The 72089-nt window shown below is 35.1% G+C and overlaps 1 long non-coding RNA gene across 1 annotated transcript; it reads left to right on the top strand.

Moving 5' to 3' along the window:
* The first annotated feature begins 37829 nt into the window (after nucleotides 1-37829).
* LOC145260419 (uncharacterized) lies at nucleotides 37830-63079 on the top strand. The gene is made up of 2 exons (XR_013864291.1): nucleotides 37830-38191; nucleotides 62797-63079. It is a non-coding gene; the product is annotated as an uncharacterized LOC145260419 (long non-coding RNA).
* The last annotated feature ends 9010 nt before the right edge of the window (nucleotides 63080-72089 follow it).

Here is a 72089-nt window from a genome sequence, read left to right as displayed (position 1 = left end):
TACTTTCAGTTAAATCAAAATGTTGATATATTTTTTAAATGAAATTAGGAGTTGAAAGTACAGAATAGTTAAAAACCCTCTCCCCATGTTAAGAATGGCTTTTTCAATAGAAAATGACAATAAAATGTAAACTTTTTTCGTTAATTTTAAACAAACATTCATGACCCATTGGGTTAAATATTAATTTATATGTTAATAATAAGGTCAATAAAACTATTTTGGGGTATATTGCATTAATAATGGGGGTTATATTGCATTAATAATAATAGCGAGTATTGTGAGGCAATCAGGAGCCGGTGTAGGGTCGCTAATCAGCGAAAATATTAGTAGCAGCAGCAGCCGCCTTAACACATATGCAAAGTAAGCAAGTGTGCACACACTGGCGTCATGAGGATGAGGAAAAAGGATGAAACATTAAAGTACGATAGCGATCTAACGTATTCTGACTCATGCGCACGAGGAAAAGTGAGCTCCATAGTCGAAAAACGAAAAGCGAAGCAACAACAAGACACGTGCGTGAAATATCCTCTCAAAAAGCATGTCTGACGCGTGCGTCTTTTTTTGAGGTAAAGTGAATAAGCATTGTCGGAAATTTACTGAAATAAATTTCTTTGCATTCACATATAAAAATAAATGCTAAGTCGCATATTCTTCATATCTTTCTGTGTTTGTTTATTCCTGCGACAGTACCAGGCAACTTTTCAGGCCATCGTGACCGCGAGAGATTTGCCGCAGAGTTGGCACACTTGACCCGTTTTGCTTGCCATGTCAGAATTTTGGCGCATGAAAGGTTTTGAACATTTGACCAAATAGCTGCTTATAGATAAGGATAATTTTCCACTTATATCACAGTTAGCTAACATAAAATCTGATACCAAGATCGCCATGCGCATGCAACATGTGTCAACATTAGAGATGTCTTACCATGTGGTAGTAGTATCTCCAAGGAGGACGCTAAATTACCTTGTATGTGCTTCCGGGTTGCACTTGCTCAAAGCACTGCGTTTATCATTACCTTTTATCGTCCCTACAACAGCGGAGTTACTACCTTTAATAGAATATATGAGAAAATTTGAAAAATCCTGCTCATCATTCGGCTAATATTCAATTCAGAGATCATATTGCATGTCACCAAAAGGGTTTTTGTTTTTGTCTTCTCTATTTAACACATATTCCAGTAACTTATTGATGGCACACAAGAGATTTATTGGTATGAACTAAGTGAGAGATGACCGACCACTTTAATTCTTAAATACGGCGCATTCTGATGACATTTACCAGGGTGTTTGGAAGCAATACTCCTTTAGACAGCGTTGAAACAGCTTTGGATGGGAGCTAGTTCTCGTTAAAACTTTCCCACCACTATAAGTGCAATGCTGCCAAGGCCACTTATTTTACTGGAATAAAGAATTTTTATTAGTTTGGCAACATCTCGCACACAATTTTGTATGCCACATAGCGTGTTTGCTGATACGAATATAGGAAATACGGGGGGCTTGGCGACCTTGTTTGAATAGGGTAGACTTACCTGAAAGGTTATTGCAAAGACTTTGGCTTTTTCTGGTGCTGACAAGACTACCTCAGGTTCATTGACAGTAGTTTTGATAGAGTACATGCTTCTGTTAAGAATCCTCTTATATATTTTCCAAAACTGGTGGGAACAAATCTGCTATTCAGTGACTTTTAACTTGATAGACTTAGCATACAACTCTCTTTACTCTTTTTTACAACGGTTGTTTACAGTGCTAAAAGCGGCTTAAGTCTAGGTTCATCTGTTACGCTAGAAGCAATAACAAAAATGTATTCTCTGCGCAATGGTAGCGGCACATTTTGGAGAGAACCACAGTTGGCTATAAAATGTTTGCTGAAAAATTTTCGAATGTATTAAACCCTTTATACTTTCAATTAACCATTCCGTCAGGTACTATACTATAGAGGGCACGCCCTTTTTAAATCATCAACGCTCTAATCTCTGTTTGGAATCAATTGAAAGGAATGTCGTCTTAGTATGCTCGACGTTTTAACAAACCACTGCGGCTGACCTTTATTCTTAGCTTAATAGGACACGTATGTCAAACCCGTTGTCTTAGTCGCTGGGAAAATAGAAGATCCTTCTACCGCTTCAGTAGATATCTCACTGCTGATGCAATCTCCTTCCTGTATGAGAACCAAATACACCCAAAGATGGAGGACTGTTGCCGCATTTGGAGAGTAGCTCGTACCTTTTCATGTGCTTAGAGAGTTCAAAATAAACTCCGTAGCCTTGTGAAGGGGGGCTCTTTTTTCCTGGACCCCTTTTCCCGGATAAAAGACGTCCAAAATATATTTGCCTTATCTTAATATTAATGGCAATATTTTTCTGGGCTGTAATCTGTTAAAGTGGATCGTGTAACTTATTAAAGATCATGCTAGAATAAGCATCCCCTAATGCGCTCACCTAAACGCCAAAGCGGGTTGACACGAAGGGGTGAAATATCCGAGAACCAGAGTACAGTTTCGGCTATGTCATCCACTGTGTCATCGTTGTTACAACATTGCCATGCAAGATCTTGTTTTTTAACAGAGAGGCAGGCAGCTGCTTGGGTTTTTTACTTGTTACATAACTTATAGTTGCCTGCCTCTGTGTTAAAAATATATTTGATAAATCTCAGAAAAGTTGCGAAATACGAAACAGTATTACATCGTATCAGCTGATTAATCGTAACCCAGCATAAGCACAGGAATTAATGTGAATTAAGACGTCAATTTGAAGGACCTTTTGATATCGGAAGAGACATTGTTAAAAAAATGTGCGGATCGATATTTCATACTCTCACAAAGAGAGTTTGAATGCAAAATCTATAGCATAAAAGATGGTAAAGATATATTCAGTGAAAAGCCTAATTTACCTTATATGTGCTTCCGAGTTACACTTGCTTACACCACTGAATTTATATTTGCCCTCTATCGTCCTCACAACAGCGGAGTTACAATCTTTAAGAGCATGTCTGAGAAAATTGACAACATCCTGTCTCACCATCCTTCGGCTTACATCCACATATGTGGTGACTTCAATGTCCACAATATAAAATGGATGACCAACTCGAACAAAAAAAAAAGAAATGAGGGGAGCTACTGTCGGGATTTCGCCATTGCCTAGTCCCTCACCCTGATTGTTAACTGTAAAGTTTTGAGACATTGTGTTGAACAAAGATCGCGGCGTAGATCAGATCAGTGACCAAGATGGCGACGTAGTTCAAATCAGTAACCAAGAGTGGGGAGGGCAGTGTCGGATGTGTTGTTGTAGAAAATAAACCATAATTAAACCGGAAAATCATCAACAATTTTCAAAACGTACCTTAGATTGTTTCTCCCCACCGGGCTGATCGGACATGCTAAGTCACAATGTATAAGTGAGAGAATTTTCGTAGCTTTTTTGTCTAGCGTTCGGCTTATATCTTTTGTAATTTTCCCCTGTGCACACACATCACGATTTGGGAGATCGTCTGAAGGTATTATTTTCATGCCTTAGACTACATTTGGTATTTTTTTTTAATATCAGCTGTATTGCAGTGTCCTGGAATTTTATGCCAGGTTTCCCAGTCGTGACAGGCAGTTTTTGAGGAACCATACTTTTTAAATAATATAGTTGGCCATTTTCTTTAGTGTCAAATACAATTCCATTGAGGTATATTAATTTTGATGTATTTTGGCCAAATTGTATATTCGCGCCTTGATTAATTGCAGCCTGCACGGAAAATATGTCTAGCTGAAATGTAGGTATGAACAGAGCATTTTTTAGAATACATTTACAGATATCGCCTTGATTATTTTTAGGGATATTTAAGCATCGCCTCTTTTCAAGACTATATAATTTATTTGACTACCGTCAGCAAGTTCGACAAAATGACTTTGAGGATTAAAGATTGAATCAAAATTAATAAAATCAGATTCCTTGGTGATAACGTGCGCTGTAGCACCACAGTCTACAAGGAGATTTTTACTGTTTGTGGTATTGCCAAAATTACGTGTGACTAGAAATGTATGTTCTTCCTCAAAATGCTGAACGTTTTTTACGGAGTCCATTTTAGAGCGCTTATATCGACATTGGAAAATTTTGTGGTTGGATCGTCTACAATTATAGCAGATAATTTTATTCTTTTTCTTGGGAAAATTACTCTTGGAGAATAAGTTGCGGTGAGGTGCGTAATTTGGTAGTGTGTGCTTTCGAGAATAATTTTTGAACTTCATAATATTGCTGGAGTTATTATTGTCCTCTTCGTAACTGCGCAATGCCACTTTAAATTTGCTGAAATTTATGGGTTTGCATTTTTGATTTATAATAGTTGTAAATAGTTTAAAATCGGCTGAAAGTCCCTTGAGGGGCATTGATATGAACAAGCTATCGTTTATTATGTAACATGAGAGTTTTAAGGCATTAGCGGTTGTTTCTACCCTTGTGACGTAGTCGGTAATCGTTTCATCATCGTTACGTTTCAGAGACGTTAATTCTGTATATAGAGGTATTATTTTCAGTTTCTCTTTTGATAAATAATATTCTCCTGATGCTTTCCTTCCATCATGCAATGTGTCTCTTATAATCAGAGACAGACTTCTATCGTCTAAACATTGAATCAGTTCTGCAAAAACAGTCGAGAAATTCGGGGTCCTTTGGATTCTTTGTTGAAGATTATATGACTGTTTTCGAATTCTAAGATATCCCAGTAATTTCACTTGCCTCAATTCGAATTTCTATTCCGATCCGTCAAAGAAAAGACGGTGACTGGGCGCATAACCTCTTAAGTTCTGAGATATTGTGTTGAACACAGATGGCGGCATAGTTCAGATCAGTAACCAAAATGTCGGCCAAGAATTAAATGCGGTCCGTGACGTAGTAAACGGCGAACTGATTGAATCCAAAATTCGACACATTTTATAATAATTTTGGGGCGTTTTTATTGGTTGTTTATCACAGCCATCGGCTATAAAAATGATTGGCGAATCTATTCGTCTCATACACCCATTAGGAGTCAAAACATTTTAAACCCGTGTGCCCGACACTTCCGGTCAATACGCTAGTCCTCTGGACCTTTTTCTGACAATTCCCCTTACCTATGTTCATGTTCCGTTCTGTCTTGTCTGGGACCTATCGACCACTCGGTTGTATCAGTTGAGATAAACCCAAATACAATAAGTCTTCAGACGTACATCTCCACCGTACTGTATATCGATACTCTAGGGCTGTCTCGGATAGCTTCCGTACATTTATACCTGATCTACACCTACATTCCATGTTTAAAAAGGATGTTTACTCCACAGTATCAGACCTGACCGAAACGTTAATTGTAGGCATAGACAGATTCATACCTTCCAAAAATTCCAACAAAAACCTAATTGCAAGCCATGTTTCTCCCCAGGATGCGCTGCTGCTATCGCGCACAGAAATCACTATTTCCATAACTACCGACGTAATAGACACAGTGTGACTAGAGCTTCTTTCAGGACTGCCATCAACCACTGTAAAAGAGTAATAAAAAATGCAAGAAAGCTATATGCCCAGTCTGTTAAATCCAAGGAAGCTGAGCAGCGGCATGGTTCCCACAAGTTTTGCCAACTAGAAAACATGATCCTGAACAGAAGCGTGCATTCTACCCCAACTATTATCAATGGACCTGAGGTCATCTCGTCAGTATCTGACTATTTGCCAAGAACTTTGCAGCTAATTCTACCCTATGCGACGAAGGCCATCATCTCCGTGTATTCCTTCATATAACAGACAACACGCTATGCAACATACACATATCTGTGCATGAGGTCGCTAAGCTAATAAAGAACCTTGATTCCAGTAAAGCAACTGACCCTGTCAGCATTCCAATTATAGTGCTGACAAGCTTCAACCAGAACTTGTCCCCATCATTACAAAACTGTTTAACCGTTGCCCTACAGAGAAGTGCTTTCTAAGTAGTGGCGGCTTGTGTATGGTGTTGTGGGACTACAGCCCCCCCCAAGTAATTTATACACAATATTAATGCAAAAAGTTAAAAATAATACGTTTGTTTTATTATTATTATTATTATTATTATTATTATTATTATTATTATTATTATTATTATTATTATTATTATTATCATCATTATTCTATGTGTATATTATAAAATCAGTAAGTTTAATGTCGGTATCTCAGAATTCATATAAAAGCAAAAATAAAACTTGATCGGAGCTGTGAATGTCTTAATGAAATTCTCCTGTGCGCATGCACGCTTTAGACGCTTAGACAGCCGATGAAAGCCGCTTGAGGACTGTCGCTTGTCGCAGCTCCGCGTTGTGAAATTTGTTGTTTGATTAGAGTGTGCGCCTGTTCCTATTTACAAGTCCTCCTCTGAGGACAGATTTAGACACCGTGGTCGTTTTTTAATGCTGAGAAAATGAATTTATAAATATTATAACATGGTTATTGAAAAAAAAAAAGGAGGTTTATATACCATTTTTTATTATTATTAAAATCTACGTATAACGTGTTCTTAGAAATAAAATATTGTGCTTTTTTCTTCTTTTTTTATATACGCACTTTTAGCAGTAGCAGACGGAAATATATAATATAGAGAAACTGTTTTTTTATTAAAAGTATTCGGGGATTTAACAGTGAAGCTAACAAGCGACCAATGGTAAAAATCAAATATACAATACATAAAGTTTACGATGAAAATAAAGTGACTTTTCCATCTACCTGCCTTTTTGTTTTAAGTAGTTTTAAATGTTATTTATTTTGCAACAACTAAACCTTACAAAAAACTATTTACATTTTTTTCCTAGAAGCAAACAAACGAATAAACAGTTTATGTTGAAAATACATTTTAGTTAGAAATCTTTTTAACTTGCATGTTTTATTAATAAGAAAAATAACATTTATTTGCATCCAAGGAGGGCAATGTTTTACACTTTGAAAAATAGATTTTTACACAAGTTTTTTTTTTGTTTAATTAAAATGTGTTTGTAAGTAAAAAACAGTTGTTATAATTATGCATTTTAAAACTTTACATGGAATTTGTTAGTAGATGGGGCAGATAATACGCATTAAATAATAAATCCTTCTGGACTGAGACAATTTTATTTTTTTTGTTTTTGTTGGGGGGGGGAAAGCTACATTAAAATTCGATGTTTTATAATGTTTATATATCATTCTATTTTCTTATAATACATCTCCACTTTATGTCGATCTTTACCGGAATGGGAAGGTCAGTAAATAACCAAGTATGTTTGTTTTTTTATATAAAATGCAAGTTGTTACAAGATTTCTAAATAAAATTTTGTATCTTTAAATATTTGTGTTTGTTTGTTTACTATATGAAACTGTAAAAAAAAATTGAATTTTATTTACAAATACGTTGTATTATAAATACATTTTTGAAAAAAAATTTTGTAAATAAAACTTATTAGATAAAACGCTATTTTAAAATAGTAAACTCCTAAATTAACCCTCGCAGGCAGTCAAGAAAATTTCAATTTCTTTTTCTTTTTTATAAAAAATAAGTTATTTTTGAAAATGTTTTTCGTTTGTTTGCAACACAAATACACAAACTTTTATTTAATCTGAAAAGTGTAAACGGAATAAATGTATATATTATTTTTATTATTCTGTAAAGTGTACATAATTTAAAAAAATAATTTTAATAAGAAGTTTTTGCGTATTATCAATTTCTGATTTGTTATTTGTCTTTTTTATATATTTGGATATTTATGTGAATGTTTATTACTTGATTAAATATGTATTTATATATTCGAATTTGTTTTACACGATATTAAAAATATACGTACAATTTTCGAAACCGCACCGTCACTAATCTGAGGCACAAACCGCCACTGTTCCTTAAACCCTGAAAAACCTCATCTCTATGTCCTGTATTTAAGAATTCAGGTGCTAAGTCGTCTACATCTCAGTACTGACCAATAAGTCTCCTGTGTGTCATGAGTAAATTGCTGGAATCCATATTAAATAGAGAAGTAGTCAACCACCTCAACATAAATAACCTGCTTAGTGACATGCAATATGGTTTCCGTTCTGCCAGATCAACAGAAGATGTGCTACCGGTTATATCTCATAAGATTAATGAATCTCTTGACAAAGGCTTCCTTTATAGGGCAATTGCTCTTGACATATCAAAATCCTTCGATAAAGTATGACATAAGGGTCTACTTCACAAGATTCCCTGCTACTGTGTAACTAGAAAAGTTTTGTTGATTTTTAAATCATTTCTCACTGATAGGTTCATAAAAATAGTGGTTGATGCGCAAAAATCAGAGACACTCAGTATTAATGTTGGATTCTCTCAGGGGTCCATCCTGGGTCCAACTCTCTTCCTGGTCTACATCAATGATCTCTCAAAACACATACTTAATTCATTCGTTGACATCTATGCTGATGACACGAACATCTATGGCAACACATCAAAGAACGTAAATGACAAGGCATTCTCTGATGTCCTCTCCTCTGATCGTGAGCGTGTGGTACAATGGGGAAAGAGGTGGTTGTTTACTTTTAATGCATCTAAAATCAAACTACTTTCCTTACATCATAACGCTGTCATCACCATCTGGCATCCATTGGAAGGTAGTGCTCCTGACTAGGGAAACTCCATGTTTTTATAAGCGTCTGGGATTGACCTTTAAACGTTACCTTAAATAGAACACGTACATCAGGTCTTTCACCACGGTCGCTTAAAAAATGGTGCGATCCTTATTTATATAAAGCTAAGTACGTCCAAGGATGGAGTACTGTTTCCACATCTATGCAGGAGCTGCTAAAAACAGCCTATCATCTTGACAAAGTGCAAAATTGGCTTCTTGCCCTAGTGGCGGACGCTCTTTTCTCTTCCCTGAATCCTCGCTCCCACAGGAGAAATGCTACGAGTCTGTTTTTGATTTATCGATATTTCCATGGGAAGTGCGCGTCTGAGCTCCAATCTCGTATCCGCACTTGTTAATCTTTCACGATAAGAACCTGTCTAGCTGAAACCACTGTCAAGCCTTTTCCTCACTCTTTATCTGTGCCAAAACCAAAACGTACATTCCAGGAACAAACTTATTTCTTAGAAGTGTACGCATGTGAAACACTTTCTGTCTGCCTGTTTCCCATCTGGTTGCAACCTGGATGTCTTCAAATCCAACAAAAATAAATTCCTGAAAAACCACCATCTTAAGTAAGGCACTTTACCAAATCTCAACAGTAACGTACTGTACACGCAATAACCCTTATCCCCGAGTGACTTCCGGACCTTGGTAAGTCGTGACCACCTTGTAAAAAATAATTCAGAAAGAATGTGAGAGTGTCTGCAGGTCGTAACATTGATCTAAATCTCCAGTTTTCAAGGTTTCTTGTAATATCTCAACGCAAAATCTTAGACTAGATGATGGCATGCCCTATGAACTGTGTGTATACCAAAGTATTTGATGGAAAGGTTTCTTGCGTCAGGCTGACAAACCACAACTTGCCGAAGGAATCAGAAATTCTGTCAATACAAGATCAGATAGTGGTGTGCAGTAAACAGACAGAGGGCATAATTCTCGTCTTAAGCGGAAGAATGGGAGCCCCTACAGTTTAATTGCAAACTATAATACTATAGATCAGGCAAAGAGTTGAACCCAGGACGGACCCGTGCGTGACTTCAGCATTAATACTTTGAGCTTCTAATTTCTGCCTATCAATCAGTACTCTTATGAACCTATCAGAGAGTAATGGTTTAATAATTGAAAATACATTTCCAGCAATATCATAGCTGAAGATCTTGTGAAGTAGACCTTTGTGTAATACCTTATCAAATGCCTTTGATATGTCAAAAGCAATTGCCCTAGAATTATTATAATAGTAATTTCTTTGATTACCTACTTATGAGTTTTTACATTGGCAATTACAAACGATCATTAACTGGAAATATGATGTAATTTTCGCTGAAGGTTAGGGTAAAAAGGCCTTCATACATTTTTAATACTCCTATTCTTTTTTGCTAATTTAAGCAGCTTACATTACCTTATTGCAACATCCATTAAAATTGACTTATCGCTGACCACCGAGATAGGTGTTCTCTTGGATAGTTTTTTTCCCCTTTCTAACTATACTAATCCCTTTACAACAAGGATGCAGCGTCATATTCTATGAAAAGGGCAGCTGTTCTCATTTTGTTATCCCTGTATCATCTCATCGTTCTCTCTGATAATGAATTCTTACCCTATTTTGTCGAAGGTTTTAGTATTGCTCCTAGTATTTCTACGGTTATTACTGTGATTTTCATATGCTTCTGTCTCACATTGCCTTAACTTCTCCAGCCCTGTTTGTGTATTTGCTCCGCTACTGTCTCTATCTTTGATGATTACCGTGCTCTTCTGTGATGGCCAATTTTACGGGATTGCAGACTATTTTCCTCTTAAATATTATGCCATTCGGCCTCCTTGTTTAACTCGATTTTCCTAAGTGTACCACTGCTCTTGCAAGATTTATAATTTTAGTTTTAACGAACTTCCACCGGTAAAGTTTTTTTTTCGTTTTTGTAGGATTTGATGATGTAGATATCTGCACATTTCGGTATGCGATGCATTTGCCACTAAAATATATACGTTCTTATAGTTTTCGGTCTAGTTTGACTCATTCACATTATGTAGTTTACATTATCCTCTCTCTATGTTCAAGTTTTTCTTTGAACTTTTCATTGTGTTTTTTCGATCTGATTTTTTCATACAGTTGCTTTTTATCGCGTCATTTTGTATTACCTGTAAGAGTTATTTTGGTTTTCTGCTGAAATAACATTTTGAAAAATTCATAGCTATTTTCCTGATTCCTATGTTAAGTGATCCAAAAAATTAAGTAACGCAACTGTTAGTATTTACATTTTTCTTTTCAGCACTTGGCTCTAGACAAATATTTATCGTGTTTCTATCTTTAAGATATTTTTCTTTGCCATTGGTTATGTATTTTTTGGTATTTTTGTGTCATTCGCAATCACTTTTTATCCATTTCAGGGAGAGTTGTCTTTGTTTATATCAGGAGTTCTCATACAAACCAATCTCAAATATTATTTAGAGGCTAACCGTTAATATTCTCATAAACTGGATGAAATGCCTCCCCAAACTGTATGTACTCTTTCTCTATAAATGATGTTGCTATTGTTTTGCGTTTCCTAAACAGTCAAAACCTATTTATCTCTCAATGGCCGCAAGTCTTAGTGTTATATAATCGTTAATATTCGTACTTGAGACGAAGGGTTCACACTGACGTGTATGCGTTTCACTAAATGTCTGTCGTAGCTTCTTCACTATTTAAAACCTAGAATTATGTTGTTGCTGTCTATTTATGTTATATCCATAACTAATTGTTCATATACGTGTGTGTGCGTGTGTGTGCGTGTGTGTGTATGTGTGTGTGATGCATGTATTTTAGACATACCTTAACTTAATGCGTCGTTGATCTTGTCCACCTGGAATTAATATTGTTCTAAACTGGGAGACTGGAACCTGTTTAGACGAATATTCAATCATTTCATAAACGCTTGCTGGTTTTATATAGTTTGTAATCACTTTTCAGGTGTCGATCGCAGAAGAATGGGAAGCGGATAGCTTTGCTTGCGGGCTTACTTTTAGGTCTCTATTTTAACACATGTTAGCTGAAGTGGGCGCATACCTTTTAACCCATCCGCTCCGCTCAACATTAAAATTCCAATCCTCAATGATCCTCAGCCAACCACGTGACGCACACGCTGGTCCGATCAAATGACCAGACCCTCCAGTAAACGTGCCTATGGTGTGACTTTACCATATGTTGACAGATTCTATAAATATTCTTCATATTCATCTCCAGTCCAATTCTCCAGTAGTATGATAAATATGTAGATAGATAGTTATATATACTTCCTCGATAATTACCGTTACAGAAACATTGGTAAAACTGGTATATTAATAAATCGACTATTATTATCTTATTTTATCCCCAGTTTTTTCTAAGATCGGATTGTATTCCGCACATGCTTGTGTAACATTCAACAAGTTCTTTTTTGACGTCATGCATTTAACAAATTGATTTAACTAATAGGATTATTTGCATAGGAGTTCAAAATTGAATTAAAATCTTAAAATGAAAAAATTTAGGTTTTTTCTCGTGTTTTATATACAACAAATTCCTTGTCGATTAGATAATATCCAGTATTAAATAAATATACCTACAACGTATTTCATATATGACAGTGCATAATTCAGAAGCAAAACAAATAAAAATAACTCCCATAAATTACTAGAAACAACTAGAATTATAATACAAATGTACACTTCCTTTTCACTTGCAGGTTTTTATCAATAACATACATTTACAGATTTTAATAAAATATAATAAATGAATCTTGAAAAACGTCTAAAATGCGTTATCTGTGAAATAGAATGCGGGGACTTAGAAGTGAATAGAAAGATAGTGATCAATTATCAGATAAAAATATTGAATATCTCAGATGGAGAGTATAATTATTCCATTGAAAGTTTTTTAGACTCTTCATTGCGAATGTAATCTTCACGATCAGAAATGGGTGGTTGTTGTTTAGAATTTAAAAAGAATTACACGCGTGAGTCGTTGACTCCGCTATGACATTATTACCATACCCTTCACAAATACCTTTGTTAGTTTTACAGTAGTTATCCGAATAAAAATGCATACCTACACCAACATGATACTTGTTGCAGTCTATTTTTCGAAATGAGATATATCTGAAAGAATATAATCAGTAACTATTTTTCGATATTACAGAGGTGTTATCTCTAATTTAAGTGAAATTTTAAAGGTTTGTAAAAAACTTTTAGAAAGCCGTGCTTTTGAATCATTGTTTGATACACTATTATTAAATGCTATCAGGTTTGCCAGAGTTCTCCAGTAAGAAAAACGCGTATAGTATATTTTATTCATGAATATATTGTAGTCATTTTATATATACAGGCATCGGTTGATTATTGTATTGTACCATTTATGTATATTATTGGTTTCTTTCCCAGAACTGCTAGACTTTGGAACTCCCTTCCGGGATTCTGCATCGCAACTGTACTCATATGCAGACGTTCAATGTAATGTGAACAGGCATATTGCTACTCATCTCCCTTCATAATACGCTTGTAACTTATGTCCCCGAAAATAGCCGCCTACGTCAAAGTGGTACTTTGCTTTGTTTGCGGTGAAAATTGAATAAAAACAACTCGACATTTATTCAATTGATACATTAGTTGTTGTTGAACAAAATCTTACGGCACTTTCTAGGGATATGCGGAACGGTTGAGACATTTACAATTTTTTATAAAGAAGATAATAATTGTGCACCTCGTCATATGAAACACACTATTTTTTGGTAATGTGGTCAATGTTAAGCTATCTATGTAGATTTTTGATTGCAACGAAAATCAATTGTCCAAAACAGAAAGTGCTGTTTACAAACAGGCGAGAGAATGGGTGCGATGTAGTGTAAGGATATATAGTAGACTTTGTTTTAGCAAATAGATTACCTTATGTAATAGATTTTATCAAACCATGTTTTCTTCTTCTTACGCATTTTCTCTGCTACTCGTAACTACAGATTTGATTCATATTACTTTTTTGTTGTGGAAAATGTTACATAGTATTACTCCTTTTTTAAACTTAAAAAAAGATTTACACACACATTCTTGCAAATTACACATCAATTATCTAAAATGCTCAGAGTGTCGATTTGATAACGAGACACAAGTAATTAAAACTCAGAATTAGCACATGAGTCTATTAGACACGGATTCCCTATTGGCAATAATCTCCTATGATTAAACCATGTTTGTTTTACTGTTTTGTAATACACTAGTAAAACACAAGTATTTAATTAAATAAAACTAGATGGATCACGCTTTTTTCATTTGAAAGTCGCAATTCATTACAAATAAGTATTCTTCACAAGTTTTACGTAGTTAAATGTGATAATAAAAAAAAACTTTAAATTGCCTTGATTCTAATAAAACAGGAATAAAGTAAGAAACAGTTGCCATTATGTATCACATTTTGACATGAATATATACACTCCTATTATAATTTCATGCATGTAACAATGGTATCGGATTTAATGTCAAAGGTTGGCAGTTAAATTTGTCGTAGACACTTAAAAATGTATTATGTTATTGCAATACATGTTATGAGATGATTGCAAATTTTTATGACCTAGATGAAAAGGTACCACAGCAATTATATTACACCCTAGCAGAGCCAGATTTGCACATTTGTCATTGATAAAGTGAAAAATTTCAATCTAGACGAGGGGGCACTAAAAATAAGAATATGCAATAAAATTCTGGTTAAAACTTAGTAGAATATACTACATAAATATTTGGATGGATTCAACCTACTTTTGAACCATTTTGCATCAACTGAGTTTATTTTATAGTAGAATAAACTTATTTAGAATAAATTTATTTTATAGTAGAATAAACGGGTTAACAGAGGCTGAGAATCTGTTATGAATGATGAGATGTGGGAATTATAAGGAATCCTCACACTATAGTTGATTGATCAAATAGAGAGTTTCATGGATTAGGACTGCTGTGTGCCTGTATAGACAATAACGGTACAATTCCATGCCAATTTTGAAACTGTGCACACATTTATTCACGAGTAAATGAATATATTAAATGTTGGACCGAAGTTTGTTCCAAGTGTACTCGGAAAATATAAGAAAGAAATATGTGTATTTTCCTAGATGGTCATAAAAAAATTTTGAATACTCATTATTATTCCAGATCGTATTTGCTGTGACGTTTGGTTATTCGCTAAGCTCCCAAAAAATTAAGTTGTTGGCATTTTGAAACAATTGTAGACATGAAAAAGGCTAACGCACTTATACAAATGTATTTCCAGAGGCTTTCCAGTTGTTTGTATGATACGACAAGTGCATTTCCACCAGAGGGGTGAACTTCGAAGGAGACTAAGGGTGCATGTTTTTACTATCAATAAGAACGTCCATACGATAAAAGTCTGGAATTTTATTTAATGCACCTCGTAAACTTAGTTATACGTTAGAAACGTTTCATAACAAAAGTAACGGCCCCAAGCATAGCGTATTCTGATAATAGATTGTTATCAGACATTCTACATTATGAATAATAAAACCAAGAATGCAATCATACATACAGCATAGATTTTATAATGATGACAATAAAAGTATTTTCCAAGACCTTCGCATTATTTGAACAAATTCGCTATGCACTACAACTTTATCATTTTTTATTTCAATAGAAACTAATACATTAATAAACTTTACCTATAAATTACCCAATTATATCATGATTTACCATTGCTTCTCGAATGAATTTGGTCGTTATAACCTTTTTTTTCTTATCTGCCGTGTCGTCGTGTCGACAATGTCCTACGGCTTCATGAGTATCAAATAAAAGATAAAATAATACATAAAATACACACTCTGATACATTCCCTAAATATCATAGTGTTTGTTTACATGTGTCATCATTGACTCACTATACACTAATGGTTCCAGACTACATAGTAGGGTCTCGTAAATTTATGCACACTCATCTCAATCTACTTTAGTCAACAATCTTCCTTCAACTATGCGAAATTGAGCACTGTCAATATCTGTCCGTAACTGTCCCAAACTGTCGTAAATTATCGCACAACTCAGTAAACTCTAATAAGTTCCTTGTAAACTCACTAACAAAATATTGATATTAAATAGTTTCCGTATTTATCTTAAATGTTAAACTGTGATAAACAACACTATTTAGTTTATTTTGTGTACCTTGCGCAACACTTCATGTTCCAATATTTTGCTTGTGACTTGGCTTTTTTGTTATACATTTTTGTCTTTTTTTTATAATTAACACTGAGGGTCGTCGATATTATGAGCACGTTAATCCAATCCCGATTTTAAAATATAATGAAAATGTATAGTTACAGTTCTTTATGCAGTAAAAGGTTCCGAGTTATTGAACTCCAAATTTCAGTAGAAGAGCAGTGTTGATTAGTGTATTAAGTGAACGTGTTATAACAGGCTTGGTACTAGGCAGAAATTGACTTAAGAGGCTAACTCAAAATAGACAAACTTGAAACTATCAACATTTTGAATGTTGTGGCAGAATTCTATAGAAAAGCCCAGTATCCTCAATGGTTTATTTCTACTTGTGCATCTGCCATTGCTACTAAGGCAGCATACATACGTAGAGATAACCGAGATTACTTCAGTACAAACAGACAACAGTTTATAGATGCGAGAAATAATTGTAAGAAAGAAATTGAGACAGCAAAGTGATAATATACTGAAACCAACATGAAACGCATCTAATGAGGAACCCGTTACTAAAAAATATGCAATTATCAATTGTCCCACTATCCAACCATCATGAGGTTGTTAACACGGAAATTGAGACAGCTAACTTGCTTGCAATTCGGTTTGCCTAAAGTGCATTGGATCCAGCAAAAAAGTTAATTCTATCTTTTCTTTTGCGGACAGACGCCACAGTAGATTATCTAAAAAATCACCCCTTCTCAGGCGCGTGATCCATAAAATGCCTGGATACCTCAAAAGCATGTTGACCCGATCTCATCCCGGCCGTGCGATTAAAAAAAATATGCTCTGTTTTAAGTTACTTCAGTCTTCTCCAATTATACACCAAATGCCTTTACAGATATTGCTTTCGTGACTGCTGGAAAACTGCTTGTGTGATAGCAGACCACAAGAACACGGGCGAAAGAAATAACCATTTTAATTATCACCTTATAAGTTTTCTTTCTCTTTTCGCCAAATATTTGACTCAATAATTAACTAAGCTATAGTCCATGCCCTTACAGTTGCTAAACTAGTGACTGACTAAAAAATATGGATAAAGACAATATATATCTACAGCAAATATCTTAACTGTAATGTCTGAACGTATATAGCATACCCTGGTGTGGCCAACCTCGCTTGGGACGTCAGGCAAGGACGTCTGATCGTCTTCGAAAAGTTTGGCGCGGGATGTCTGGTTCCCTGAGGGGTGGTCACATCAGATTCTTGGTATGCTGAAAAAGAATAGCAAAGCTCACGCAGGCAAGAAAGAAAAACAGACACTTGAAATCCTATTCTACTAGAGTTAATTTCACAAAAATGACAGACTTTTTACAGATATATGTAAAGTGTTTTTTTTTTTTTTCAAATGTGCATTTTTTTTTCTGTTTTCCGGTTTTCTTTTCTTTCCTTATGTTTTTTTTTTTTTTTTCAAAAAGTTTATTCTTTTTTTCCGGGGCTTTCCTTAAAAGTTTTTTCTCAAATGTATGTTTTTCTGTGTTTTTTGTTTTTCGTTTTTCAGGACATCCCTTTTTTCGTTCCCGCTTTTTTCAACGAGCTCCGTCTGTCTGTCTCTTTCAATTATTAAAGTGTTTCTCTTTTTTTGTGTTCGTCGTGGAATTTTTAATTTCTCTTCCGTCGTAACCAAACAGGGTCATCTGACCACGGCACCAATTAATGTGTAGCCTTGATCGTCTTCGAAAACTGCAGCTCGTGATGTCTGGTTCCCTGAGGGGTGGTCACATCAGATTTCTGGTATTGTGAAAACGAATAGCAAAGCTCACGCAGGCAAGAAAGAAAGACATACACTTGAAATCCAATCCTGCAAGAGAGAATTTCACAAAAATTACATACATTTTACAGATATATAGACCTGAAGTTCTTAAGACATTTCTCTTCAGAGACGGCACTCAGGCGGAGCGTCTTCAGGGAGCGATACTTTGTCTCGAAATTCTGCGTCAATCTCATTAATTTGGAGCGGCATTAGCATTATATAGTCGGCTGTGTATTCGCGGTGGAAAAATTCCCCAAACAAATACGATTACGACACGCATTTGGGGAAACCAAAATTTTCGGGTGTGCATTTCAGCCATAGCTTTGCAATCTGGGACCAAAATCAACATTTAATTCTCGTGAGCTTAAAGGTCAAAACCTTTCATTCAGAACCTCTGATACTGGGTTCGCTAAGCATACAATGTCAACGCCATTATTCTAATATTTCTTTCGTCTATGTTTCAATAACAATTATATCTCTGAGGTTGACAATAACACAAAATACATATCTGATTTTTCAAACAATACAAGCAAAATATATCTATGTATTTCAATTTCAAGTCTTTGGGATATCCACCTTTACTCGGGATCTATTAAATATATCTTAGCATAGTTCACCGGCCTTCTTCAGGGGTCTGGGAAGTCTGAAGTTCCCCAACGAGGGGAAAATCGCTCCGTCAGGTCGCTCACGTTTCACTGGAAAAAGTAGTTGAGTGTAGAGTGTAGCCCTATATATATATATATATATATATATATATATATATATATATATATATATATATATGTATGTATAAGGAATGAAAAAATATACCAGCGGTGGTTGACGTTATGTTTAAAGAAAAAATAGAAAAAAACGAATGAAATTATTAAAAAATCAACGTTTCGTCCTTGTTTCAGAGGACATCTTCAGGATAATTGAAATAAAAATGTGATAAAAGAAAAAGTCATAGATCGTGCGAAAAAAGACATTTTTTTTTAAATCTAACCCATGTCGGGAAAGGACGAATATGTGTGCGCATGGGAAGGTTGTTTGATGTCTATATATGCACTTTTAAAATGCATTAAAATATGGATATATATGCTGATGACACCACGCTCTTAAACCGGCACACATACGGATAGTTACATAAAATGCTGTTAAGACTAAGATTCTTTTCTTCCAGAATTGCAAGGAAGCTTCTCTACCAATAATTGCTACGACTTAAAATATATTACTTAATTACCGAATATTTTTTACACTTGAAATTACTACTTCCGTTTCGATAACATTTTTCTTAGCATCAAAATTTCTACTAAACATTAAATTGATAATCGATCATGAGATTTCAAACCGTATTATTAGGAAGTCAATAATATATATATATATTTTTTTTTACACAGTGATCACCACTTATCAAGGCCCGGAAGCTTCTCAGGGATAAAAGTTATTGCAAGTACATTACGTTAGTGCGGAGATTTGTTGAAGTGTTTTCTTAAGGGGGAGCTTCATTAGGAATTTGTAAACGTTTGACTTGAACACATCCAAGTTCTAGTCAAGTGGGAAGAAGGCAGACGGAACAGAGTTCCACAGGCGTGCAGTTCTAAGAAAGAAGCTTTGTTCATGGAATCCGCGTTTTGATTTAGGCACAGATAAAGAGTGGGGGAATTTTTTCACAGTGGATTCAGATAGATGGGGGTTTTTCGTGAAAGATTGGCGGGGGGACCAGAGATTGGAGTTCAGACGAGCACCTGTCATGGAAAAAACGATAAAACAAGGATAGACTCGCAACATCTCTTCTGTGGGAGAGAGGTTGCAGGGTAGAGAAAAGGGCATCCCCCACTAAGCCACGAAGTATATTTTGTACTCTGTCAAGGCAGGATAGTCTGTTTTAGCAGCTCCTTCCCAGATATGGCAACAGTATTCCATCCTTGGACGTACTTGGCTTTTATATAGATAGAGAATTGCATCAGTAGTGAGATATCTTCTGGAGCGGTAGAAGGATCCCACCATCTTTCCAGTGACCTTGGCAACAGCCTTGATGTACGTGTACCATTTCAGATCAGGAGTAAAGGTCAGCCCCAGAAGATTGTCAAAACACGGGGTCTCACCCAGACGAGAGCCATCTATCCCAATTGATGCCAGATGTGGATCAGAGCGTTCATGATGTAAGGATAGGCGTTTGGCTTTGAGTGCATTAAAGGTAACCAGCCACATCTTCCCTCACTGAACCACGCGCTCGAGATCAGAGTAGAGAGAATCAGAGAGAACTTTATAATAAAAAACCTTTGATGTGTTGCTGTAGATGGTCGAGTCATCAGCATAGATGTCAACGAATGATTTAAGTATGTGTTTAGGGAGGTCATTGATGTAGATCAGGAAGAGAGCTAGGCCCAGGATTGACCCCTGAGGGACTCCAGCATTTATATTGCAGGCCTCCGATTTTTGTCCATCTACCACCACTCTTATGAGCCTAATTGAGAGAAATGATTTAATGATTGAGAAAACATTTCCAGTTATACCGTAGCTGGAAATCTTGTGAAGTAGACCCTTATGCCATTCCTTGTGGAATGCCTTTGATATGTCAAGAGCAATTGCCCCAGAAAGGAAGCCTTTTTCAAGAAATTCACTAATCCTGTGGGGTATAACCGTCAGCACATCTGCGGTAGATCTTTCAGAGCGGAAACCATATCGTGTGTCACTAAGAAGGTTGTTTCTGCTGAGATGGTTGAATATTTCTCTATTTAATATGGATTCCAGCAACTTACTCACACCACACAGGAGACTTATTGGTCTGTACTGAGAGGGAGATGACTTATCACCTGAATTCTTAAATACAGGGCAAACCGATGAGAACTTTCAGGGAGTTGGAAAGCACTTCTCCTTAAGGCAGCGCTTACATAGTTTCGTAAGTATGGGAGCAAATTCTGGTTGAAGCTTTTTAACACTATAATTGGGATGCCATCAGGGCTAGTTGCTTTACTGGAATCTAGGTTCTGGATGTAGCTTGGCGACCTCGTGCACGGATATGTTTATGTTAACTAGCTTGTTCTGTGTTATAGGAGGAAATATGGGGAGTTGACTGCCTTCGTTGCATAGGGTAGAATTAGCTGCAAAGTTCTTTGCAAATAGTTTTTTTTGCCTTGTCTGACGCTGACGAGATGACCTCTGATCCATTGATAATGGTTGGGATAGAACGCACACTTCTGTTCAGGATCCTATTTGTTATTTGCCAAAACTGTTGGGAACCAAGCCGCCGATCTGCTCCCTTTGATTTAACAGACTGGGCATATAGCTCTCTTTCATTTTTTATTACTCTTTTACAGTGGTTGCTGGCAGTCCTGAAAGCAGCTTTAGTCTCAGTGCATCTATTACGTTGGTAGCTATGGAAAAAGTGATTTTTATTGCGCGATAGCAACAGCACATACTCGGGAGAACCATGGCTGGCTGTTAGGGTTTTTTTTTTGGAATTTTTAGATGGTATGAAGTGGTTTATGCCTACAATTAACCATTCAATTTGAGCTGATACTATAGAGTAAACTTCCACTCATACAATCATCATGTTTTATAAAATGTATACCAATTTTCTAAGTCCTATCAAACAATTTTCGCTAGGGCAAACCCTAGATTTCCCCACTCCTCCGGAATAAGAAAACCCTTTCAATCTTTACTTCACTGACTACTCCCTCGGTTCATATAGACCAAATCTTAGTAAGGCCTTCTGGCATTTTATGTGTAGGATAATATTTCTACGACATATGTCAGCTGCTTCTTTCCAGCGACCTTTTTCTCATTGTTTAATTTAATTGTAGCATCGCCTGGTCTCTCGTCAAACCTGAGGTCTTTATGGCGTTTTTCTACTGACTCTCTCTTGCTTAAGTGGTGCTAATATCTAGGCGCTTTGTATCCTATTCACTCCATCCATTTATGGCCAATAATTTATTCACTCTACGTTTAGGATCAAAACAGAGACCCACTATTCATGATGTCCAGTAGTGATCTCACCAACTTACACACCATATCTTAAATCGTATCGTTGAAATTTCAAGAACGAATCTCAGCAAGCGTAGAAGAAATCGCTGAAAAACATCTCACACCTAACAAACGTAATTATTGCTATTTTTTCACAAGTGTTTACCACCATAACATGGTAGAATGTGATATTTTTCCAATATCCCCGCCGAACTGCTCCAGAAAACAAAACGTTGACCAATATACTAACATATTCCCGGGGGAAAAAATTACACAATTCCTTGTCCTAGTACATCTTATGCTAGCGTTCATATTAACCTTGTAACTGAAATAAGTTTCGCGACTAATTTTGGATAGTACATAATAAAACTCTAATTAACTTCGAAGTAATCTCTGGTTACAAGGCACTTATACCGGTCAGATAAGTTCTTGAAGACCAGATGAAACCCCTATTGTGAGAGCTGTTAAATGACTCTGGTCTCAGTCTCCTTCATCTTTTACATTTTCTCATAACGGCAACACCTAGTATTTACTTGAGCTGCAGAAAGAATAATAAATAAAGCCGAAAATTGCCTGGGCTAAGATGGCGAGGATCTGTCTTGATGCGCATCTTGACCATGGCACTGTCTTTCATTCTTGTCTTTTTTTAAGCACCCTTGGACCCAACCTTGCTCAAATCTTCTACATCTTCAGTTACTCGAAAAGTTTTTTATACAGTTTGCACACCTACATCTAACAATGCACATGGACTCTATAGACCCACAAAGATCACTATCCATGAAACGTTTTATTGACCTAATCAGCTAGATGTTCTGACTTTCTTACTCCTCCCACACTTCTCATCCCTGCTCTTTAATTCGCTATCTTTTTTGGAATCACATATGGTACACAACCACTGATGCTGGAGTCATGCAAGATGGTTCAAAACAGTCTGAAACATTCTATTCGTAATGTGGCATTGTTTTCCAAATTTAAAACATTCTCTTTTGCATACAGTTCTTCTAAAGTGCCCTCGATCACATAATGCCTTTCTTTTAAATTTCCCTAACTTTAACAATAAGGCTCTAGTAAGGAGTATTCCAATTCATGCTCTGGATGTTCAATGTAATCTGAAATCATAAGAACTGGCTTGCCATTATATAATATGTACAACAAAATATATTACATTTTCAGTTTTAAAGCTTGTATAAAAAAGGCTTGTAACTTATTGAAGTTGAGCGCCAACACTACCCTGTGTAAGGCGAGTTTCTATGAACATTTGCAACTAGACGTATCTTCCAACGTCGGCACCCTCAACAATCTTACGCTTTACGCCCACGAACTATCAGCTTACAGAACACGGATTTCCAATGCTTGGGATGCACACGTTCACTCGGCATACGATGATTCCGACATGAACAAACAAACAAAATCGTGAATTATTTGTCGCAAATGAAGAAAATTATCTGCCACCGCACAACAGTCCTGTCATTATATTTCTTGCGAATGTAATCGTTTTGCAACTCCTGAATTTCTGTTACGTATTTGTATGTAATTCAGTTACAGCGTTCAGTGTACAAAAAATGAATTAATATATTATTAATAAATATATCTCACAATCATATTACATATAGCTAAAATAAAATGTAAATGCATTTATCAATATTGTGATCTGCAAAAGAAAACGAACTAGCAAATTATCTACACAATGTCCCAAAACACAATATTTAATTCATACAAAAATAGAATGCAATTGTTTTTTGTTATAAAACAAACAGAAAGATTAAAGGTGAAATATTTTATGTACAACAAAAAAGACATTACTCTCGGGAGTTGTGTACACTTTTCATGATAAGAGACACTACCAAATGTGATATACCAATACAGTACCGACTGTAAGCTTCTTTTGGGGTGAGTTATTGAGGGATTCACAACAATTTTCACACAAAAAAATGATAACAAATCCATTTTTACAAATAGATCTACATAAAAGCTGTTTGTTCTAAATTTTCTTTTCACTTACGACACAGTTTTTTTTATAATTTATTATACAGCGAAGTATAAAATAGAACGACTTTCTGTTTTGTAACTTAAAATTGCAAAGATTCAAATATTTTCATAGAAAATTTTCCAATTTAATGTCATAGAAGATTGTGGCATACGCTTTTTTCTTTGTAAGTTTTTGTATTTTTTCTAACTATTAGAATTTATATATATATATATATATATATATATATATATATATATATATATATATATATATATATATATCAGTGTACGTGTGTGCGTGTCTTTTATTTCATATAATGTTTTGATTATTTTTATCACATTATTACATTTTTTTTTATTTTCCTTATACAGACGACATACAGATTTTCTTGCATTTTATTTCTATTCGAATAAATCGAGTCACTACGTTTAAACTGTAACACAACGACTGGTCGTTGAATGGAAAATATTACTGTGTGAGACATCAAAAAATTGAAGGAGATTTCAGCAAAAATAAAAGAATATAAGTGAGTAAATTTTCAAATAAAAACAGGTGAGAAACCCTATTCTTGTCTTAAATGGGGCCTTAAAATCACATGAATTAATGCAGCTGACTACAATATGGATGTCTTCAAGTTTAACATGAACAAGTTTTTGATGAGCCGTTCCATATAAGTTAACAAATTTACCGAATTTCCATTACTAACGATTACTATATTGTCCAATTTCTACTGTGCACGCTTTAATCCTTATCCTCGAGTGAACTATTGGCCTTTATAAGTGGTAATGCCTATGTGAAACAAAAACATCAATGATGGTAAAGAGAAGTATCTAAAGGAACCCACATAATTATCTAAAGGAACCCACATAATTATATAAATATATATATATATGAATATAGAAAGCTGCTATTTTCTTCCTGCTGTAATCTTCTTTTTAATTCCTTATTGTAAGGTACACCAAAGAGAATAATCAAGTTTGTTTAGTTTGGTACCGGAGGAACATGAAAAAGTTGCCAAGATCATATTTTTATTGAAACAAATCCGTAACTCAAACTTGATATATCCTGGTTGTTTGTGTCCGTTTTGTTTACCACTGAACCAGCAATACGCATCGAATAATAAGATTACAAAAAAAATATCAAGAGTAAATCACCATCATTTTCTCCAAATAATAATTGTGTACTTGTGTATAGTTTTTGCTTTTCAAATCACGTACACAATTTCAATAAAAATGGTTTATATCCGCATTAAGTCATTAGTAAATTTTGATGTGAAAATAATTCCATAATTACAATAACAAGAAGTGGACATAACTAAAAAGAACAACAATAGAAGAAAGTGATAAAATATTGTTCATGTTATTTTACATAACAGAGTTTTTATAGGTATTTCTCTTTATTTGACAATTTATTTAAATGATATATGTAGCTGATATATTTGTCAGTCCGTGCGTGTGTAAGTTTTTTGTATTTTTGTAACTTATATTTTTAGTATGTGTGAGCCTGACGATTTTTTCTTATCGTTGCTATGGTTAGTTCTTTCTTTCTTTTTCCATAGTGTGTCCTTCTATTTTCGATAGTTCTTTCTTTCTTTATCGTAATTCTTTCTTTCTTTTTTCATAGTCCTTTCTTTCTTTTTTAAATATGTATTTATTTCTTTTTTTCATAGTTATTCTCTCTTTTTTCATGGTTCTTCCTTTCTTTTTTTCATAGTTCTTTCTTTCAACTTTTATAATTATATATTTCTTTTTTTACTAGTTCTTTCTTTCTTGCCCCCATTGTTTTTTCTTTCATTTTGTCATAGTTTTTTTTCTTTTTACATAGTTATTTCTTTCTTTTTTCATAGTCCTTCCTTCTTTTGTTTCATAGTTTTTTCTTTCTTCTTTACATAACTTTTTATTTCTTGTTTTAATAGATCTTTCTTTCTTCTATTCATAGTTCTTTCTGTTTTTCATAGTTCTTTCTTTCTGTTTTCATAGCCTTACTTTAATTTTTTCATAGTTTTTCCTTTCTTTTTTGCATAGTTCTTTCTATCTCCCCCCCCCGTTTTTCTATCTGTTTTTCCTAGTTCTTTTTTCATTGTTCTCTATTCTTTTTTCATAGTTCATTCTTTCTTTTTTTTCGTTCTTTTTTTCTTTTTTTTTCTATGGTTCTTTCTTTCAGTTTGTCATACATTTTTCTTTCATTTATTCATATTTCGTTTTTTTCTGTTTTTCATAGTTCTAACGTTCATTTCCTCATGGTCCTTTCTTTCTTATTTTCATTGTTCTTTCTTACCTTTTTCATAGTTCTTTCTTTCGTTATTTCATAGATATTACTTTCTGTTTTTCATATTTAGTTATTTGTTTTTATCGTAGTCGTTTCTTTCTTTTTTCATAGTTCTTGTTCTCGCTTTTTTCATTGCTCTTTCTTTCATTTTCTTATAGTTCTTTCCTTCTGGTTTTCGTAGGTCTTTCTTTTTTCATTTTTTTCTCTAACCTTTTTCATAGTTCTTTCTTTTCTTATAGTTCTTTCTTTTTCATAGTGTTTTCTTTCTTTTCTTTCATTGTTCTTTCTATCTTCTTTTATTGTTATTTCTTCATTTTTCATAGTGCTTTTCTTATTTCATAGTTCTTTCTTTCTTTTTTCATAGTTCTTTCTTTATTTCCATAGTTCTTTCTTTCATTTTTTCATTGTTATTTTTTTCATAGTTTTGTATTTCTTTTTTCATAGTTCTTTCTTTCGTTTTTTCTTTGTTCTTTCTTCCTTTTTTTCATTGTTCTTCCTTCCGTGTTTCATAGTTATTTGTTTCATGGTTTTATTCAGATGTCATAATAATCTTCTTCCACGTTGATTTTTCCAGTGTAGCCTGTTACATTTTAATTTCTGTTTAATTTTGTAACGTCGTTTCAATTGTAACATGTGGAATAGTCGTCTTCATTAAGTGTTCATATATTTTTTTTTACACAGTGATCACCACTTATCAAGGCCCGGGAGCCACTCAGGGATAAGGGTTATTGCAAGTACATTAATTTAGTGAGGAGATTTGCTGAAGTGTTTACTTAAGGGGGCGGCTCATTAGGAATTTGTTAACATTGGACTTGAAGACATTCAAGTTGTAGTCCGGAGGGAAGCAGGCAGACGGAACAGATATTTATAAGTATATATGAATGTGTTCATTTCCTTTTTCACGTATCATATATATATGTATATTTGATTCTATGATGTTGATTATATATATATATATATATATATATATATATATTTATATATATGTATATATATTTATGTGTGTGTGTGTGTGTGTATGTATATGAAGTGTATATATGTTTTATTGTATATGGTGATTGGATAAAAGAAATATAACATTTATGATAGGCGTTTTTTACAAAAATATATACTTGGTGTTAGTTCCAGCAAATTTATGTACCGATGTTCCCTATTTTATAGCTGCCAGATAACCTGACATTTTTACTATCGACTATTTATGGCGGTTTCCCCTACTCTGCACCATTACGGTCAGTAAACCTTCTCTCACGGTGTGCCAACACTGACTACCAACGTTTGACAATTTCTTCGTTTCAAAAAAACATCTCCAGTTCTAACCTCGTCAACTACTGTCTGATATTTGTCACATAGTCATTCATGTTAATTTTTACTTATAAATTCTTTCTCTCAAAGTAAAACTTCGTGAGGGCTATTTTATTGTAAATACTTTCCCAACGGTAAATGTCTATTTTTGTGGCCATAACATTTTCCAGTTATCACAATTTCTCTTATACACTGAATATGTCATGAACTGGCAACATGGTATTTCTCGAGATCAATTACATAAGCGTATTTATATAGGTAACATTGCCGAGAAAATGATAAAATATATTCTGTTATACTATTTTATGCTAGAAAATATACCCAGAATTCACCGAGAATCATACAGTATCCTGTTAATTTAAACATAATTCTTTGGGAAAAAAGAACGTATGCTCTATTGTTGTTGTTGTTGTTTTTCGTTGTAGTTTTGTTTATTTATTTATTTTTTTTGCTGTTTACGTTAAAAAAACTGATGGTGTTGATTGAGAGGCACACGAGCAATACAAACTACTAAGGTACTCAATCCAAAATACGCAATATCATAGACTAAGCACGTGTTACAAAAGAGCTCATTTTTTTTAAAAATGGGCAGAATGGTTTGTATAATGTGTTATACAAAAAATCTTTTCGGTGTTGCCTGGAAGTTAATTTTTTAACAAGAGCCTCACGACTTATAAAAGCCAAGAGGGCACTCGATGATAAGTGTAATCCAATGTACAGCAGAAATTGGACAATATAATAATCGTTAATAATGGAAATTCGGAAAATTGTTATGTTAACTTATATGGACCGCTTCATCAAAAAACTTGTTTACGTTAGACTTGAAGACAACAATATTGTAGTCAGCTGAAAAGAAGGAAAACGGAAAATAATTCAACAGGCGTGCAGTTCTAAGAAAGAAGCTTTATTCATGGGATCTACGTTTAGGTGTAGGCACAGATAAAGAGTGGGGGAAATTAGTGATAGTGTTTTCTGGTAGACGGGTGTTTCTTGTGGAAGTCTAGCGGGGAGAGCTATAGATTGAAGCCCATCCAAGGACTTGCCATGAAAGAATGCTAAAGCAAAGACAAACTCGCAACATCCCTTCTGTGAGAAAGAGGTTCCAGGTAAGAGAAAAGGGCATTCTCTACGAGGCTACGAATCTATTTTTAACTCTATCAAGGCAGGACAAGTCCTTTTTAGCAGCCCAGATGTAGCAACTATACTCCATCCTTGGGCGCACCTGGCTCTTATATAGATAGAGAATTGCATCAGCAGTGATATATCTATTGGATTGATTGAAGGATCCCACCATTTTTCGAGCGGCCGTCGCAACGGATTTAATGTATGTGTTCTATTTAAGATCAGGAGTAATTGTCAAGCCCAGGAGCTTGTCAAAACTTGAGGCCTCCCCAAGACGGAAGCAATTACTTTCAATTAATGTCATATAGGGATCAGAGCGTTGATGATGTAAAAATAAAAACATTGTTTTAGATGCATAAAAAGAAATAAGCAACATTCTTCCCCATTATACAATTGCTCAAGATCAGCGGACAGAGAATCAGAGAGAAGTTTGGTGTTAGATGTGCTACCATAAATAGTAGTGTCATCAACATAAACGTCTACAAATGATGTAAGGATGTGATTTGGAAGATCATTTATATAGATCAGGCAGAGATTTGGGTCCAGGATGGACACCTGAGGGACTCCAGCATTAATACTAAGAGCTTCTGATTGCTGCCCATCAACCAATACTTTTATGAACCTATCAGAAAGATATGATTTAATAATTGAGAAAACATCCAGCTTTACCGTAACTAGAGATCTTGTGAAGTAACCCTTTATCCCATACTTTATTAAAAGGCTTTGATGTGTCAAGCGCAATTTCCCTAGAAAGGTAGCCTTCGTCGAGAGATTCGCTAATTATATGAGATATAACTGGAAGCTCATCTGTTGTAGGTCTAGCAGAACGGAAACCATATTGCATGTCACTAAGAAGGTTATATTTTCTGATATGGTTGATTACTTCTGTATTTAACACAGATTCCAGCAACTTACTCATGACGCACAGGAGACTTACTGGCCTGTACTGACAGGGAGAGGAGCGATCACCTGACTTCTTAAATGTGGGGCATACTGATGAGATTTTCAATGGTGACGGGAAGCAATTCTCAATTAGACAATGTTTAAACAGTTTTGTAAGGATGGGCGCTAGTTCAGGTTGAATTCTTTTGAGTATTATAATTTGAATACCGTCAGGGCCGGTTACTTTACTGAAATCAAGGTGTTCGTGTAGCTTGGCAACATTACGTATTATTACATAACATGCTTTCTGATACAGGGGGAAATATTGAAGGTTGGCGATCTTGGTCGCAAAGGGTAGAATTAGCTGCAAAGTTCTTGACAAAGAGGTTGGCTTTGTCAGATGCTGACGAGATTACCTCAGCCCCAATTATGAGAGTTGGGATAGAGCACATGCTTTTGTTCAGGTTTCTGTGTGATATTTGCCAACACTGCTTGGAAACCAAGCCGCTGCTCAACTACTTTGGACTTTACGGATTGACCATACAACTTTGTTGCGTTGTTTATTACTTTTTTTTTAAATGGTTGCTGGCAGTCCTGAAAGCGAGTTTAGTCTCAGTATATCTATTACGTTAGAAGTAATCCACAAAGTGACTTCTGTGCGCAATGGCAGCACCACATTCTGAAGTGAACCACGGCTGGCTGTAAGGTTTTTGCTGTGATTTTTTTCGAGGGCATGAATCGGTCTATACCTACAATTAACCATTCACCCAGGGATGATACTATAGAGGGCCCCTCTTTTTTAAACATTGAACGCAGAGATAGATCTGATAAAAAAATGTACGGAAACAATCCCACTCAGCTATAGAGTATCGATATACTGTATGATGGAGATGTACCCTTGAGGACTTATTACATACTATTTTCATCTTAACTTATGCAAAAGATTGGTTGGAAGATCCAAGTGGAGTGAGAACGGAAGATGCACACAGTTCAGGGCCAGTTGTGAGAAAAAAGGTCTAGGAAACTTGCATACTGGCGGTCAGTATCAGGCATACGGTAGGGGTCGTGAACAATCTGAGTGGGGTCATAAGCAATGGAGAAATCATAACAGAACCTCCCCTTATCACCGGTCTTGTTTGAGAGAGTTAACCATTCTACATTGTAAACATCGAAGTCGCCACAGACATGAATATTAGGTGAGGAATAAGCAGATAGAACGTGGTCAATTCTCTCAGATATGTTTTTAAAGATAGTAACTCTGCTGTTGTGGGGGCGATAGAGAGCAAATGCAAATGCAGTAGTTTGAGCAAGTGCAGTCCGGAAGCACATATAGGTTAAGTTAGGATATTCCCTGAATATGCCCATACCACATGGATTGCCATCTTTTATATAGACACATATTCCATCCCCATGGCGATTTTGGGGGTCAGATTTGGAAGTTAAATTATAGGATTCTTTCATTACGAACTCATCCAGAGAAATAGTCTGTCCAATGCCAGTTTCGCTTGGAAATAATATGCCTGATTTAATCTCCCGTAATTGGTTTTTAACCTCTGGAAGGGTAGCACGTAGACTCCTGATGTTCGATAAGGAGACATGGTAGTGGGGGATTTACGATAGAAGTTGAAGATTCGGGTTTGCTCGTGTAATTTTTATTGAAACTTTTCATCATGGAGTTTTGGGATTTGTGGATTAGGTCGACAGACTTGCTTGAAGCAGGCCAGAGTGGGAAAGTAAGAGAGGAATGGAAATATGTTTTTGGGTGGCACATGAAAAGGTTAAGCCGTAACAAGTACCCACTATTATGGCATCGAGACGCCTCACCAAAAGCTACTGCATGGTCCAGAATCCATTCACAAAACGGCAATACAACAGCCCCAGCACTTTGCACCTACTGATAGTAGTTAATCCAATGTGCTGGTTCCTGACTATCAGACGGATATCGTCAGCCCAGATAAAACATTTACCTCAAGCACCCTTATTAGTGGCATGCCTACAAGAATAGGCATAGAAACAGAAAATTCCCGACATCTCTGGCGGCTGTTCACGCAAAATACTGCTAAGCTAGAATACAGCTTTTTCTTCTCCGTTTGTGAGAAAAATTACTCATTAAAATATAAGGACTGACTGAAAAATAAAGAGAAGCGATAGTAACGGGAGCTGCCGATAACACACCCATAATGCGCTCCATACTCTCTATTAATATATATATATATATATATATATATATATATATATATATATATATATATATATATATATATATATTATGTAGTGTACTTATTAAAAACCCATTTGGTGTGTTTAAGGGAAGGTATGGTGAAAGATGCCCCTCTCACTAACTTAAAATAAATACAATTGCCTAATATGTTTATGCTATCAACGTGGAACATATGAACAGCATTTATGAACAAAAAATCCATTATAAAATTATAAAACAATATGTATTCCAAATGAACTTTCCAGATAGAATCAACACATTTTCCATGAGAAAACCATTTGCACAATTAATGAAACAATTGAATAAAGATAAAGATCAGAAACTGAAATTAATATAATATTAGCACTTGCGTCTTGAAAAGAAAAATATTACAAACTCCGTAATTAAACTGCAATAATAGGGCATTCATATTTAAAACAAAAATAAAACGAAAAAAAAATCATATTTCCTGCAACATTTCTAATACAAGAATATAAATCGGTGTTGCAATAATACACTATGATATCTGATAATTCGGGTACATAAAAAATCAAGCCAATTCAATGTCCTAGATATAACAAGTGTGTTTTACAGTGCGTTTCTCGAGAGAACCTATTTTTCTTTCTTTTTTTTATTTTTTGCATACCTAAACAGTTTTCACCAATCTTGATTAATTAGCCTTTTCTGTATATTTGCAGATATACGCATTTTACGGCACCTGTGCGTTACGCGATCATGTAATAATAGCTACATAATTTTTTGCTGGTATATTCCTCATACTTTCGCTTTATTTATATCCACATTTTCTTCGAAAGAATGCACAATAAATATACATATATTTATTCATTAATTTCTACTGTTACCCTCATCATCATAGTTGTTGTTTTTGTTGTTTATCTCAACGTTTCCACCAACCCTTTCCCTATGTCCATCAGGAGTTTAACCGCAATGCGGTATGAATATTAATTATTTGAATGGTATGTTCAGTAATTATTGCTTTCGATAGTTGTTGTTGTCTTACAAGGTTTTGGCTAACTAACCCTCTTGCTTGTTTTGGGTAGGATTGAATGCACTTAATTCAGGAAATGCTCACATGAAAATGTAGGAATGCAACGCTCAGTAATTATTGAGGATACATTTACAAGACTCGGTATTCTAATCCCGCTGCGTTTCACTACCTGACAAAGTCGGGAGGTATGGTTTACCGACATGTCGTTAAACAACACCAACTAGGATGATGGGATAACAGTCGACAAAAAAGTAAATTTACAAATTACTGAACTCAAATATTCTAATTTCTCAACATGTTACTATCATATTGCAAGATTGGAAGATCTTTCTAATCTCTCTCACAAAATAATATTGTTTTTTTTTTCAATTTTATTTTTACTTGTTTTGCATTTCCTTATCAACAGAGCCTGCCGTCCTATCATCCATATACTAATGTATACATAAATTTAAATCATCTCCAAGGCCCTAACATATTTGCCTTTATTTACAACCACATTTCAATTTAATCTCTGCATTTATACAAAGGTCATGTTTGTGTGTAATTTCCATAACCATAGGTTTCAAAACGAAATACCATATCTTTGGAAAACTCCATGCAAAGCAAATTAATATTGCTGACAGTGTTCTTAAAAGGTATTATACAGAATTTTCTCTGAATTGTATCTAAAATCGAAAAATTCTGTTCTTAAAAATTGATTATCTCAACTATACATATAAATAATAGTCTTAGAAAATAAGAAGCTTATAAAATTTCAGCAAATAATTTTCCTCTAAAAATCTTGTTCTATTAATCTGGAGATATAGCCTACTTCTAGGCCATTCGATAACAGATTAAATAATTCCTTAAAAAGGCACACCTAAGGAACCTTGTTTATATAATTTATTCGTAATAATGAGTTCAATTAAAGATAAAGCAAAACGTTGTATAAAAATCGGTGCAAATAATATTCCGTTTCCATATTTTAAAACAAAACATCATTCAGTTAAATTTTTTTCGCCAAGCCTAAATATCAGCTCATGTGATATTATGACTAAACACATATATATATATATATATACATATATATATATATATATATATATATATATATATATATATTTAATAGTACAGAAGTTCAGAAAATATTGGTACCGCCGATGTCAAGCCAAACATAAAAGGGACCAGTTTATGGTAAAACGTAAATGATGTTAGGCTCTCGTCAGCCATTTTGTTTCTGTCTGAGGAAAAAAAAATCCGGGCCGCATTTACTTTTTTTTATAATGATGTTCATTGTTATTTAACTTTAACTTATTCCTATCTCTTAATCTTTTTTTTTATTCTCATATAACTTTTCTAACTTTTTAATTTTTAATTTTTTTATCTAATGCATTTTAGTAAATATGGACTGTTCTGTTTTTGTATGGTTTCCGGTCTGCCTTCTGTTAATTTTTGTTGGTGCAATGGAGATAATTACTTTATCTCATTTGTTTCAGTTAAGGGGAGATATGTTTCAGTTGGTCCAAGGGAGGTAATTAATCTACCTTATTTATTTTTTAACCTTTTTTATTTTATTTTAAATTGTTTAAGGAGGAATGCAGGATAGTTAATTTCTAAGTCTTTTATATATGTGCATTGTATTCGTTAAGTTAGCCACAAGTTTCATACTTCATTTATACTTAATATTTATACTTACAATTGACTATATGCCCATTTTCACTTTACTAATTTATGCGCTAAGTTGGTTGCATTTAGAATACTCTTGAAGATAATTCCTTTACAGGGGGGCTTCGTTCCTTGTTCGGGCCTCCCCATTTATGAGGAGCGCTTGTCTCCTATGTAAACAGGTTCTAATTGTCTCACTGCATACGTTAAAACCGATCTTTTGAAGGTCATTAATAGTCTTTATAATGTGGTAATTCTTCGCATCACAAAGGGGGCAGCGTTTGAGGCTTGTGAGTATGCTGGTGTTCTCGCTATGATCCCCCATTTAATGCTGAAAGGTGTTCCGTTATCTTTTAGCTGCCATACTCGGGCGGCTAGTGCTGTCTTTATCATTGTTTTTGTCCTGAAGGAACTGTTGTGCATGTAAAATCTATGTTTAAACGTCCCTTTCGCAATACCTATGTATATTTCTCGTATATCGTTAGCCTGATGTGTGCGTGTCGATTCATAGTCGAGGGATTTCACCCTGCATTTTCCCTCTAATGAGCAATCTTCCTTGGCTCTGCAAGAGCATTCCGCACTTTTATTTTCATTGCGATCCCTTCCGATTGTCGTTTTTATTGATGGAGTGGTGGAAAGCTGACCTTAATCGAGTTTATGTAAAATAGTCTGTGCAGCTTATGTTGTGGAGGGAAAATTCTGTGTAGCAGTTTCAGGAATAGATATCCCACCTGTGTCTTTATGTTGAGGGTAAAATGGGGGTGAACACCAAATGACGTTCTGCCTCCTGTTGGTCCTGTCTTTAGTTAGCCGATGTTGGGTTGGCTGGTATTTAATGCTTTCCGTGAATCCGCTTTTTGGAGCGTTTCATTGTAATATGGAGCTGCTTGGTTGAAGATGTCGGCGTTTAATGAGAGCGTGGTGATGCTTTTGCTGATATTGGAAAACATGTTTTGAAAACTGTAGGGGGTGGCAGGATTATTTGTTTATGTACCTAAGTGTATCATTGAATTTGTGGAAGGGTCTAACTGCCTTGTTGTTTAGATTAACGGTTGTGTCTAGGAAGTTTACTTCATGTAGGTTTGTGCTAATTGTTACTTTAAAACCTAGTTCATGAAATGTTTTGGTTAGATCTTTTCAAAGCTTATCTAGGCTAGTCCCGTTGTGATCCCGTAAGAGCCAAATACCATGGTCCCTATATAGTATGTATGCCAATTTTTGGTTCAGAGTATCTAGTAGGAAAATGTCCACTAAGTCACAGATGTCTGCACTATCGTAGGACTCATTGGCACGTAAAATGGGTTTTCTGGGTTGTGTTTTTTACCCGTGTCTTCCCTTCATAGAATAAGAGGGTGTGCCCAGTATGAATGAAGGTTTCTATTGCTATATTTGTATATTTTTTGTATTTTGATGCAAAACTCGATGCTTTTTATAGTGTGTCTTTCGTAATGGAGGGGTAGAAGTCTGTGATATCTAGTTGAGTGAATTTGCATCCCTGTGGGTCGGTTATATTGTTATACCATTTTAGCACTTACTGAGGTTGAGGTTGGTTTTACTTCTTATATTTTTACAATCTCCTTTATTATAGCTTTACTGGCTATCTCGCTTTTAGTGTGCAGGACGGATTGTTGTTAAAATTTTCCTTATGGTCTTTTAAAGTTACAAATGCTTTTCTCTTAGTTAGGCGGTTTGTTCTATATTCCATGCCTAATTTCGTAGCTATTTCTGTGGTTTATCTGTTAATAGATTTATATGCTTCTTTTCGTGCTACTTGGTATTTATCGTTAATAGAATTCAATGTCAGTTGTTTTCTCTTTGCTATATCCATTTTATATAGATCTTTGGTCTTATCGGAGAATACTGTTGTGTCATTACTAATTTTCAATCTCGTTGTATCGTTGGCTAAGGACCTCTGGAATTTGTTTGGCTTGTATTTAAAATCTAATGTTGGAATAATGGGTCAGTATGGTATATTAGCTATGGAAATCATGTATGAGCGATACATTTGTGACGTAAAGAAAATAGTTTATTTTGACATAACAGAAACATTTCTATGAAAGTATATTAAAATGAAAAAATAAGATTATATATAGATTTCTGTGAATCGTTCTGTTTATTATAATTGATTATTTTTAAAAAAAAATACAGTTACTTAATTATAAATGGTTGGCCATACGTATACTTAACAGCTGCCATCATACTTATTATAGTTAAATTCAAATGTTGATGTATCTTTTTTTTTACATCGTTCCTTTCTGTGCTAGGTTAAAGTTATTTTAAACCCCACTCTTCCCATGTTAAATAATAATTTTGAAATGATAACGTTAATGTTTCTGCGTCCCAATTGTTCTTTTTTTTCGCGTTTAAATTATCCAAACTAACAATTGTTAATACTGCCTGCTTTTTTTTACATCGTTCATTTCTGTATTACGTATAAGTTATTTTAAATCCCATTCATTCCCATGTTAAATAATAATTTCGAAATGCTGTTAATATTTATATGCGCAGGTAATGCGCGCATGTGCAACCGGATGTCGTAACCCGGAAAGTGGGTTACATACATCGTTACAAGATAATTTGAGTTTTAGTAACCGTGTCACGCTGAACGCATGATTTCCGAAAGGATTAAACACTAGTGCCTGTAGGCATTAATACATTAGAGTTGTAATAATTAATCCAGCCCATTTACGAAACTCGGTAATCTAAGCTCGCATGCATATATCATGATGTTATTGATAAGATTACTATGGCCGGATGTTACGACATTTAGAAATGTAAATGTCAGAATTTCAACGATATTTCTCGGCGTCGATGTTTTCTACGAGGCGTATCCCTTTCTAATTAAATAAGATACAAAATAAAACATTAGTATATGAAAGTATCAAAAAATATTACTGTCATATATATATATATATATATATATATATCAGTGTGTATGTGTGTGTGTGATATGATATGATATAATATTAATTTCAGCTCTCATATGTTCCGAAACGACTGAGTATATCTCTTGAAATTTCACAAAAATTTATATGTTTTGCAGTATTTAGTTTTGTAAACAAATTTATGCGATATGTATTAAAAATCGGAAAAAATCCGTTCTTTAAAATAGATTTTGTTTCTTGTATATAAGAAAAATATATTAATTTTTACATGGAAATAGTTTAAGTTATAACAGCAGGATGGATACTAATAATTTCAGCAAATCATCTCTATCATGTTTACTATTATCTGGAGATGTAGCATAATGGTTGAGCATTCGACTACAGATCGAATGATTCTCTGTTTAAGGCCAGACCTACCTCACCATTTTATTTTTTTCTCATTAATAAGTTTAATTTACGATGAAAGATGAAGTACCATATATAATTACCGCAAATCATATCTTCGTTTGCATATTTTTAAACAAAACATTAATCAGAAGTGGCATTTCAAGGGTAGTCATCGTCAAGCCGAAATAAAACCTGACGGTATATGGTACTCAAACACAAAAAGAAATCCCTAAACAACATTATTTTTAATAGTTTATGTGTAAGTTTATCCACCGCGCAAATTATTCCTCGTAATACATGAGAAGCAATCGAGGAATTATCCCATAATACTACATACTCAATTCATATTACTTTAAATATGATTTTAACGTATTGTACGATTGGGCATCATCGGGCTACCACCTTGTATATATATATATATATATATATATATATATATATATATATATATATATATATATATATATATATATATATATATATCCGTGTGTGTCGATGTCTGTATGCATAATTATATCGATACATACTTATATTGATAAATAAAATGTTTTACTTAATAACCATAATTTCAGTGAAGTTTAAATGATATAAATGCGTGGTTATATTGATTGAAATATCTGTTTATGTGACAATAAATAACTTTATTATTGTCACGTACGTCATTATATCCTACTTTTTGTCACGTGTTTTATTGTGTCCAATTATTTATCTATTTTGGTTGTCGTAAAATATATAAAAACGTCTCAGGCATACATGACGCATAGGGAATTATTTGTTTGGCAATTTTCGATAAAAAGGTGGTCTAATCTAAGCCGGAAGTAAAATAAATATATATATATATATATATATATATATATATATAAATGGGTGTACACGATCGGCGCTATAATAATAATAATAGCTGAAGCAGATATACAATACTTCTGATACTGAAATGAACAACATGAAGGCGTGCGTCATATTTTTATGCATCATGTTAGTCTTAAGCGATGCTTTTTTATTCAAAGGTAAGTACATTTAGAGTATATATACAATTATCTTATTTATTTTAGTATATTATATATATATATATATATATATATATTTATATAAATATGAATATATATACATATATATTAGTATATTATTTTACTTATTGTTCATAAATATCTATATCTGTACCTACATCTATCTATTTATTTATCTGTCTACATATATATATATTTATATATATATGAATATATATATGTATATATATATATATATATATATATATATATATATATATATACAGTGATGATCATATTTATTGGCACGGTAAAATAAAAGTTAAATTTTGTCTAATAAATTCTAAAAAAAGGGATTAAATTAAAGAAAATAACAAAGTATATTATGTATTTTTAACTGGCCTTTCCGATGCAGCAATCGGATTTTAGAAAAAATAAATAACAAAGGAACAACAAACATAATTGCAAAAAACCCTTGTTCAAAATTATTGGCACGATTTATTTAATAATCAATTGTATAGCCTTTGGCCTTGATTACCTTCCTCAGTCGCTTTTCATAGTTTACAACCAAGTTGTTGCACTCTTCAGTAGTAATTTTAGCCCACTCTTCCTGACAATAATCATTGAATTGAATAAGATTCTTAGGCTTCCTTTGCATTACCCTCAATTTTAATGTTCTCCATAAATTTTAAATTGGATTAAGGTCTGGGCTTTGTGATGGCCACTCCAAAACATTAATATGATTGTCCTCAAGCCATTTCTTAGTCAGTTTAGCCGAATGCTTTGGGTCATTATCTTGCATGAACCACCAACGACGACCAGGTGAGAGCTCTTTAGCAGAGTCTTTCAGGTTTTCATCCAATATTTTAACATAATCTTCCTTTTTTATGCTACCTGTGACCTTAACAAGTCGCCCTGGTCCAGATGCAGCAAAGGATCCCCAAAACATCAAACTGCCTCCACCGTGCTTCACTGTGGGTATGGTGTTCTTAGGCAGGAAAGCTTCGCCAGATTTTCTGTAAATATAAGACACTTTATTATGGCCAAATAACTCTATTTTCGTTTCGTCAGTCCATAGAACACGTTTCCAGAATGCAACATCTTTATCAATATGACGTTTTGCAAAGGCTAGCCTTGCTTTCAGGTGCATAGGCTTCAATAAGGGAGTCTTTCTCGGACGACATGCTTTTAAACCAGCTCTCTTCAAAACTCTACCAACTGTATGTCGAGATACATTCACTCCAGAGGTGCTCTCTTCATCAACAATCTCCCCAACAGAGATCCTTGGGTTTTGTTTTACTTGTCGAACAATTTTCCGTTCATCTCTTGGGGAAAGAATCCTTTTTCTCCCTCTACCTTCTAAACTCATAACGTGGCCTTGCGATTTGAACTTGTTTATTATGGCTCTAACAGTGGATTTTGGAAGGTTTAGCTTCTTTGAAATCTTATCATAGCCCTCCCCATTTGTATGGCATGCTACAACAAGCTTCCTGACGTCTTCGCTGTGTTCCGTAGTTTTAACCATGGCGATTGAAAATTATAATTTAGTCACTTATAATAGTTTAAATAAATCGCTATCTAAAAATTATCTGAAAAAAATTATTCACTGAATTAGCGTTAAACAAGCATAATATGGCTATAAAAAAGTTCAGAAAGCACGTAAACCGGAAATTGATTGATATTATACTGATACTAAAAGGAAAACAATGCCGTGCCAATAATTTTGAACAAGGGTTTTTTGCAATTATGTTTGTTGTTCCTTTGTTATTTATTTTTTCTAAAATCCGATTGCTGCATCGGAAAGGCCAGTTAAAAATACATAATATACTTTGTTATTTTCTTTAATTTTATCCCTTTTTTAGAATTTATTAGACAAAATTTAACTTTTATTTTACCGTGCCAATAAATATGATCATCACTGTATATATATATTCAACAAACATTAATAAGTGCAACGGAGACAATTTGCTTGATTTTTTTTTTATTCCTCGATTTTCCGTAAAATCTTGTTTATCAAAGTCAAATATATTCATAAAAAGTTCCATAATTGTTGCTGTCATAAACGCTTTCTATTTGTTCAGGAATCATCTTAAGGTGTTTAAGTAAACGTGCGACGGATTGAAAATGAGAATTAAAAGTAGCAACTTAAATATACTGTAAGCGGTGATAAGTTAAAATACATATAGTTGCTGAAAAGTCGATTAAAAATATAGGTCGATAAAAAATTCGATTATTAATATCAGCAGATTCGTGGACGCTGTTAATTAAGCCCGTAGAATACAACTACGCAAGCCATTTTAGAACGTTACTGCTTTTCGCGAATGCAATATATTTTATAGTAGGTTAAAGTGGTCTATTATATGACACTTCAAGAATTTTTAATTTTTTAATATTATTCTCATGTTGTATAATTTCTATGTTGTCTACGAGGATTTTCTTAGATTAGATCGGGACAGTCATATGCTTTTATCAAATGTTTATATATAGCACTAGTATTATTTACATCCATGGTTATTCGCCGGGACAGCGTTGTCATTGTGTGTCCAATGTATATATTATTTTCGAAGTTACATTCTCCCATACAGCGTTTTTAATGTACACTACATTTGTTTATGTCAACATTTGAATAGTCGATGAGGAGTTGATTCTAACCACAAGGTGTTTTGTTCTAAACTAATTGTAGTAGATAATAAATTTAATTTTAAATTTACTGTCAAAAGTGATCCACGTATGATATTTGTAATTGCATTTCTTCGATTCTGCAGTTCGGTGTCATTTGATTTTGATAGAATATATTAATGGAGTTTGCATTGTAGTGTTGTCTAATGCTTTTATTTGGAGTTTAAGGGATTGTAAGCATTCGTTTTATTTCTTCACCAATAAGTGTAATTGGGAAAATGGTTATTGATGCGTACTTGTTTATGTTCCTTATATCAATTACTAATGCATTTTTTTTGGAGGAAATTTTAGCGCGATTTAATATTTTTTTTTATTATGGCTATTTTCTTCATTTGTGGGCAATCATTTTAAAAATTCAGAAGGCTGGAAGTTATGCTCGTTCGGTTATTTTATATACAGAGTTGTTAAAGTATTATTGGGCGTATCAATAAGGACATCAAAAATGAACTGTTATTCATATTGTTCTACTTTGCTGTACATTTAAGGATTGATTTCTTTTGAGAAAAGTACTGTAGTTGGTATATATGTTCATTTTCTAAAGCTAAAATAAGAATGTCGGCCATGTAGCGTACACATAAGAGGAGTTTTATATTATTTATAAATATTTTGTTCTCTGAATAACCCATGTAAAATTCACTTAGGGTCGGTCCAAGGACGGATTCTATTGCCACACCGTCTATTTGAGTATATATGTAAAGGTTGGGGACATAGAAAGGTAGTGCAGATTAATAGTATTTTTAATAAGCTTTTATTAATTTGTAGTGAAGGAAGTGACGGATAAATGTTGTTGATATATATATATATATATATATATATATATATATATATATATATATATATATATTGTTTCTACTACAAGTACATTTGTGAATAATCTTCTACATTGGAAGAAGCAATGATTTTGTTTCTGGTTGTATTGTAATATTTGCCTTAGTTACTGTGTGGACTCTACACTATATTTGCTAGGAATTTACGGGCTAATAAACACGATAGATGGGAGTAAAATGTGGGATATTATTGGTCGGAGTGGGAAATCAGCTTTATGTAACTTGACTGCGCGATATAGGTAACAAGGTGTATAGGCTCCATGGTTTTAGGGAGTTGATAATAAGCAATTTGTGCATTATTAGCTGTAATTAGTTTATTGGCTTGTGTTTTGTAGGATTTTTACTATTTTTTTTTAAATTTCGTATTATCATTAATAATATTTTAAAGTTTTGCATTATAATCGGATTTAAGAATGACAAAGATGTTAAATTTATCAGCTATTGTTACAAGTATGTTAGGGTGGTTACGTAGATCTTTGGCAGCATTTTTTAATCAGTATTTAGTATTGAATTGTGTTTTTCTTTATCAAATCGAGGTTTTATGGCCTCCGCTTTTAGAATACGCAGGGTGAGTAGTATTTTTTAAATTTTTTTCTAGGTTAGAAATGCGTTCATAGAGTAGTTCTATTTCGGCTGTTATATTTTGATGGTAAAATCGTGATGTGAGGTGGCACCTAGGTCTTATATTAAAGAACACTTTTGTGGGTCTGTACCGTCTTAATCAGAAATATTAATATAAAATTGTGTTCATTAGGTAATATGATAGATCGATGGTATAGAGAGTTCTTTTTGTTTTTATTTTTTTTTGGTGGTCCGTCGATGTGAGTTCTTATAATTAGAAGTGTTGTAAGTAAGTCATTGTTGGACTTCAGTGTATTGTTCATTGGTAAGTTGGTAACGCAAGATAAATACGATTGTGTGTGTATTTGCGTATATATATATGTATATATATATAATATATATATATATAAATATATATATGTGTGTGTACGTGTATGTGTGTGTGTGCGTGTACTCCGGCATTTGAAAAACGATTGCTAAGAGATATCGCGCATATATTTACCAACTAACTTTTCTTTCTCCAACTTTGCATGGCATTACTATGCTTCTAGGATCGAAATTTAAAGGTTATAAGGAATTTTGAATCATGAAAACGATGTTATATTTTGTATTTAATATTTTTATTGCCACTTTTATATTTCAAGCGGACATAACGCCTTCGTCACAAAAAAGTATCGAAATGAAAACAAAAACAAAAGGCCGTGGAAAAACTGGCAAATTTTAGTGTGAACAGCGTTCATTCCTGGCAATCATGTTCGAAAAAGTTCACGTGAATTATTTTAGCCGTTTGTTTAAGAAGATTGTATTATTTATTTGTTTTTTTGTTTTTAATTTTTTTTTAAATGTTGCAACGTAATAGTGTTAAATTCAGACGGCAAAAATGAGACGCAGAATTGAAATGAAATTGTTAAACGGAAACAATAAGGTAATACATAGTTAAGCTTAAACCAGGCTTCGGTTAAAACAAATCCAAATTGCCTCCTTCGTTGAAGATTGTATTTACAAATATCCGTGGGCTTAGAACTAATTTAGTTGATGTTGAACCATATCTCCTAACAAATACCCCGGACATCTTAGCGCTAAGTGAAACTAACATACACTCCTCCATCCCCTCTAACCACTTTAATATGCCCGGATATCTCAAACTCTGCGGTAAGGACTCTGACAGAACGATGCACGGACTTGGAGTTTACATCTGTAATACACTTCCCTTGACTAGAGAAAAAACAGAATCGGATGACCAAGCCTTTATGTGCTTTAGACTAAACTTGCCACACAACATTAGCTACTTTTACTTTCTCTACCCCTCTCCTCGACCCAAGACTGCACCATAATAAACAAAGTCTCTGAAAGCATATAAACAACACTCTCCCTCGACACTAGCGCACAAGTAGATTTATTTGGTGACTTAATGTCCACCACAAAAACTGGCTTGGATTCTCTACTTAGACATGCAGCGGGCAGCACAACTTATAGTTTCTCTATATCTCACTCCCTATCACAAATTGTTACGTTTCCAACCCGTTTTCCTGACCAGTACGAACAGTATGCATCACTTCTAGATCTATTTTTGATCAGAGTTCCCGATGATTGTATACCTAATCCCGACAGCCCACTGGGAAACGCTGATCATTCAGTGATAATTGTTGAAATCGTCCTAAACACTAGAGACAAAACTGAAGAGTTAGTAATCAAAAATACAAGATATTATAACAAAGCTGACAGGGAATCCATCAGATATCTTATCACAGAGTCCCCATGGGGAAATATTTTCTCTTCCTGCTGAACAGTACACAAACGAGACAACCGAATGGTTCAAACCTGCCATCGAAGCACATGACCCCATACGGACATTTTATAGCAAGCGCCACTCTCCCCAATGGTTTACTTCAACTTGCTCTACTGCCATTGCTCAAAGGCAGCATGCATACCGTAGACTTAACCGTAATAAGTCCAGTTCAAACAGAGAGAAGTAATGTTAAGAAATAAATAGCGACAGCTTAGAGAGAATTTACCGAAACCACTTAAAAACGTATTGAAGCATAAAAACTAGGAACTTGTGAATTCTGGAAAATCAACAATTCCTCCACTAACCAAAAAATAACGAGATTGTTTGCTAAGCAACCGACAAGGCTAATATGCATTCCAGTCGGTTTGCCTCCAACTCCACATTGGGCCCCTCCAAATTTCTGAATTTCCTATGCAGACATACGCCTCGCAAGACGATCTGTAAATCACCCCTGGTCAAATTCATGCTATCATAAATAACCTTGACACTTCAAACGCATGTGAGCGATCTCATCCCAGCTGTGCTATTAAACAGATGTTCAGTCGAAGTAGCTCCAGTTCTCTCCAAACTCTACAAAAATGCCTTAATGAAGCTTGCTTTCCGGTCTGTTGGAAAACTGCTGAATCCTGGTGAAAGAACTGACCCATTAAATTATCGCCCTATTAGCCTCCTCCCACTTTTTGCCAAAATATTTGAGACCTTAATTAACCATGCTCTAATTCATCACCTTACAAACATCCTAACTGTAATCTCTTAACGTATATACCATTCACTGGACAAAGCGGGCGAGGGCAGAGCAGTAGCTCTAGATATATCTAAGGCTTTTGAATAGGTATGATATGAGGGTCTCCTCACAAAAATTAGATCATACGGTATCACTGGTAGAATACTTAACATAATTAAATCCTTCTTGGATAAGAGAAAAATCCAGGTTGTCCTCGACGGTCGTACATCGAAACAATATGATATATATGCGGGAGTTCACCGGGGATCTATCCTTGGACCTCTGCTGTTCCTGATATTCATAAATGACCTCCCCGACAAAATTGTCTGTGAGATGTGTATATATGCTGATGACACCACACTCTATAACAGGCACGACAGGAAAACAAATATCTAAAGAAATGGCAGAAACACTAGAGGATGGCCTACGATATGTAGTTGAATGGGGACAAAAATGGATGGTAACGTTCAATGCCGCCAAGACTAAACAAGTTTTATTCAATAGTTCCAAGAAACCTTCTCTACCACCTATAGGAATGGACAACGACTCTTTATCTAAGCGTACATCTTTCAAACTCCTTGGCCTAACGTTAATAGGAAACATCAGTTGGAACAATTATATTGAAGGCATCGCCAGGGCCGCTGCAAGGAAGGTGGGATTTCACTACCGTGCTCGAAAACTAGTAACACTCGAAAGTATCTTGTACCTCTATAAGGCCACCATTCGCCCATGTATGGAGTACTGCTGTCATATTTGGGCTGGTGCATCTGCTACTAGTCTCTCGCTCCTTGACAAGGTTCAAAAGAGACTCGCCAATCTGAAAGGCCCTGAACTGGCATCTAAGCTTCAGCGTCTGTCCCATCGACGAAACGTTGCATCCTTCTGCCAGTTCTAAAAGTATTTTAATGGTGAATGCTCTGATGAACTGCAAGCACTTCTGCCCCATCGACCTGAACAACCTCGACAAACCCGATAGACTTCTAAATCCCACCTCCACACTGTAGATCCCTAGATGTAAAAGATCTTTCTACTCCAGTAGTTTCTACCCAGAACCGCTAGACTTTGGAAGTCCATTCCAGGTCCCTGCTTCCCCAACTGTACTGCCGTGCAGAAGTGAAAGTGCAACGTGAACCAACATCTTTCTGCCCAAATCCCTACATATTACTCCAGTAGTTGTTGCCCTGATAGTAGCCCCCTATACCAAAGTGGAAATGTGCCTTGTTTGGGGTGAATATGTAATTAAAAAAAAAGTATTAATAACAAATGTGACAGTTTCACTTAATAATAATAATAATAATAATAATAATAATAATAATAATAATAATAATAATACTCCCAAAGATGGCCGAGTTAGAGGCAATGTCTGCTTTTTAATTGGAAGTAATTTCTGCCCTCCCCTCTACAGAGAAGGAACTCAGGATAGGGACGGAAATAAATAAATAAATTGATAAATAAATAATAATATAAATATAAATATAAATATAAATAATAATAATAATAATAATAATAATAATAATAATAATAATAATAATAAACTAATTAAGTAATTAAATAAGAATAAAAACAGTAACGTTCCCGAATGAAAATTATCTCAGTGCCGAAAAATTCTCATACATATTCCGAGGAAAATACCAGAGCTAGTATTTAAATGTATGTGCTCTTGGCTCAAAATTCACTCTGAGTGTATTGATAATAATAACAATATTTATAAAATAATAAAATAATAATAATAATAATAATAATAATAATAATAACAATAATAATAATAATATTAATAATAAAAAAAAAAATAATAATAATAATAATAATAATTAGCGATTACATAAAAAATATGTGCATAAAGGTACAAATATATATGCATACACAATAAACCCCGTTATATACGCATACACACCTATAGGTAGTCACATACAACGACCATACATATATAATATATGCATTCCCCATGCACACATATTATATATAAATGATTATATGCATAAACAGATATGTACGCATGCACGCACACACACGCATACATACCGTACACATGCATATGCATACACAGACATGTTCAGATCCATGTATTCATATTTACACCCACACGAATATATATCCATATGCGCGCAAGTACACGCACACCATATATGCATACAATCGCATACATATAAACATTATATTATGTATATGTATAAATATACATATACATACATATAAAATATATATTACATATAAATACACATACACATAAATATCCATATACATACACATACAAATATATAAGCATAAATAAAAATGAGAGAGCATGTACGGCAGTACAAAGATGTGCACATCAACATAATTATGCATTACATGGACGGAAATGTGCATATATACATCCACACATAAATATATCATAGAAACATTCATATATGTATTGCACACATATGCATATATATATATATATATATATATATATATTTATATATATATATATATATATATATATAGTAATTTATAAAATATATATGGCGATTAAGCTACACTGAATATTCTGCGTTTCATCCAACATTAGGATTCTTCAGGCTTATGCGCGAATTCTGTGGTTGCTTCTTGTTTTTATATATGTTGAGGATTAATAGTTGGCCAATCAGCTTTCTAGTATCCACCGTGCCCCTTCCTATCAGCCAAGGTGTATGCATTTTATGAAACAAAGGATCTGTTTTAGAACTAGGTTAGTGGTTTTAGGTAGATGTTCTCCTTTTTTATACATATAAATATACCTATGTATACCCACATACATGCATATATATATATATATATATATATACATATATGTGTGTGGTCGTTTATGTATATTAATGTTTATTTAATTTATTTATTTGTTTGTTTTCTATTGTTATTTTTATTTTTAAAGCTATTTTGTATCGCTATCCTAGAAAAAGTTTTATTTTATGAACACAGTTGTTTGCTATTTCCCGCCTAGAGTTTAATTGATTTTGAGGTTCTTTAAAGTACAGGATAGAAAATTTTTCATGGAGACATAATTTACATGGGCCATCTAAATGTCTGCATTTGCCCAGTCCAAAATAAATGTCTAACAAAAAGCATAGTTTATCAAGCAACAATATTTGCGAAAGAAAACCCGAATAACAAAAAAATATTACATAGGCATGACTTCCTTAGATTTCAAAACCCGATACTATGACCCCAAAAGCACATTATAAATAAAAAAAAACACCGTATAAAAACAACACTAGCGAATAAGCCTGAAGAATCCTATAGTTGGATGAAACGCAGAATATTCAGTGTAGCTTAATCGCCATATATATTTTATAAATTACTAACTAGCTTGAACACTTTTTAAGTAAATACTTAAAGTTGACGCATAAATCTATACTTTCGTATATTAGATTTATGTGAATAAATGAAGTAGTTATATATATATATATATATATATATATATATATATATATATATATATATATATGCGTGTGTGTATGTATATATATTAATTATGATATATATATAAACTAAAAATAATTTTAAAAAAATCAGTATTTATACATGCCTAAAATCCACAAAAAAGCTGTTCCGCTTAGCTTATACCTGTTATGTCTAGGGCGGGGTCTTCCCAGCTTTTAAAGATTATAAAACCGGTTCAGGCTCTATACACAAACATTGTATTAGTAACTCATGTAGAGTAGTTGATTACTTACACGAATTGAAACCCGGTGTTGACAACCACTTAATGTGTTCTTTCAACGTATCTGGTTAATTTACTAATGCCCGCTACAAGAGACTAGAGATATTTGTGCTGATTCCCTTTACAACAGGGATTTTACCCCCCAACCCCCACCCATCCCTAGAGATATATTTGTTGAACTCCTATTAATCTGTACTAAAGCTGTAGAATTCAGCTTTGATAATATCATGGATAGTCAGATTGATGGGGTTCAGATGGGAAGTCCCCTGGACCCGGACTTAGCCGACATTTCTGTGGGATATTATGAGTCTGCACTATTTAACAGTATATCGAAACCATCGATATACTTTATATACGTCTACGACACCTTTGCAGCTTTTGCAGCAGAAAATGATGAATTATCTTTCTTCTATAAACAAAATTCCCTCCATAAATCATTAACATTTACTATCGAGGATGGGTATGACGGTTGCTTGCCCTTTCTTGATGTTTAAATTGAACGTGGTAAGAACTCTTTTCTTACGACTATTTATCGTAATCCGACATTTACCGGCCTCTACACGAATTGGCTCTCATTCCCCCTCAGTTCAAGAAAAATAGGGCTCATACAGGCATTAGTGTATAGAGCCCTTAGAATCTGTTCTTCTAGTAAACTGGATTGTGAATTAAAGAAGATTAAAGATATGTTTATTCACCGTGATTATCCGGAAATATTGGTTAATAATTTTATTTATAATAAAGTTAAAGCTGACAATTCTCCTACAGTTGTTGGTTCCACCCAGTGTCTGATTTTTAATTTAATTTTATCATAACTATTGGTAACATTATATTTAATGTTTAATTTTAATGTTTACTTTAAATTTGCCGTTATTTTTATTTTATTTATTTAATTTTAGTTTTGTTCATATCATTTTTTCTATTCAATTTTACATCTAATTTATTTTCAGCTTTATTACTACTGAAACCTGAAACATTTTTAGTCAGTTCCGTACCTTGAAACAGTGTGTAACGAAGTGGATCAGAAGGATTACTGCAGAAAGCATTGCCATGTGGAAATTTGTATTTACTGGAAAATTCTATGAAGAAAATATGCATAAAAATTTTGTAGGAGGTAACTGATTTAATATGTAAGAAAAAAGAGAATGATGATGTCGCGTATGATGCGAGAAATGTCTTCTGAGAATAAGCAATTACAAATAATATATATTCATTCACAAGGTTTAAAAGAGATTGCAAATCGTATACTTTTTCAATGTCGTCATAGAATAGAAACGAGAAGGGTGTCCTTTGCACTTTGTTGATCTATGATGTAAGGTATTTTCATGTGGTTAATACCCAAGTAACTATGGTGACAGTAAGTGTGATATCAAATCAGCTTGAATGATATTTGAAAAAACATCCATGAAGCGTTCGGACTTAATTAGACATCCGTTATTGTTGGGACTACATAGTCTCTTAATCTTCGAAGCTATTGATATTGAATAAGGGTTGAGAGAGAATAACCTGAAAATAAATCTCCTCACTTCAGAGGGTGAAGATATAACACGAAATCGTGTATATTATTATTATTATTATTATTATTATTATTATTATTATTATTATTATTATTATTTACTCACTAGGCGTAGTAACAAACTATCATCTAAGATTGCTCTTTGAGAAAAAACGTTTGGTGTTCTCTTGAGTATGAGTGACAACAAGTCTTCCCAGAGCACCAGTACTCTCGACCTTTCAAAAAACTTTTTAAAAGAAGTTGCGTTCTTGCAACAGCTGCTTACTCTTGAATTATTGGTGGCGACGACCATTGGCCTTCACGGAGTTGGGTGGTAATAAGCATCCCTAAGGCTCCAGTCCCCTATCTCATCCAGCGGAAGTCTGGTTAGTGTTTTCTATATTCGGTCTTTAAATCATCCTTGATCCTTATTATTTGGAGTAGTACCCGCTTATGATGACATTAAAAAAAAAGAGAAAACACGGTATCTTATAGTTATGCAGTTCTGTTTTTTTTATTACTTTTTGTATTGCTCCTATTTTTTTTTTTTTTTTTTTTTGCATCTGTAGTCGTTTATGTATCCTGTTTGTGTGTAGTATATGTATGGCGTGTTTTCTCTACATTCCAGGGTTTTCCTTAGTATTTCTGCAGTTTTCAATTTTACGATTTGTTATATCTCTTCTGTAATCCCTTCGACTCCAATCTTTCTCATTCTATTTTTTTTTTTTTGCTATCGTACATAGTGTTCTAATATTAGCCATGTAATCTTTACTTTCTTTATTTTCCAATTTGCTTTGATCTTTCTGGCCAGTTCCGTATATTGACTCCGCGATTTATTTCTTGATCTGCATTCTGTGGTCTGTCAGGAAGGGCAAAATCTTCAATCCGGCAAGACTTTTCCTTCTTGTGGACTATTATTATTATTTTTTTTTTTTTTATTACATTTTCACCCCAAACAAGGCAAATTGCCACTTTGGTGTAGGGGGCTACTATCAGGGGCAACAACTACTGGGGTACTATGTAGGGATTTGGGCAGCAAGGTGTCGGTTCACGTTACACTTGAACTTCTGCACGTCAGTACTGTTGGGGAAGCAGGGACCTGGAATGGAATTCCAGAGTCTTGCGGTTCTGGGGAAGAAACTATTGGAGTAAAAAGATCTTTTACATCTAGGGACCTCTACAGTGTGGGGTGGGATCTAGTAGCCTGTCGGGTTTGTCGAGGGTGCTCGCGTCGTGGGGGCACAAGTGATTGCAGTTCATCAGAGCATTCACCACTAAAATACTTGTAGAACAGGCAGAGGGATGCAACATTTCGTCGATGGGACAGAGGCTGAAGCTTAGATGCCAGTTCAGGGCCTATCAGATTTGCGACTCTCTTTTGAACCTTGTCAAGGAGCGAGAGACTAGTAGCAGATGCACCAGCCCAGATGTGGCAGCAATACTCCATACATGGGCGAATGGTGGCCTTATAGAGGTACAGAATACTTTCGGGTGTTAGTAGTTTTCTAGCACGGTAGAGAGAGCCTACCTTTCTTGCAGCGGCCCTGGCAATGCCTTCAATGTAATTGTTCCAACTCATGTTTCCTGTGAACGTTAGGCCAAGGAGTTTGAAAGATGGACTCTCAGATAAAGGGTCGTTGGCCATTGCTATTGGTGGTAGAGAGGGTTTCTTGTAATTATTGAATGAAACTAGTTTAGTCTTGGCAGCATTGAACGCGACCAACCACTTTTGTCCCCATTCCACTACAGATTGGAGGTCTTCCTCTAGTGTTTCTGCCATTTCTTTAGAAATGTGTTCATTCGTCTTCCTGTCGTGTCTGCCATAGAGCGTAGTGTCATCAGCATATATACCCATCTCAGAGGCAATGTTGTCGGGGAGGTCATTTATGAATATCAGGAACAATAGAGGTCCAAGGATAGAACCCTGGGGCATTCCCGCATTTATATCATATTGTTTAGATGAGCGACCGTCGAGGACTACCTGGATTTTTCTCTTATCTAAGAAGGATTTAATTATGTTAAGTATTCTACCAGTGATACCGTATGATCTGATTTTACTGAGGAGACCCTCATGCCATACCCTGTCAAAAGCCTTAGATATATCTAGAGCTACCGCTCTGCCTTCCCCCGTTTTGTCCAATGATTGGTATATACGTTCAGAGATCACGGTGAGGATGTCTGCTGTGGAACGGGCTTGTCTAAATCCATATTGTTTGTCAGTCAGTAGTTTTGCATCTGTAAGATGATGGACTAGAGCATGGTTAATTATGGTCTCAAATATTTTGGCAAAAAGTGGGAGGAGGCTAATGGGGCGATAATTTGATGGGTCTGTCCTTTCGCCAGAATTCTTGAATACTGGTACAACAGAAGCAGATTTCTAACAGCCCGGAAAGCAAGCTTCATTAAGACATTTGTTGTAGAGTTTGGAGAGAACTGGAGCTACTTCGGCTGAGCACTTTTTTAATAGCACAGCTGGGATAAGATCGGGTCCACATGCTTTTGAGGTGTCAAGGTTTTTTATGATAGCATGCACCTGAGCAGGGGTGGTTTTCAGATCGTCTAGTGTGGCGTCTGTCCGCATAGGAAAGTCAGGTAGGGGGTGGTTTGAAGGGTCCAGTGTGGAGTTTGAGGCAAACCGACTGGCAAGCATGTTAGCCTTGTCGGTTGCTGAGGAGACAACCTCGTGATTGTTGACATCCAATCTTCTTGTTTGTATGGGTTTATTCGATATTGTGACTTTCATTTTCCAGGACTGCTGCCGGTTTCTGTTTGTACAATTACTGTATGTGTTCAAGATACAATTGCTTACATAATTGCAATTGTGCTGCCTTTCCCATATGACCGTGTCTGTTTTTTTTTAATATTTTAAGGCTTGTTTTCTGCATTCACTTATTATGTGGTTTATTGCTTTGCTTCTTTATCCGAAGAGGCTGCATTTGCTGTGTTCTTATGTCTTGTCGACCCTTGCTTGGATGAGGTTTATTCTAAATGCGTTATCTTGAGAATCTGTCATTAGTTAATAAGTTTTCCTGTTAAGTTTGGATTTTTGTAGTAATTTCCAAGTGGTTTCGGTGTTCTTCTGTTTTGCCATCCTTATGTATCGTCTATGCGGCTGTTCCGCTTGTATTTTTTCTTCATCTGCTTTTGTATATTTTTGTTTCTTCCGTCTCTTACTGAAATAATTATTCTTTCGGTGTTCTGCATTTTGTTTTTCTAATCCTTATTTTGAGTTACTTAAACAGTTTTTACACAGGCCAGCAGTCTTTCCATTTTTACATATAGTAGGCCAGTATCACCCCTCATCTATAGTGAATTGGGTATCTTATTGAATGTCCTAGTCCTCTGATGTAGATTCCTTAGTTCTACTTTGTTCCAGCTTATGAACGGCGCAGAGTATCTTATTAGTGACACTGCGCATGCGTTTATTTCTTGAATCAAGTTTTGACTATTTATATCAGTTCGAGGAGTGTTCTTGTTCTTCTACGGTATATCTTTTCTTTTTTCTCTTTTATTTCTGCTGCTTTAGTGTCGCTAGATTCCAGCTTTCAAAGTAGTTGTAGCTATCCTGTTCATCCAATGGCCTCATTTATGTTTGATTGGACGGTACTATATCTTTTCTTGTTTTTGTTTTTTTCGTTTTCCTACCCTCATGGTAAGCAGTGTTTCATTTTCCATAGCGACTTTCATAATGGATTAAGATTCTGGCCGTGTTTATAAGTGCTTGTAATTTGCTTAATCTGTTTTAGTTCATCCATGTACATTAGGTAGTTCATTCTGACTCATGTGTTAGTGCCCTTTTTATAAGGTTTGCCATTTTCTTATGATGTTGTTCAGGGGCATGATAACTATAATAGAACAGTACATATGATGATTAATGATTCTCCCTCTTTGTATTTTGATTTCTGTTACGTATTATCCATTTGATGCGAATTCAAGTATTTATGTTCCCATTGCATTTTCTATAAGACTGTTTATATTATCTGGTATTTTAGAAATTATCAGACATTCTATTATCCATGCACGGAGGCATTTATTTATATGCTTCTATATAGTATATCCATGCAATAGGCAGGGTGTTTTTTCTACTTTTGACCTCCTTCAGAACCCTTTGGTCTGTGTAAAATTGCTCGTGTGTTCCTCTTTTTCTCTTTTTGGAATTGTTTCTGTTCCCCCTGGGAGTAGTCAGCAGTTGTGAAAGGAACTGATAAATTTGATCTCTCAGTTATACAGTAAGTATTTTTCCATTATTGTTAAACAGGTTATAGGTCTGGAATTGCTGGAAATGGCAACTGTTTCTGTGTTCTTTGCACCAGTGTAGTTCTATTTTTGGTTATCCATTCTGGAACATGAATGATTTTTTTCAATTGATAAACTAGCCTTTCATGTAATTTTGTGTTGACAATGTATGACGAGCCATGAATAATGCACAGATCACACTGCGCCTGCGTGATGTTACATGAAATCCGGTTTGTACTAATTTGCATAAGTTTGCGACCTCGTGGATATAAAAGACGTCGGATTTTTTTTTTGTGTATGTGGGCAGTATTGTTTTCATTTGCTTCGGTCGGTTAGATAGAGTTTGTGTTGTTCGTTTCAGAAAAAGGGTGAAGAAGAGAAATACTCATCATCGTGTGCATCTGCTGATATCAACCATATCATAGAAATATACTCAGCCGAGCAATGTCAGTTGCAAAAAACGAATGGGTTGCAGCAGCTGTCGACAATTGTTGTACAGGGGGAGGTATACCGCCTTACTAGGATCGGATTTGAGTTTATCCGATCCCAATCCATTATGCAGGAAATTTTGGAGGATGTTTTGTCCTAAGATGTAACTGTTCAAGAAGTAACATCGGCATATATAGATGGTTTATACATCAACAGCATAGGGGCGCCTGCAGAACGAGTAAGCAACATTTTCCTCGGGTGGTAATGGAAAGCAAGGAAGAATAGCGGCTTGAAGATGGCGCACGAGTGCTTGGATTGAACGTCTGGGGAAGCGTAGACTCTACGATGGAAGCATGGTAGTATAATTCCAGATGTTCCAGAGATTGTGACACGTCGAGCCAGTTTCTCTCTGTGCAGGAAACTGATCGGGCATCTGCCAGTGTGTAGGTGGCTATGAACAGCAACATGAATCATAAATCGACGAGCACACGCCGTAACCCAAGGATGGGACAACACCACAGAGTATGTTCCACTTCAACAAATGCTCCGGGAAAAAATCAGGGTGAATCTGAGCGATCCCTCACATGGTCTATGGTTTGTAAACAGACAAAACGCAAATGTATGATAGACGAAACTCCTCTGGTGACCGGCGCGCTCCTGGAACGTGATACTATTGTTTTCGAAGGTGAATGTCGGCTGCGATCCACATACGGCGTGCAGCATATTAACTTGGCTGAACATGATGGAGCGTTGAAGAGCATCAACCTTGCATTACACTGGAAGTGCACATTTATATACTTAAAAACAGAAATGGTTAGTGGCACGCTCACTGGAAGAACTAGAGTACGCACATAGGCTACCAGCGAAATGCTAATCCGACGAAGATTGGACGATAAAATCACTGGTGGAAGAGTATGGATTTTCAATAGACGGTGCTCTGGTCCCATCGAGTAAGAACATGGAAGACTCCATGACACTTGTTCAACAAAAGTGGCTCAATAGGATGAACTCCGTGAATGAACCTATACCTTTGACCATTGCTGCAAAGAGTAACCCAATGTCTAGTAGTCTTGCACTTCATAAGAGTAGTGGACATCCAGGCACCTGACTCACACCACATTTCGTTCGGTGAGTTTGGCCAACAATTACCTAAGCTGACGTGAGGTCAGCTATCGTAGAATGCGAGGAATGTCGGCCGATTGATCCGTCCCAATGTAATTGGACACCAGGTAAATTGGCGGTACAAACTAATTGGCTAACTTTGGGGATGCATATAACACACTTTAACTTTGGGGATGCATATAACACTTTAACGGCAAAAACTTTCTGGCGCTCACCGATTTGCGGTCCAGCGCGTTTTACCATTTAACGCATGTTGTCGCAGCAGGACTCCTGACACATCATACAGCATCTTGAGTCGCAATTTTTTAGCGTGGTCCACCGCAGGAACTGGCAACTGACAACGACACTGCATTTACAAGTAAGGAATTCAATGAGTTTTCCGCTGGTTGGTGTGTACGCCTGCGATTTCCGTGTGCATACGTGCTAGCAGGCAATGGCATTGCAGAAGGATATTAAGCGGATTGCAGCCAGAAAGAGATGCACTCTCCAGGAAGCAGTGCATTTGGGACAATGGCACGCCCAAGGACTATAGGGGAAGTCGGGGTAAGTTGAGCATAGGGGTAAGTTGAGCCACCCCCTTTTAACCATAATTGACTAAGCCAATCGAAGTTTGTATGCAATCTATAAACAACTGATCACGTGACTTTAACCTCCACCATTTAGTTTTGCTGAACCAATATCGGAGGTTGATGCGGTAAAAGAAAATCACATTTCGTGCCAAAAAAGTAAAATAAAGCGTTACAGAGGTGAGTTCATGTTTCTTGTGTGTAGTAATAGTTTGATTAGATATAATATGTGGTAGTTGTTTGTTCAATTACTTGCCTTCATACCTGTAAAAGATGTTTACATTCACCACACATGAGATGCATCCATTTGAACATACAATTCAATGAGGTCAGACTGGGGTAAGTTGAGCCAATGCTAATGGGGTAAGTTGTGCCACTGGCTCAACTTGCCCCATATGTCTTTTCACACGTTTTCAAGAAACAGATGAATGTGCAAACACATCAGTAGGCCTGTTATAGAGTGAATTCAAAATGCATGTTGTATAAGTTACATGCTCTACTTGTATAAGAATTAGATCTATGGGTTACCTGGTAAATGTTTAAGATGTGTAAGCCGTGCTTGGAGAGGAATTTGCACGCTGTACAGGCGCTTTGTTATTCTAATACTACTAATTATTTTTATTATTACTATTATCATTATTATTTTTAACATTATTAATATTGTCATTGTAGAATCAAGAATGCACTTACCCCCCCTCTCCACCATTATGGACTAGCCTACAATTAGTCAGGCATGGGGGGTTATTCCATTTGGAGGCTCCTGGCTAAACATGCCAGGAGAGGCAGGTGCCTCTCTACAAATGCCAGCTGTTCTGGCATTCATTGTTCAATGTTCCAGACTTATGCCAGGAACTCCACTGAATCAACTAGTTCACTCTAGTAATATTCTACATCACTATCGGATTTATTGTGTTAACTTCATTTTTCTTTTTTGTGTGTTTCACAGAAAAAAAGCCCACCAGACATGCGCCACTACGTGCGAAAGACAAATCGTGGACAAACTCCTACATACGTTATGGAACGGGCTGCTGCCGCTGTTACTGGAGGTCAGAGTGTGAGGAGTGCTGCAGAAGACTTTAACATTGATCGAATGACACTGAAGCGGTACATGGACAAACAAGACAGTCAACCAGCAGGGACGGCTTACACACATGTTTCCTTATGGCAATTGGTTTTTAGTCCTGAAATGGAAAGGGATTTGGCTGGCCACGTGAAACAATTGTCAGACATGTTTCATGGTTTGTCATTGAGAAGATGTCGCACACTGGCATATGAGTTTGCTAAAAAAAACTCTCAATCTGCCACCAAGTTGGGATCGTGAGAAAAAAGCAGGATATGATTGGTGGTTAGGCTTCAAGAAGCGCCAGAACCTGGCAATTAGAATCACAGAAGCAACATCCACCCAGTTGTTGATAAATTTTTCAACAACTTGAGTCAGATAATAGACAAGTACAAGTTCTCACCAAGTGACATTTACAACACTGATGAGACTGGGTGCACCACCGTTCAAAACCCTGGAGCCGTTGTCACAGAAAAAGGAACGAAACAAGTTGGCTCAATCACCTCCGCTGAATGTGGGGAATTGGTAACGGTGGTGTACACTGTGAGTGCAATTGGATCAGTCGTGCCTCCTCTGTTCATCTTTCCCAGAGTCCACTACAGAGATCACTTCATCAGAGGTGGATCAACACAGTGCATAGGGAAGGCAACACGAAGTGGCTGGATGAATGAAGAGGTGTTTGTGGAATATTTAAATCACATCATCAAGCACACCAGTGCTCACCAGGAAAGAAAATCCTCTTAATCCTCGACAACCATGACACACACATTTCTTTGAATGTTGCGAACACAGCAAGATCTCATTGCGTTGTCTTACTGATCATTCCACCACACACTTCCCATCGTCTCCAGCCGCTCGACCGGTCAGTGTATGCACCCTTCAAAACAGCATACAACAGAGCCATGGATGGGTGGCTACGGTCCAATCCAGGGAAAACAGTAACAATATATGAAATCCCAGCTCTAGTGAACCAAGCCCAGATGATTGCCATGGCACCATTGAACATTGCTGCTGGATTCCAAGCCTCGGGCATTCATCCATTTAACCGGGACATCTTTAGTTAAATTGACTTTTCTCCTTCTCTCCCAACTGACCGTGAGCAAAATGTGGCAGCAGAAAGCCTTGAGGCAAATTCTACTGTGGAAGATGCAGGACCATCAGGTGAGGTTCCTGGAGCAGTCTTGCCCATGCACAGTGATGATGTCCGACCACAAAAACAGCAAGAATATGATCTTATGCAACCATCCGCATCTGGGTCTTGTGTTTCATCTAGCTCACATGATGTCATGCATCGTCCATACATTTCACCATCTGTAATTCAGCCATTTCCGAAAGCAGCACCAAGAAAGGCAAGAAGAGGTGGTCACAAAAAGGACAGCTCAAAGATTTTGACTGACAGCCCTGAACGACAGAAGCTGATAGCCCTTTCTGAAAATAGAAAGAGGATCCTATTAACAAAAACAAAACAGTGTTTGTTCAATGCTGGTGGGAAAAATCATGTCCCCCGAGATCTAAAACCCCATGTTCAAGTGACACTGATGATTCAGATTTTGAATTTGATGATGTGTCATCAGATAGTGATGGTGACATTGATCTGGATAGCCCAATAATCGAAGGTGACTTTGTGGTTGTTAAATGTGCTGGCAAATCACGAACCGTGAACTATATTGCCCGGGTTGACACTCTTAACAGGGAGGACTTTGAGTTTGAAGGTGTTTTCCTTCAAAAAGTTGCTGGGAAGGTAGGAACGGACAAGCCTGTGTTTGTTCCAAACCCAAAGGACGAAGCGGGTTTCAATGTAGATGATGTTGTTTACAAGCTGCCACAGCCAAATAGTGTTGGCAGTTCTGTCCGTTGTTCTAGCCAGCTCGTTTTCAGCTGTGACTTGTCACAGTGGCAACTTCATTAACTTACTTTCAGATATATGTTTCAAAGTTTGTACTGGTTCATTCGCTGTAATTAACATTTCTACTTCATTATTATAATTTGTTTTATAACCACAGCAACAATTTTGGGCTTGTTCTTTCTTTATTTGCCACACATTTTTTGCGTGGCACAACTTACCCCTGTGTGGCACAACTTACCCCAGAGGTTGGATCAACTTGCCCCATGGTCGGGGCAAGTTGAGCCATTTGATATGCATTTTTGTAAAGCACATGGTCGGTTTAGGTGTACTACCAGAAAACTGCAACTTGTTTCAAAATGTTCCCAAATAAAAGAATTTTATAATAATACACTCATCTTTGCAAATTAATTAGTCGTTTGGGTTCTGAAGAGCCAAAATGGAAAATTGGCTCAACTTACCCCGACTTCCCCTACATTATCGTTGAGTGCACCTACCAACGGGATCAATTAGAGTGAAGAACATCGATCCAGTGCCCACGTTACCAGCCTCCGTACAAGCCTTATGGAATCTGGGTGCCCCTGTATGGATAAAACTACTATGTAATCGATGCACATACAAGTCCCAAGAAAGAAACTGTAACGAAAGTGATCAGTCCGCAAGCCATTGGTGCTGATGGTGTCCCGCGCCATGTGAAGGATACACTAGACCGGACATATACCATCCTCTCTGGTAATGTAGATGATAAAATTTCAGATAACACTGCATGTATTACTCTGCCTGGCCGACAACACACTCTATATGGAGAATCCTCGTAACACCGACCAAATGCCATTTAATCTGGCAGAGCAGATAAGACTTCAGATTATATTGAGTGTATTACAATACCTGGCCTACAGAAAACACAGAATAGAGAGACCCCAGAATCACCTCTGCGGCGGAGAATACGCAGAAGATTACCAGCACGACCTTGAACATGTGGTGGGGGAGGAGGGTAGATAATGTATGACGAGCCAAACGCATTCACGTTTAATGCACAAATTACACTGCGCCTGCGTGATGGAAAAGGAAATCCGGTTTGTACTCATTTGCATTATGTTGTGCCCCTGCGGATATAAAATACGTCGTTTTTTGGTTTGGGCAGTATTTTTGCATTTGCTTCGATCAGTGAGGGATATTTCGTATTGTTCGTTTCAGAAAGAGGGTGGAGAAGGGAAATGCTCAACATTGCGTATCGAGATCAAGGAGACAGTTACAATAGAAAATAAGAACTGTGCATGTATTCTGTAATGAATGCGTATTTTGTAGACTTGGCAATTTCCTTGCTGATTTAATTTTCTAGTTCTACTACAATTGGAATGACTCATTTTTCCTGGAGTTTAACTATTCTGTTTTTTCTTTATGATCATTTCCTTTTTTTCATATCTGGCTTCAATAGCGTTTAGAATATAGAAGGAATGGGTGAGAGCCTTCAACCAAACAAAATAATGAATTGAGCAGACATATTTAAGAAATCCCTTAAATGGGGAAACTAATACACATGATCTTCAGGCAGAAGACGTTCATATAGAAACTTCCAGAGATAACAAATGGATATAACATAACTATATTCATCCCAATTTTCCAAGTGTGTAATGCATTTTTTCTTAAGGTTCAATTATTAATTTATTTTCATCTTCATATAAATTAAAGCTTTCTGGGCAGTTGCATATGTAAGGTGGGCTTGTCCGTTCTCAATATGTCCATATGTAACTTGTTCGAACGGTAAAATCTACGGCCTATATAGGCTTATCCCTTTTGGTAACCATTATAATATCCTTTTTGTTTTCTTGCTTGCATTGCTATACCTTTTTGTATATTTATTTGCCAAAGGATTCTGTGACATCATTTTCAAATACAATTTCCGGTTCGTGCTTGTAGAATTTAGCTTTTTCTTTACGATGCAGTTTCTGCATACTTTCTATTGTACTGCCTTCTTCTATCCTTAAGTTTCTATATCTTTTATATTCTTATTTGAGCTAGTTTAATGCATTCGATTGTTATGATCTTTATTGTTTCGTACACTTGTCTACAAAGTCTGCATTTACTGTATTTTGTTACGTGTTGATCCTTAATAGTAGGTGGTTATTAGCTATACTATTTATCTCTCTAGGTTACCTTTTTGCAGTCATGTCTATATGTTTTCGTTTAATTCTCTTCTTTTACCGCGTTTATAATTCTTCCATTTAACTGTTTCTCTTAGCATTTTCACCTCAGCTATACCCCCTTTTCTTCTGTTGTTTGTTTATTCAATGTATTTTATGCAGTTATTATTCTTTCGCTCTCCTGTATTATGCTAATTTTCTCTGATATTTTACACAGTATTTTGTACGAAACAGTCGTATTTTACCCTATTTTCTTTTCACATAGAGTAAGACAGCATCAGTCTTTAGGTATAATGCATTGTTCATAGCGATTAGTAATTATGTTTCATGTCTATATTTGGTCTATCCTGAAACGGTCCAGAGTAACTGAATAATGATGCTGCTTATCGGTGTATGCGTTTTATTAGATCCCTTCAATATGTTAGTTTCAAGGCATGCTGTTGTACTTCTGAATTTTTTTATTTTAAATTTCTCTTTTATTTAAGTTTGTTTGTTTCTATCTGCTCCGGTAACTCCCAATTATTTGTGGCTGTCTTGTTTACACAGTACACTCGCCTCCGTTTCGGTAGTAATTCCATGCTTCTCGTTGCTGTAAGTGTTCCTCTTCTCATACTCCGAATGCGTATTTGTCCTTATCGAATCCCATTCAGATACCCCGGGTGAAATTATTGCTTCTGCTTATTAGCGTTTCCAGATTTTGCAACCAGTTTCTAAATCATCCATAGTTCGTTTATTAATCTTTGATAGTCAACTTTTATTCGGCTTCCACATTCTTATACATGCAACTGGAAACCGCTTATGAATTTCATATGCCTATGGATCTTCCTCCTTTAGCTAAACCCAAATATGCTAAGCCCCGTTTCACACACACACACACACACACACACACACACACACACACACACACACACACACACACACACACACACACTGCAGGGCTGTAGAAATAGATTCCTGGGGAAAATATTGCCCAACTTCTACACGACAGCAAGGATATCTATGTAACTATGTATAAAGTTGCAACTAAACAAATGGTGCCACATAAAGATGCGTCACTGATTGTATTCTTGGACTGATATTGTTGTAAGCAGTTCTTTGCAGTAGCAATTTCATAGAAGCAAATCTGTATAGCCTTTAATGCATTTGATATGCCATTATACATTTTCATACATATACCGGATTCTAAACTATATTTAATGATGAGCTTATCTTATACTGTAGCGTATATTTTGTGTTCTATTTGCATGTAAAAATACCTGAGAAAAATCTTCAATTTTGTATTACGCAAACAGTTTATTACAAATATACACATCTTTTGGAGCTGAATTTGGGCTTATCGAAATGTTTGACTATCTACGTAACCGGTTTATACTTCTGAGTTCCAGTGTGTCCTATTGATCTTCATATTGGCGTTTATTCACCGAAAATACTATTGACCAGCATTATATCACTCCGCATATCCCATGATTTTACTTTTCTTTTTATTGCAGATCGATGTAAAAAATGGACAAAAAATCGCTGCTGTAAAACGTCTGGAAGTAAGAACGGTTTCTGCTGTTTGAAATATATATGTAAAATTACTGTGATCGTAAAAGGATTCAACGGATATAACTCGCCTGGAATTCCTTCTGTTTAAGAATTGATATGAGGCAGTACAATTAACATGATGTAAACACTATTGAAAACGCACTGTGGATAATACAATATAACAGCAACATCACCGATACTGGATTTTCAGTTTTTGACGATTATAAAAATAATTCTTGCATTTTCTGTCAGGAGTTTTTGATTTTGCTTTAAAATGATTGATTTTCCTTTGAGTCTTCGATATTATATCTTTACTTCATATATCATTTTGAGGAGGGTTTTTCGCTATGTATTACCGATTAAAATACGATTGTTTTTAAATAGTTATTATTTTTTCAGAATGTTGAATACAAGAGGTAAAAAAATAATTCACACATATTTATTAGTAGTTCAACCAAGACCGAAAAGCAGTACCGACAACTCGTGATATTACAGTAGCGTCTGACCAAGCAACAACCAGTGAACTAACATCATAATGGTCGTTTCAGGAATTTCATGGCGGAGACAAGACTAGTAGATGAGAGCATAGTTATCGGTAATCGTATGTTGAAATCAATCAGTTAAGAAGTATTAATTTACGACAATATAAGAGCAATTTTTCGAGAACTTGCTTGTTAATTAGATGTAAATTATGCGACGATTTCGATCCAATTCAGAAGGATTACGGTGAAAAAATAATTTTATAAAATATCTGCCTCACTAACTGAACGAAAGTCAAAAGAAACGTCGTTATATATTATCATTTTCACTTCTTAAACACAAGAGAAACGACCGGTCTCTCGACCGGGTTGGGATGTGCGATGAAAGGTGGGTGTTTTGATACAAGAACCAATCCTCGGATCAGTAGCTGGACGCCGACAACGCTCTATGATATTTCTCGAAGTTAGAGTTAATCCAAAAGAACGTCATGCGAACTATTTGATGGTCGGCGACTAGTCTCATCTATTTCATAATTTTAAAGCAGGCGACACCAAACGAAGGGAAGTACTGTAAAGAACGATGAAATGTATCAGACACCCTGACAACAAGCCCCAGCATTAGTCAACAGAAAAGACCCTATTCTTTTCCACGACAATGCCCGACCCCACTTGGCTTAATCGACATTGAAGAAGCTGGTCGTATTAGGCTACAAAATCCTGCCTCATTCGCCATACTCTCCAGACCTCTACCCTACCGATTACCCTGTTTACACGCATCAGGAAGCATTCTGCGTGAAAAATAAAAACCTAACGATATCAAAAATCCCTTCAGCGACTTCATCGCCACTAGTACGCTAGATTGCTTACGTTACTAGTACAAACACACATGTTTTACATTAGCAAATTTACATTGATGTGTAGGGGTTTTACGTTGATCATTATTTTTTAGCAGGTATATGCTCATCTAGATGTAAAAGTTGAAAACCGCAAGTACTTTTTTTCAACCGAATATTTTGTCGACATAAAGATTTGTATATAAAGCAAAACTACTGATAAATAAGGCTATGACTACAGCGTATTCTCCTTGTTGCTTTTCATGTTGATCATATATCCGACACAGTTAGATACAATTAATAAACCAAGAACCCACGGCTCTCCATACAAACATGTAACATATCACTAGAATCAAAACAAGGAAAAAATGCTATTGTTATAACATTACTGATAAAATGATGATGACATGTCAGGGTTGTCATAATTTTTCGGGAGAAATTCTAGAGCAAATAACGCAAGTATTCGAAATTGGGGGAAATAATTAAATAAATATTTATGTCACGAAAAATTGTTTCTTTTATTAAAATAAGAGGATTTATAACTCTTGTTAGGATAAATTATAATATGTGTTTTAGTGAAATGGCATAAACCTATTTGTGATAAAAAGAAACACATTTTTTTTGTTTTTCAATCATAAAAAAATTAAATATTAGCAAATTATTTTAGAGTTTTACTGCCTACTCATTCCTCTTAATATTTTTAAAAATAATATATATATATATATATATATATATATATATATATATATAACAATTAGTATAGTGGAAATTACATATATATATATTATATTGAATCATAATTATATAGAAATATATTTATTATTTAATATAATATATATATGTACATATTAAATCATTAATATATTTTGATTACGCGAATTTGCTATAAACTCATTATCAGTTTATTATATATAGTAATACGTGTATACCGTATGAGAGTGACCTGCATTGAAACAAAAGACTTAACTATACTTTAATAACTCAAAACAAATTAAAATGAATATTAGAATTAATACTCATGAATGTAGTAATAAAAATTATAAAAAAAAACATAGAAAAAGACAAGTAATAGGGAAATAATTGAAAATTGAGACTAAAACAAAAAAAATAAAAAATACGAAAAATGGTTTACAGAAGTGTGTTTTGAATAGCACCCCAGATGCCCGACATGGACAACTTAATGAACGCACATGTTTATCATGTACAAAATAATTGTTTGTATGTAGCATCGAATGGAAATCGCATCACATCTTTTATGAAAACGTAAAATATAAAAACATTCAATTAAACTGTCCTCTTATGACCAATCTTCAGACATTTACCAACCTGACACCAGTAGAATTTTATCAACGCACAGGAAAACGTCAGTCTATAAATAAACTGTAGATTATTTTATAAGACAGTGGCGAAGGATAAATAAATATTACCTTTCATAGAATAAATGAACCATGATACGTAAGTATTGCACATTAAACTTTAACTCAAATGATTAAGTTAAAAACGATTGAATAAAATCAACAGATTTTTCTTTGATGATATCGACGCGTTGGAGATAATTTCTTCTGTTTATTACACAATTAAACTATTATACTTTAGTCTTGCATTCAGAAAATCATCAGTGGATTCTATACAGTGCAGAGTAGACTACAGAGTATGTTGGCGTAAATCACTGCGGGGAGGGATGTGAAACTTGCTCGCAATTCACTGCGGTGATGCTTTATTTACTAGAGCGATTTGATTTAAAATAGGCGATTTCACTGATTTTGATGACAATGAATTTCTGTCCGGGTGAAGCATTTAATCCCTCAATGCCGGATCTCTCTGCTAATGCTGATATATAACAGATGTGTATCTGTGTTGCTGCTTGTCTGTGCGGGTGTGACTAAGGTCATCTCGTCAGCGTCAGACAAGGCAAAACTATTTGCAAAGAACTTTGCAGCTAATTCTACCCTATGCGACGAAGGCCATCAACTCCCCATATTTCCTCCTATAACACAGAACATGCTAGGTAACATACAAATATCCGTGCATGAGGTCGAAAAGCTAATCGAGAATCTTGATTCCAGTAAAGCAACTGGCCCTGATGGCATCCCAATTATAGTGTTAAAAAAGCTTCAACCAGAACTCGCTCCCAAACTTACGAAACTATATAAGCGCTACCTTAAGGAGAAGCGCTTTCTGACTCCCTGGAAGATCTCATCAGTTTGCCCTGTATTTAAGAATTCAGGTGATAAGTCATCTCCGTCACAGTACAAACCAATAAGTCTCCTGTGTGTTATGAGTAAGTTGCTTGAATCCATATTAAATAGAGAAATAGTCAACCATCTCAGCAGAAACAACCTTCTTAGTGACACACAATATGGTTTCCCCTCTGAAAGATCTACCGCAGATGTGCTGACGGTTATAACCCACAGGATTAGTCAATCTCTTGACAAAGGCTTCCTTTTTGGGGCAATTGCACTTGAAATATCAAAGGACTTCGACAAGGAATGGCATAAGGGTCTACTTCACAAGATTTCCAGCTACGGTATAACTGGAAATGATTTCTCAATTATTAAATAATTTCTCTCCTATAGGATCATAAGAGTAGTGGTTGATCAACAAAAATCGGAGGCCTGCAATATAAATGCTGGAGTCCCTCAAGGCTCAATCCTGGGCCCAACTCTCTTCCTGATCTACATCAATGACCTCCCTTAACACACACTTAAATCATTCGTTGACATTTATGCTGATGACACGAACATCTACGGCAACACATCAAAGGCTGTAAATGGCAAAGTTCTCTCTGATTCTCTCTCCTCTGATCTCGAGCGCGTGGTTCAGTGGGGGAAGACGTGGCTGGTTACCTTTAATGCATCCAAAACCAAACGCCTATCCTTACATCATCAACGCTCTGATCCCCAGCTGGCATCAATTGTGATGGATGGCTCTCGTCTGCGTGAGGCCCGTGGTTTGTCAAGCTTCTGGATTTGACCTTTACTCCTGATCTTAAATGGAACACGTACATCAAGTCGGTTGCCAAGGTCGCTGGAAAGATGGCGGGATCCTTTTACCGCTCTAGAAGATATCTCACTACCGATGCAATTCTCTATCTATATAAAAGCCAAGTACGTCTAAGGATGGAATACTGTTGCCATATCTGGACAGGAGCTGCTAAAAATAGCCTATCCTGCCTTGACAGAGTACAAAATAGACTTCGTGGCTTAGTGGGGGATGACCTTTTCTCTACCCTGCCACCACTCTCACACAGAAGAGACGTTGCAAGCCTATCTTTGTTTTATCGCTATGTCCATGGCAGGTCCTCGTCGGAACTCCAATCTCTGGTGCCCCCTCGCCAATCTTTCACGAAAAACACCCGTCTAGCTGAATCCACTGTGAAAAATTTTCCCCACTCTTTATCTTTACCTAAATCAAAACGTGGATTCCATGAACAAAGCTTCTTTCTTAGAACTGCACGCCTGTGGAACTCTGTTCCGTCTGCCTGCCTCCCACCGGACTACAACTTGGAGGTGTTCAAGTCCAACGTTAACAAATTCCTAATGAACCGCCCCCTTAAGTAAACACTTCATCAAATCTCCACACTAACGTAATGTACTTGCAATAACGCTTATCGCTGAGTGGCTTCCTGGCCTTTATAAATGGTGACCACTGTGTAAATATATATATATATATATATATATATATATACATACATATATATATATATATATATATATATATATATATACAGAGAGAGAGAGAGAGAGAGAGAGAGAGAGAGAGAGAGAGAGAGAGATCAGGACACACTTGTCGGATTTTCTAAAATTTTCGTAAATGTATTTCATGTTTGGTGAATGTACTTAGATATGTTTCTTTTTTTACTGGAATGCATCTGAAATCTATGGAAATATTGAACAAAAAATAAAGACCAGATGGCAAAATTAACAATGTTATATATTTTAGAGGTTTTATCATCGCACACGCAAAAAGCCCCGACGTATGACATCACAGGAGTTTCTTAAGTAATGCAAACAATTGGGTAATTTTTAGGCACATTCAACCCATGATACTTGACGTCGCTTTTAAAACTATAATTGAAACTATTAGATGAAATAAAATAAAAAAATCAACAGTAGATATTTAATTCTGCAATGTAGGCTATAAGCTATTGTGCATTACGTTACTGTAGAGAGACGTAAAGTACTTTCCAGTGCACACAAGACGCTTCCATATTTCGAGTAATGTTAATTTAATTTGAACTGAAGTATATAAAAGCCTCCAGATTTTATACGAAACAGTAATTAAAAAAAACTCAGTCAAGACCACTGGAGAAAATCAGTTGAAATACTCGCAAAGGAAACAAACGATGGAGAAATACGACTATGGCCGCGGTATTTGCAGGATTATAAGGAAAATGAACAAATTACAAAAAAAAGGCGATTAAACAGAAACACTTCGTGGTTTTCAACAATGCTTGTCTTAATAAACACACACTGATTAAATACATCATATTTATATATATATATATATATATATATATATATATTAAATGCATATATGTATGTATATATATGCATATATATATGAATATATATATATATATATATATATTTCAACTAGACTAAAAGTATATATTTCACAATGTTAAATATATACGTATGTATGTATATATATATATATATATATATATATATATATATATATATATATATATATATATATATATATATATATATATATATATATATAAGAACAACAATACCAGTAGATTTATGGCAACGATGCTTTATAGAGATGGCCGCTTTTCCTCCCCACTTGTATATGTAAGCGCAAGAATTTGCACGCAAAATCTGTTTCTTTCAATTATTATGCAATAATTCATACCTCATATTTCTGTTAACATTTAACAGTTAACAGTTAATAATATTGCATGCATAATTTGTTATTGCTTTACAAGTTTTATTTCTGGAATTTGTAAAAAAGAATCGATAGCGATGGTAATTTTCAAAAATAATTGTAGGAGTAACGGAATAACGAAAATAATGTAATATTTTGAAGGCATTTGATTTGAATACGTCAAGAAGAGGGAATATCAACAATGGGTGTAGGTACCATCATCGAATTCTATATAAATATACAAGATATGTTGGAGAAGAGAATAATAAGCGTCAATCTCTGCAATAAACTAATGACGAATTATATAAACCTGTCAAAGAGAAAACTATTTTCAGATATTCCAGTCAAGAAGTTTTTTGCAAATCCTTTAAATGACTTTGGATATAGAAAGACCTCTTGCGTTAGAATTCACTGATCCTATGTGATATGCCAATCAGCATATACCGTATTGACCTTGGTGGAATTCAAATGGCTTGTTGCTGCGAGGGCTGCTTTTGCTGAGGTATTTGACAACGTGTTTTATCGAAGATATAAACAACCTACAAGTAGACTACACATTGGATTTTGATTCATCTGTGCATACGCATATATATATATATATATATATATATATATATACACATACATTTTTGTGCTTTTAAATAGATTATTACTTCCAATGATTTTAAAAGATCGACTCAAATACTGTCACTATATTTTATTCCATGTCCCTATGTATATGTATAGGTAAACCATATATTTTCCTTAGCTTATATATTCATCGTGCATGCATTTCACACTTAATTCAAAATTGACTACTTACGTATACAAACCTTTTATACATAATATATGCGTTTTCTCTATAGCAATGGTTGATGAGAGATAATAAGATGGTTCGAAAAATTAAGTGAAATACAAGATATTTATAAGGCCAGTCTTAGATATTGTCAGGGAAACGTTGAAGATATTACGAGTCGATGATTGTTATGATCGTAGTAATATTAATTAATACAGAATGTTATGAAAGCAAAATCAATCTTTAAAGTATAAATTATTTATATTTTAAAATTAAAGAATGTAGAACACTAATTCTAATTTTAAAATAGGGATCATTTTCAAGTATCGTGGAATTAGGTAGAGGTTTAAAAAAACGGGTGAATTGCATAGTCCAAAACAACGAGAGATTGTTTTGATTTATTAGGAGAAATCCTCTTTGAATCTCCTTTTGAGCATTTGTCAAACAAAATCAAGAACGAACCGCATTGTTTTTCTCTGATTGACCCGACGTTAATACCCCAAAGAATTGTTCTTCTTCATTTCTGTAACATGTCTGTTATTTAAATATGTTTATCGTCGTAAGCTGTAATGGAAGCTTGACATGCGGAATATATATGCTCAATGTGATTACGGTGTTAAATAAAGGCATGAAAGCCACAGTTCTGTCAAATGAGGTCAGATGCATTTGATATGCAAGAAGGACCAGAGAAGAGTGTGTAATTGTACCTGTAGTCTTTGCTCTGTTATTTTCCATTTTGTTTCAAAACGCATTTCGCGACATTGACAATTGTGTCAAATTTTACTTCCGGTAATCTGGTGGGCTATTCAACCAGCAGCGGTTCCAAACCAGGATTGTGTTAAAATTACTGGACGAGTCACGACTAAGATATACGTACATAATATAGACCCCTCTATGTTATACAGAAAGATTATAACATACACGTTCCGATGCCGTTATATATACCATCCAAAAAATACACGGGAGGGGTCTTCAGAATTTCGGAACTTTAATAGTCCTTTCGCGTGTTTTCATCATAAAACAAAAATCCATATTTAAACCTTCGTGACAGGAGTTAATTCTGCTATCTATATTTATTGTTGTTGATTTTTACTTAGCATTGGGTGCAAAGTCAACTGTAAAATACAATAAGTGTGGCAGAAACAAATCATTTTCCTGTCACTTATACAGGGAAACGGAGAAGTGGATTTCTGAAAAGTTTAACAACTTCACTGTTTTAACTGCCGCATATATTCATTTACTATAATTTCACGGACACATTTGAAGACGAAATACACATTACTGTCTAAAAATTCAAACGAATTTTAGAAAAATCTGGTGTGTAGGCTTCACAGGGTAAATGTTCCGTGTGGCGATTGTGCAAAAAATTCACATTCGGAATAATGTGCACATGAGATACAATTGAAGTTTGAGCTTTGATCAATTATGATACATATGTTTCTCGTTCTTTACATTGTTCTTCGCCCACATTTTAAGACGCATTTACTTGTTTATTTTATTTAAATATTAATTATTAATTAATAATTAATAATTACTACGTGCATAAAAGTAACTAATCGCTATACATGCATGTTACAGAGTATACTCTTCATCAGTATAGCTAGATTTTATTGACAAGGATCGAACCTACAATGGCTCGATAAGTAGTTTTTCTTGTAATAAAAACGCGCAAGGGGCGAAATAAAATGTAAGAAATTAATCGCCAATAAAAAAAAATAAATATATAAAAATTAAACATTTATAAGCGATAAAAATCCTGCATAAAATTGTCAAGGGTTCGGTAGTCCCGTGATAAACCACCAGAGTACTTACCGAGCTAAATCCTACCCTTTGATGAGTAGGGGAGCATTTCTTCGAAACTCCGCGGATTAAGGACTATGCACTTATTTAATGCTTCCTTTCAAATGAAATATGTTTTAAGTCTTTTACAAAATGTTTTTACATGTTTTATTAATTATTTGCTCTTATATATATATATATATATATATATATATAATTTAAAGGAGATTAGAACAATAGTCTAAAGAGCTGAGTGTATTTTAATGTAACAGTGAAATTACTAGTTTGCTAATCATATAAACCAGGAGATAAATTTTGTGCACTATGTGCAAAAGAGGCCCTAAAAATTTTAAAATATGAAGATATAAAAAGTACAACCAAACTATTAAATTCAAGACATGAGCTTCTGACATGTAGTCATAAACGTTGGTTTAAATTTAATAAATATAAACCACCTTAAATCATTAAAAATTATTATTAGTAAAAATAGATTACAATTATTATTTTATTTTTTA

This window comes from Euprymna scolopes, chromosome 3 (assembly GCF_053919585.1).
Source record: "Euprymna scolopes isolate OS-2025 chromosome 3, ASM5391958v1, whole genome shotgun sequence".
Classification (NCBI taxonomy): domain Eukaryota; kingdom Metazoa; phylum Mollusca; class Cephalopoda; order Sepiida; family Sepiolidae; genus Euprymna; species Euprymna scolopes.
Note: the sequence above shows the minus strand (reverse complement) of the source record. Positions and strands in the feature narration are given on the sequence as shown.